The 72,089-nt window shown below is 43.6% G+C and overlaps 1 protein-coding gene across 1 annotated transcript; it reads right to left on the reverse strand.

Moving 5' to 3' along the window:
* Nucleotides 1-5,677: 5,677 nt before the first annotated feature.
* GRHL3 (grainyhead like transcription factor 3) lies at nt 5,678-43,167 on the reverse strand. The gene is made up of 15 exons (XM_032228292.1): nt 42,987-43,167; nt 41,914-41,975; nt 38,407-38,743; nt 35,931-36,004; nt 34,793-34,946; nt 33,855-33,966; nt 33,130-33,224; nt 32,288-32,446; nt 30,568-30,646; nt 25,651-25,784; nt 23,770-23,807; nt 22,860-22,948; nt 21,823-21,908; nt 18,272-18,336; nt 5,678-5,824 (listed from the first exon to the last, which is right to left on the reverse strand). The coding sequence occupies exons 1-15, from the start codon at nt 43,137-43,139 to the stop codon at nt 5,710-5,712; spliced, it is 1,752 nt and encodes a 583-aa protein (XP_032084183.1). The 5' UTR covers nt 43,140-43,167; the 3' UTR covers nt 5,678-5,709.
* Between the last annotated feature and the right edge of the window lie 28,922 nt (nt 43,168-72,089).

Genomic DNA, 72,089 nt, shown 5'->3' on the forward strand with positions numbered 1-72,089 from the left:
GCCAGAAAGGGAGCACTTTGTGCTAATGTGCTTAGCGCATGCTCACCTGGGCTGTGTCCAGGAAGAGGAGCTGCCCAGAGGGCATGCACACGCCGGAAAAAGAACTTCTGGTTTCCGGTGCACGCTGGCCAGCAAGTTTTCCATTTATTGCTGCGCATGCACATATGCCTATGGTCCAGTTGGGTGGTGCTCATCCTCATGCTGGAAAATGGAAGACCAGCTCTTCCAGTTTCTAACACTGCCACACGCTCAAAGGCCAGCTGATTGTTGCATGTGCACCAGAAGCCCGGAAGAGGAACAGGCGACCCCGTGTGTGCCAGGCAACATGGCTCCATGTGCCACTTTGGACACGGTTCGCCATCACGGGTTTAGATTTACTTCTTGTCTGTGGGAAACCAAGTGCCGGGGGAAAATGTTTGTGGGTGAGTGAAAAATACAAAAACATTTATACAGTTATAGGTATGGAGAAGATGGACACGGAACTCTTACTCTCGTAACAGTTCCTGAAATTGAGTGGGTGCTAATTCAATGAGATTTATTGTCAACCACGAACTAAGCAGATGGACCTGTTTCACAAAGCCCATTTGGGTCCATAAATCAAACAGAGCACGTTGGGCAAATGCTCCTATTAGAATTGGACCTAATTTAGTGAAGTGCTTGGGTGAAGGAAACTAGGAGCCGATTCAGACGTCAGATATGAGAACACAGAGAGCTCCTACAGCAGTGTTTCTCAACACAGCTATGGCTAGCCGTGGATAGTTCAACTTTTCATCCATTGGGAGTCCTCTCTGGACCAAGCCTGAGAAGTTAGGAAGGGATGAGCCTGGGAATGCAAAGATGCACCTTGCTTGTTGAGTGAGCTGTGATCTTCCCATATTGCAGAAGATCATGGTTCACTCAACAAGCAAGGCCCAACTTTGCATTGCTAGGCTCATCCCTGACCTTCCAATGTCTCAGCCTTCATCCACAGAAGGCTCCAAAAGCTCTTCCCAAATTGTAATTTTTAATATGATAAAAAGGGATAACCTTAAAATACATGACCGGACTGTAATTATAAGAGCTAATTTAATGGAGACCAAACCATATGAAGTACAGTTGCCAGAACTGGGTATGTCTGGTTTAATGATGGACTAGGGGAGACATGATAGCAGTGCTCCAATATCTCAGGGGCTGCCACAGAGAAGAAGGGGTCAAGCTATTCTCCAAAGCACCTGAGGGCAGGACAAGAAACAATGGATGCAAACTAATTGCGGGGAGAAGCCACCTAGAACTAAGGAGTAATTTCCTGACAGAACAAATAACCAGTGGAACAACGTTGCCTCCAGAAGTTGTGAATGCTCAAACACTGGAAGTTTTAAAGAAGGGATTGGATAAACATTTGTCTGAAATGGTATAGGGCCATGATGCCACATGTGGCACACAGAGCCATATTTGCTGGCATGCACGCGCCTGCCAGCTGATTTTCAGCCTTCCGGGGGGGGGGGGTAGGCTGTTTTCACCCTCCCCAGGCTTCAGGAAAGCCTCTAGTGCCTGGGGAAGGGCGAAAACTCCCCCTCTGCACGCAGGGGGGGCATGCGTGCCAGCACGGGGAGGGTGTCGTGCATGCTTACGCAGGTGGGTGGGCACGCATGTGCATGCAATAGAGCACATACAGACTCAATTTTGGCACACCTTTAGAAAAAGGTTAGCCATCACTGGTATAGGTTTTCCTGCTTGAGCAGGGGGTTGGACTAGAAGACCTCCAAGGTCCCTTCCAACTCTGTTTAAAAAAATCTGGCTTAACGTCTGTTGCCTTTTAGGTGTCAATGAAAGCATGTCCTATTTAGTTTTTCTTCTGAGCAAGCAGTTCCCGGGAGAATGGCTGAAGGGAACGACGGCCACCCTCCTGGGCAAAGTTGCATAACTGTGCGGGAAATCATAAGCTCGCTGGCAATAGCAGTCACCACCTTCCTTGAACATGCTAAACCAGAATCTATAGACCAAAGTGCTGCTTCCCTGTTAGGTGACAGGCATGTCCACCGAGATCCGTTTCCAGCTTTTGCAAGGCCTGCTGAGGGGTTGGTTGGTGAAGAAACAGGAAAAGGCAAGGACACTCGTAGGTGGCGATTAAAAAACAAACAAACACCTGACACATAAAATGGGCCACAGCTTTGACGACACCATTTTGGCCGCCATTTTCTTTTGTTTTTCTTAACCCCCACCTGGAGACCTCTTTGGGAAAAGGGCAAACCTGTCATATGGGAACGTCTGTGGAGATTCTCAGATCCTCCAGGTCATAGTTGTTCCAAAAGTGCTTTTCCAAAAGACAACTGGCCTTTCTTTCTTTTTTTATTTCTTGAAAATGATTCACTTCTCACCCAAGAAGCTTCTTCACTTCTGATTCAAGAAGGCTTTTTTTTCCCCCTTGTCAAACCGGTTCCACTTAATTCTTCCTGGCATTTCCCATCTAGAATTTGGAGGTTTTCATTTTTCCCTCTGCTGCTGTTCCTCCTTGCCACCTTTTCCTTTGATCCTCGAGTTCAGTTGTCGGGGACCATTTTTTATTTGTTTGTTTATTAATCAAAGGGACACGGTGGCTCAGTGGCTAAGATGCTGAGCTTGTTGATCAGAAAGGTTGGCAGTTTGGCAGTTCAAATCCCTAGTGCTGCGTAACGGAGTGAGTTCCCATTACTTGTCCCAGCTTCTGCCAATCTAGCAGTTCGAAAGCATGTAAAAATGCAAGTAGAAAAATAGGAACTACCTTTGGTGGGAAGGTAGCAGTGCTCCATGTGCCTTTGGCGTTTAGTTATGCTGGTCACATAACCAAGGAGACATTTTCAGACATTGCTGGCTCTTCGGCTTTGAAACGGAGATGAGAACCGCCCCCTAGAGTCGGAAATGACTAGTACGCATGTGCAAGGGGAACCTTTACCTTTATTAATCAAATTTATGTAGCTGCCCATCGTCCCCAAAGAGGAATCTTATTCACAGTCTCATTAACTCAAGCACAAGGTTGGGATAAGGGTAATCCTTGAGTTACGACTGTAACAGAACCTGCATGTTCAAGACTTGTGATGGTTGTAAAGCAGGTTGGTCAGGTGACCAACTCAATTTATGACCTTTTTTTTTTGCATCAATTAAGTCAACCTATGATTTGCTATAAGTCAATTTTGCCACACACAAAAACAGAAGTCAATGCCAGAGTTGGGCAAAAAAAATGTGGTCATGTGACCATTGGATGCGGCAAATGGCCATAAATGCACCTGGTTGCCAAGCAGTTGAAGTTCAGTCACCTCACCACAATGGGGTCCCAACCATTGGAATTTCGAATCCGAGTTGTAAAGACCCCAGGTAGGTCCGCTGAAATATTAAACGGCTGCTAAGCAACAGGTTGCAAGTCAAGGATTACCTGTATTGTGCAGAGGTAAATGTGCTGTTTAACTTCTTTTTTTATTCCAGCCCAGCCATACCAATTATGGCCATGGATGAATGAGTCAAGATCTGCTCACAGCCCATTTTTCTTAAACATTTTCTTGGAGTCAATTTAGCTTCCTGCAGCAATGCAGCAAATCTGATGTGTGAATCTCTTGGGTGTTCACTGAGTTTGGTGGTTTGCTTGCAGATGTTTCCTTACCCAACTAGGGGACATTGTCTGCGTAAGATGATAATGATGTTACCTGGAACTGATGATATGACTTAGTTGGGTCAGGAAACATCTGCAAACAAACAAACCCTTGACCTCTGAGGGCAGCAGGAACTCCACAGTTCCACCCTGAGCTACAGATGTTCCCTTCTATTGGATTCCTGAATTGTCCCAGATGAAAAAGAGATTGGCTTAGATCAGGGATCGGCAACCTTAAACAAAGAGCCACAAAGGTCTTAACTGGAAGCAGCTCTGTTCAATTCTGGAGTCCCCCACCATAGAGTCTCCTCCTAGCGCAGCATCCTTTTTCCTCTACCTGTCCTACCTGAAATCCCTATCAATTGTGGAGCCATCTGGCGACAGGGAGCTGCAGCAGAAGGATGAAAGAAGGTCCTACATGACCTAAGCCGACCTCTGGCTTAGGTCATGTAGGAATGGATTTTGATTGCCTCCAAGCTTCTCCCCCAAGAACAAGAAATGGCGTACCCCCAAACACACAGGGGAGTGATCCACTGTAGCACCAGGGGTTGCACAGGAGGGGGGAAAATCAAGATGACTACCACAACCATGAGTTCAAAACTCTACCCTTTTCTAAGTCCATGCAAAAAAGGATTTGATCACCTAGTTGTGACCGCCATTTTGATTTTATCCTTTTTAATCAATGTATTTTAAGGAATCGTGAAAACTGCTTCTCTCCTTGGATCTACATTATGCCAGGCTTGCATTTCGGTCACTGAATCTTTATTACAATAGAATATACAAAAAGAAAATTAGAAAAATGAACAAAGAAGGAAAGTAGGGGAAAGACAGCCCGTGGTGAGGGGAACTGTGAGGCAGCTGGTATTGAAATGCTGTACTTTCCTCCATGTCAATATATAAAACAAGGTATATTTATACATATGCACATGTTTGGATATTTATAAAATAACAAAAAGGCATCGGAAATGTATAAAACAGTCTGTTGTGGCCTGCCAGCAATCAGTGGAGCTGGCAGCAGATTCGGATAGTGAGGAGGTTGGGGAGGAACATGGGCCAGTCCTGGAGGCTGGGGAAGGCTCTGATGAGGGCTCTGTGTCGGAGGCAGATATGGGGCCAGGGCCGTATGCCAGTTATCAGCTGCCTTCAGAGTCAGACATCAGTGGGGCAGAAGAACAGATGAAGCCTGTTCCCAGTATGCGCATGTGCAGAGTTGCCAGACGAAGGGAACAGCTAAAGAACAGGGGGCGACTTGGGAGTGAGGCCACAGGTGGACGGTGAATGGCCCCTCTCAGAGGGAATAAAAGAGGAGTGAAAGGGGAGTGGAGTTTGCAGGAGACAATTCGCTTAATTGGTTTGTGACTCTCCGAGACTCATTGCCAAGTTTTGCAGATATCGGTCTGGCAGCTCTCCAAGCCAGATAAGTTCTGTGAGTGTAAATCCTCCCTTGAAAGACTTTGCTGAATGTGAATGAGCTGAATTCATAGTAAATTAATAAAAGGGTTTTTTGTCCTGACAAGGAGTTTGCTTCAGGCTCTTGGGAAACTTAAATCAGAACACAATCACGGTTGCGCTGGATGGGGACATCCAGGCCTCTGAGGCAAGAAGGGACGTAGGGTGAGGGGAAGAACCACAGGGCTGGGTCTTTGAAGCTAGTTTGAAAATTCACCATGTCTAGAACTTGGTTTTTGCCTTCTGAGTTGACATTAAATCATTTCCAAAAAAAAAAAAAAAAAGCAAAACAAAGGAGATTTAGGCACTGCTACCTGACAGAGCTTCCTCTCCCCCCTCCTAAGTTTGGAACAGGGAAAAAGGTTAGAATTCTTGATCTGGCAGACAACCAGCATCATAATATAGTATAAAATAATAACAATAATAATAACAATAGCAACAATAACGGAGAGAAGATCCACATTCACATTGAGAATGCCTCTTCTACACCCTCTTCACATGTAGAGCTCGGCCACCATCTCTGGTTACTTCTCCCCCTTCAAAAGGGGGTCGCGGACCAGTCAAATGCTCCAAACGGATGGGTTGGGCTTGCGCAGAAGGAGAGTGAAACTCCGCCCCGCTGTCAATCATCCCACAAGAAGTGCAGGCTTTTGGGGGCTTCAGAGCTCCTTGAGGGTCACCCGGAACTTCTCCTCAGCTTCCACCACGTCAAGGAGAAAAGCCATATGGTTGCTGTAGTGTTGGATTATGTTGTTGTCCATGTTTACCAAGATGCTGGGAGAGGAGAAGAAGAAAGCAACGGAAGGGTTAGTCAGCTGAACACTATCCTTGGATATCAGCCACAATGCAAGATCCAAAGTTAAGAGTAAGAGAAGAGGACACTGTGCAGGATATTGCTTGATAGTCTTCCCTTGGGAAGTTGCTCAGAGGAAAGAATCCAGCTGTTTCCAGAGGTAGACGGTGATCTGTTCTAAGACCTCTTTCTACCCAACTGGATGTTCTTGGGATAAGTGGGATTTTTGTGAGTGAGCTAGGTGGAACTTTTGGACAGAAAAGCAAGCACCAGGAAGATTTCGTGCTACTGTTCTGACTTTGATTCCTTCATTAACAGTGTAGTGATTACAATAAAACAAAACAAAGCATGGATATAGTTATGGGAAACGGTAGAATAAAATGAGATTTTTAAAAAATTATGTTTCTTGTCATCTGCAGACAAGGTACTTGAATTCCTGTCACTTGAAGGGGAAAGACAGACTCTGAAAGCAGTGGTCTTATCTTCCATGATATAACTTGGCTCATTCATTCATTCATTCATTCATTCATTCATTCATTCATTCATTCATCCATCCATCCATCCATCCATCCATCCATCCATCCATCCATCCATCCATCCATCCCTTTATTCATGTATCCATTCATTCTTTGCTCCTACTGCTCCTAGTGTCGTATTTAATATTTGTACAAATTATATACTGCAATTAATTAATGCCGCCACCTCCATCAAATATTATTCAAGCACCATCAAATCATGTGGTCAAAACTGGACTCCACAATGGGCTAATTTTCAAGAAAGGAGATTCTGGCAATTTTTGCATCAGATAAGCGGAGGGGGGGATAGAATATCTCTGGAAGTCTCAACATATCTGTTTGCTCCATTAAATTCTCTAATCTGTCAAAAAAAATTAGATTACATAGCAGTTTTAGCAATCACGATCCTCTGTAGCAGTAGTAGTATCACTACCACATCCACACTCTGTTTCAACCCTGGCAATTTTAAGGTGTGTGGATCTCATCTCCCAGGATTCCCCAGCTTGCCCCTGGCTGGGGAATCCTGGGAGTTGAAGTCCACATATCTTAAAGTTGCCAAGGTTGAAAAACACTGCCTGCAATTGCAATCCCTGGAGGAAAGGCTTCCTGCTCCGACTTTACTACGCAACCTGATATATCAATCGCTAAATGGCAAAAGAATGAAAGTCATCCATCATCATCTCACATGTGTGAGAGACAATCATGCAACCTCAGAGTCAAGCTACACTCATTCTTAAAAGCAAGCGATCAGAAGGAGCTTGGTAGCCTCTTTGTCAACAAATGCATTTTTATTAACACACAAAAATCTTGGTGAGCTGCACTTAATCCTCTTGCCTCCAGCCTCATTGCTCCAAATAGCCCAAAACCTCTACACACCTCCACATATTGTGCCCAGGAAGCTGGTGCAGAGACTTCAGACCCTGCTGGCAATGGAGTCTGGGGAATTCTGGGAGTTGAAGTCCACAAGTCTTAAAGTTTCCAAGTTTGGATACCTCTGGTTTAACTGGAGACTTTGCCTTTCCTTCTGGAGCACAATCCCAGCCAATTAGTCAACCGGATTCCAAGTCAAGAGGGAAAATCCCAACACCACAAAACCAGGAACTGGTTGAATTACTATCATATTTTATATTTCTCAACAACTGCAGCACTGATTGACAAGTTGTATTGTTATCTGAGGTGCATAGCAGGACATTTATGCAGACAAGTAATCATGACATGGCAGGACGGAGGGTTTCCTGGTTTTTGCAGAACAGATCTACTTTTTTCACATATAGAAATTGGGCACATGTACTGTCTGTCTACACTGCCGTCTCCAAGGAGGAAAAAAAGAGAGGATACTTTAGATTCAGAGTTGCATCCATCTAAGGAAGGAGCTTCCAGAAGGGACCCAGTGGAGACAGAGGTGCACAACTGGGGACATCTTGCCTGCAGAGTTTGGCCAAGCAAGATGGGCATCCTGGTCCCTTAGCCCCATACTCAGGGGTGGGCTGCTGGGGGTTCGCAGGGATTCGGGGGAAACCTCTGACTAAGATTCTGTGCAGTTTGGAGAACCCACAAATCCCACTCCTGGCTGGCCCCGCCCACCCTGCCCCTCCCCTCCCAGGAGTGTCCACGTAGCCCATTTTGGATGCAGGTAAGTGCAGGGCACGCACGGAGGTTCGGGGAGGGCAAAAAACAGGTCTATTGGAAGTTCGGAAAAGCCTCCGGAACCGGGGGAGAGGGCAAAAACCCCATGCCATTATGCAGGAGGCTGGTTAGGCCACACCCACCATGGCCATGCCCACCCAGCAACTGGGCAGAGAACCCATTGCTAAAAATTTTGAAGCCCACCCTTGCCCATACTAGAAAGGATATTTTGTTTGAGGGCTTCACTGGATGGCTGTTCCACTGGGCCCCTCTTAGGCTAGGGAGGATGGTTTGAGGCTCAGGCTTGTTGAAATCTTACCCCGCTAGGCTGGGTTTAGCTAGGCAGTGCCATGCAGCTACCCACCAACTTGGATAATGTGGTTCCACAAGGCATTCTCCAGGTGGGTGGCATACTATGAGAAGGTCTACTCTAGCCTGCCCAAAACCAATGCCTTCTAAATCCAGTGGGATTTCAAGTAGCCCTTGACTTATGTCCATTCGTTTAGTGACCGAAGTTACAAAGGCACTGAAAAAAAAGGGATTGGGGATTTTGCAGTATCCTTCCCCTGCCACGCCAAGCCACACCCACTAAGCCACGCCACGCCCACCAAACCACACCCACAGAATTGGTGGTAAAAATTTTTTGGATCCCACCACTGCAACCAGCCAGTGGATGGATATTCTGAGAGATGTTGTCCTGATGTTTCTAGAAGGCATCGGTTTTAGGGAAGCTGGGCTACCGTCTCTAGAGAGGGCGTCCCTCCCTCCCTGCCCTCCTTCCCAGCCAAAAGCCCCTTCCAAAGCCCCTGCCCCAGGCACATCTTCTCACCATCCTGAACTTGGCTGCCTCTTGGTCTTTTAAGCCCAAGCCTTGGACATGGGCCAAAGCAAACATGAGCTCATCTGCCAAGCATCGATGGGGAGGAACCGGAGGAAAACTTAGGCTGCTTGGCTGCGTCTCCTGCCCTGCAAGGGCTCCAGGAGAACGGGGAAGGGAATGATTGGCGCTTGCAAAGAGACAGGCTGGGGGAGACGAGCTGAGGTTTGCTGGGAGTACCCGAGGCGATTCAGAGGCACGCCACATTTTTTTTCCCCTGACGCCACTCTGGAAACCCTTTGCAAGCTGGTTCCCAGGGAATGAAACTCGCCCCCCCACCCGCCCCCCCAAAAGCTGGAGGGCTCACAATCAAGGCAATCAAGAGGCTTTGGCAGCCGGTCCTCCACCGAGGAGAACCAAAGGGTTCCCACCAGGATTGTGCAAGTGTTTTTCAGCAACAGGGCAGAGTAGCCGCTTCATTTCTAGTAATAAGGCTACCGTTGATGCACCCCTTTGCCAAAGACAGAATTGAGGGTGGAGGTACGAATAAGGTAAAGGTTCCCCTTGCAGATATGTGCTAGTCGTTCTGGACTCTAGGGGGAGGTGCTCATCTCCGTTTCTAAGCCAAAAAGCCAGCACTGTCCGAAGACGTCTCCATGGTCATGTGGCCGGCATGACAAAATGCTGAAGGCGCATGAACGCTGCTACCTTCCCACCAAAGGTGGTTCCCAATTTTTCTACTTGCATTTTTTACATGCGTTCAAACTGCTAGGTTGTCAGAAGCTGCAACAAGTTACAGGAGCTCACTCCATTACACGGCACTAGGGATTCGAACCAGTGGTGGGTTGCTGTCGGTTCGGCCTGGTTCGGCCGAAGTGGTAGTGGTATTTTTGCCTGGATCGCAGAACCGGCAGCAACCCAGGCTTGCCACGCCATGTTTTTTCCTAGTGACTGCGCATGCACAGTTCAATGTAAATTGTTCTGCACATGCACAAAGAATTTACAATGAACTGTGTACTCATGCGCAGGGTAAAGTACACAAGAAGCAAACCAGTAGTAAAACCGCCAGCAACCCACCAGTGATTCGAACTGATCTTTCTGATTGACAAGCTCAGCATCTTAGCCACTGAGTCACTGCATCCTTTCTGGTACTAAGGCTGCCCTTGATGCACCCCCTTGCCAATGGCAGAACTGGGGGTTCAGGTCTGAAGAAGACGAGAGCCCAAAACTGCCTTTCCAGATAACAGCAAGGCAGAATTGTGGGGAAGCTTCCTGCGCATTTCTAAAGCAGGGCAGCTGTGAGTGTGTTCAGCTCTGCCATGAATAGAGATGATTAAAGCGAGTAGACAAATTCACCAGCAATCGTGTTAATGTTACTATATCACCAGTTTGAAAGATAGAAAATCTACAAAGATCTCTTCAATAAGTCACCAATCTTCATTGAAACATATGAAAGCAAGTATTTGCTAATGTCGCATGAAGTGTGTACAAAATGCTCCAACATCGGAAATGTTTAAGAAGATGTTGGATAGCCATTTGTCTGAAGTGGTGCAGGGTTTCCTGCCAAAGCAGAGGGTTGGACTAGAAGACCTCCAAGGTCCCTTCCAGTTCTGTTATTCTATTCTATTCTATTCTATTCTATTCCATTCCATTCTATAGGAATAGGAAGTTAAAAGCATAGAATTGTTGGTGGGCTGAAATGCTGCTTATAGCTGTGTTGTTTTGCCTGAATTTGTCACTATCTTCCTCTTTTAATCCCCCCCCCACCTATCTTTTCACTGGCTAAAACCCTCCCCTCTCCCAATGACACCTCTGCAGCAGGTTTTCTGGAAAGCACTTTTTTAAAAAAAATGTGAGGCCCACATAGGCACGGCTTCCCAGCGGCTTCCAGGTACCACCTACAAAATACTTTGCAAGTTAGAGCAAGACCTTCCCAGCTCCGTTTTAGCTACCTATGTTTTTGTGCCACGTTAGCACCTGTTTTACTGGGATTATTAGTGGAGCCTTGTTTAATTAAACCACGAAATCTCCAGTTGTTAAAATAATGCTTCATGTAGAGAAGGTTCTGCAGTGACTCTCAGCAAGGAATGTTCAGGAGACCAGAAACTCACTTTCAGATGACATGTTGAAGCGTCATCCACCTGATCTCCAGCTGGCAGATAATTATATAAGTTGTGCTGCTCAGTGCCAAGATGGATTCTGCCACAGCAACATGACTGACAACAGCTAAAAGAACTTCTCCTTACTTATTTATGGTGGACAAAGTTAAGGAACAGGGTTGGCTTCGCTTCCTCTCCCACTGAATGTCACCTCCTGGACATCAATCATAGTCTTTCATGTGGGGTGAGGCAGGGTGGGGTGGATTTAGACAGATGCTTAGAACGTCAGGTTCAGCCTTCCCTCCATCTCTCTCTCTCTCTCTCTCTCTCTCTCTCTCTCTCTCTCTCTCTCTCTCTCACACACACACACACACACACACACACACACACACACACACTGGGTGATACTAAAGGGGACATGGGGTGAAGGAAACCTCTGCAAGTTCCTTGCAACCTGTCACCTGCCAGGGGTCTAGCACTGTCCTGAAAAAGCCCCATGTTCAGAAATCGCTTGGGAGCATTAAAAGATTCAGAAAGATATATAAAGGATTGAAGTGGGAGGAAGCCACACAGGGAATGTCCCAAAGGTGTTTTTCCAAAGATTCCTCTTCAAAAGCAAAACATTTTTTTTAAAAACCCACCAAGAAAGCTGACTTGCCTCTTGGAAAAAAACATCTTTTTGGGACAAACCATGACCTAAATGATTGAGAATCTCCATAGACAAATGAAGGGAATGCAGTGTGTGAAGGCTGCAAGTGACCAGAAGTCCAGCTCTGGTTTTATAACTAACTAGTGCTGATAACCTGGCATTGCCCGGATATTTATTTATAGGGGGGAAATGTCCGGACCAAACATAATTTATAATGTTGGATTTTCCCCCTTACCAGAGGGAGCCCTCTTGTGAAGTCATCACCATGGCAACTCCACTGCGCTGTACAGTAGAAACCATTTTACGGCAGTACAGTAGAAGCCATTTTACAGCCTAACAGGCTGTATCTTAACAGAACACACATTCCGAGTGCTGTTATGCATGTCTTACCCCCACAGTATTTGTTTCCAGAGAGTAAGTCATCTTTGTACCAAGTTTGGTTGAAATTGCTCAAGGCATTCCCGAGTTATGCTGGAACAGACACACACGCACACACACACACACACACACACACACACTTTTATATATGTAGATAGTACCCGGAAGAAGCTATGGATGGACACAACACAACTGTGGTTGGCTCACATGTTTTACCCATAGTCCTCACTGTGGACCCTGGTGCCACTGACACTGAAAAGGACTAGACAGGAATTGCTCAGCCCTGGGAAAGTAGAAAGTGTGAGAAAGAGACTCAGAACAGCTCTGCCTTAGACTTGCTGTCCTTAAATTGGGGACAATGAAGGTTTCGGAGAAGCTTTTCAACCCACAACAACTAAGTGGCATTCCTGAAATCCTTGCACTCTCTGTGTTTTGACCTGCCCTACCCTGGAGGGTTCTACACACAGAACCCGAACAGCAGTACAGGATGCTAAAGTCTCAGGAGTACTAATTAATCAGTGGGACCATTGTAGCATTTCTGCATAAATCCTCAAAACTAATAAAAGAAGTAAAACTGTAAGAAAGCCAGCCCTGTGATAAGGGCTGTTCAAAAATGGAACAGGGGAAACCTTGGGAAATGGTGGCCTTAGGTGTTGAAAAAGGGTCCGGATCAGGGATGGGCTGCTGGGGGTTTGCAGAGGTTCAGGAGAACCTCTAGCTAAGATTCGGTACAGTTTGAGAACCTCCAAATCCTACTCCTGGCTGGGCCGGTTCACTCAGGGATGCACTTGATGCATTCTATGCGCGCATGCACAGTAGTGAAAAAATTGCTTCTGCGCATGCTCAGAAGCAAAAAACCAAGATGATGTCACTTATGGCGCCGCCGAAAGAACCAGTTTGGGGGTGTGGGCAGACAAGTTATTACCTATTTAGCCAATCCAGTCCTAACTGGTAGGAACCCACCTCTGGACCACACCCACCAAGCAACCAGGCAGAGAAGCCCTTGCTAAAAAAAATTAAGCCCACCCCAGGTCTGGATGGACATCTATTAAGGATGTATTTCTGCACTTGGACAAGACGTTCTTCCACTAACTTTCCAGCCAGGGGTCTTTTAGTGCTCTCTGAGCTTGGTTGTTTTCTTGCAGTATTTCATTACAGTAAACAATACCCCAGGCAAGGAACTACCAACTCAATGCAACAATTCAACAGTAAACAATAGCCTAATCAAGGAACTACCAAGAAGAAAACAATACTCCCACCATTACTGGCAATCCACCTGTATATAAACAGAGAGCAAACCCCACTCCTTCTATCAGCAATGAGGTTACTTGGTTGGGCAGTTACTCAGGTACCAGGACAATTGGCAACTCCAAATCTCAACTAACAAGTGCCCTGTCTTACACATTCTCCACAAAAATCAGAATACCAAATACAAGCTGGGTAGATACGACCTCATAGATGATGCTCACTCGCATTCAGAGTTGTTAACCTAATTTTGCGAAGCTTCTTCTCCGGTAACATTGTATTGCTAACTAGGGCATACAAAATCTTTTCCAGACCAATCCTCAAATACAGCTCATCTGCCTGGAATCCACACTGCATATCGGACATTAAGACAATTGAGCAGGTCCAGAAGTTTTTCACGAAAAGAGTCCTCCACTCCTCTGCTCACAACAGAATCCCTTATGCCACCAGGCTTGAAATTTTGGGCTTGGACAACCTGGAACTACGCTGCCTGCGGTCTGACCTAAGCATAGTACACAAAATTGTCTGCTACAACATCCTACCTGTCAATGACTACTTCAGCTTCAACCGCAATAATACACAGGCCAACAATAGATACAAACTCAAGATAAACCGCTCCAAACTCGATTGCAGAAAATACAACTTCAGCAACAAAATGGTCAATGCCTGGAATGTACTACCCGACTCTGTGGTTACATCCTCAAACCTCCATAGCTTCAATCTTAAACTACCTACTGTGGACCTCACTCCATTCCTAAGAGGTCTGTAAGGGGGCGTGCATAAGCGCACCAGCGTGCCTACCGTCCCTGTCCTACTGTCCCCATTTATTTGTTCCCATTCCATGTGGTCATGTCCATGTTTATACTTCTACCTGTTATCTCATGCATGTTTGACTGACTGACTGACTGACTGACTGACTGACTGACTGACTGACTGACTAACTAACTAACTAACTAACTAACTAACTAACTAACTAACTGCTTGTGCCATAATAGGAGCATGGGAGAAAAAGCTCCTCAACAGGGTGGTCTTTTAAGGTCTTGATTGCTTTTGCTGAAATTCCATTTTGGGATCAGGTATTCAAGGTGGACCAAGCCATCTGGAGCAGCACCACACTGAAAAACAGAAGCCCCGAGAGAGTCTGGGATTTTATGGGTTGCTAGAAGTAAGAACAAAACCTCCAGTCTCTGTGATGGGGCTACAGATTGCAGTTATCCAGACACAACAAGATTAGCGGAAGGATGGCGGTCCACCCCCTGCCCAATTATGTTCTTTGTCTGACCAGACCGAGAGGTGGAGGAGAGAAAAGGGGAAACAAAGATTAGCGGTGATCTACCACCCACCCCTGCTCCCCAGCTTTTGTATCCTTCAGACTCCGTTGCAAAGTGGAATGCGAAAGATTTTTAAGCGGCTATTCAGTTCTTACGTCAGCAGAAAATATTTGGTGGGAGGTGGCTAGGCTCAAGAATGAACTACTAGGCCCTATGAATTAGCTCAAGTATGAACTAGTAAGGAGCCTGTATTTCTAATTTTTATTTGTTGGAGATTATCCTGGCCCCAGTGGATTATTGGTACCCTTCCTAAACTTCAATCTCCATCAAACCCAAACCAGATTTATGTTCCATTCCTAAAGGTTTCAGGTGGGAAATGTGCTGCTTATTACAATAGTTGTACCTTGGGGGTACAGAAGGATGTGGTGGCTCAGTGGCTAAGATGCTGAGCTTGTTGATCAGAAGGTTGGCAGTTCAGCAGTTTTAATCCCTAGCGCCACATAACAGAGTGAGCTCCCGTTACTTGTCCCAGCTTCTGCCAACATAACAGTTTGAAAGCACATATGCAAGTAGACAACTAGGGACCATTTTGGTGGAAAGGTAAACAGCATTCTGTGCACCTTTGGCATTTAGTCATACCAACCACATGATCACGGAGACCTCTTCGGACAATGCTGGCTCTTCGGCTTTGAAATGGAGATGAGCACCGCCCCCTAGAGTCGGAAATGACTAGCACATATGTGCCAGGGGAACCTTTACTTTTTACTTTGGGGACCAGCATTTTCCTGGAGTCCTCTGTAAAGATTTTAAGACCCTGTTCCTAAGTTATCACTTCTAGCCTACATCTCTTTGCTGTATAAATGAAACTTGGGTTTTTGTTCCAAGCCTGCATCGTTTTGTATAACAACAACCTAAACCAGAATAGTGTCAATCTTGTGTTCAGAGCAGGGTGTCCAACAGGTGCTGACGGCATTACTGCCAGTTCACTTTGCATGTGCTTATGCGCAGAACATTATAAAATGACTAAAACACATGCCAGCAACGACATGGGCGACAGGAGAAGCGGTCCACTACTGCTTCGCCCAAACTGGAGCGAACTAGTAGCAAGCCACCAACTTAGTAAGTTTAAGACTTGTAGACTTGAAGTCCCATACTGGCTGGGCAATTCTGGGAGTTGAAGTTCACAAGTGTTAAATTTGCCAAGGTTGGACACCCCTGATTTAGAGAGAGAGTTGCTGTAATATTGAAATCTTCCCTTCGTTCTGACTATATAGGCAAGCCATAGATGCCCTTGCTGAAATGCTAGCATCCCCCAACCAGTAAATGTTATCGTTGTAATTTGTAAATTAGTCCCATTAGTGCAGGGGTTGGCAATCTTAAGCACTCAAAGAGCCATTTGGACCCGTTTCCCACAGAAAAGAAAACACCGGGAGCCACAAAACTCTTCCCATGCCTGACTATTTCCTGAGCGGCCACAAAACTAGTATATGTACTTGAAGTAAGCATTCTGTTTTCTTCTGAAACTTTTCTTGTCTTGGATTTCACCATGTTTGGCCTATTGGGGGTTGAAAAGCTCAAGAAATCACATTCCAGCAGGTGTCGCACATTGGCGGGTGTAACACATATTTTGAGCAACAGAGAGCCGCAGCAGAGGGATAAAAGAGCCACATGCGGCGCCAGAGCCGCAGATTGCTGACCCCTACGTTAGTGGAATCCAGTACAGATTTTCCTCCCAAAACTGCTCTATTCCAGGATTATCTGCCGCTCTAAGCCTAAGGGTTACTCCAATCCTGCTGGTTTTGAGAAACAAACAAACAATGGTCCCCTGATGATAAAGATAAACCCAAAGATGGTGACCTCGGGGCATTGCCTGGGGAGATAACAACATATCTGTTGAATTCCCCAGACCACTCCATGCACTATGTACACACACACTTCTTCCTCAGGCTTTTTTTTTTTATTAACCTCACCAAACAACTTCATATTTTAAAAATAAAAGACACAGTGTGTAGAAGCCAACTGGAACAAGATTGGCCCTTTGACTCTAATACCCAACACCAGCTGTACCCCAAATAGGGGATGAAGTTCAACCCATGTCCAGGTGGGTTGAAATTCAGCTCCCATTGTGGAAGGTGTCAAATTGATTAAAGTAATCTAAGCCAGCTGTCTCCAACCTTGGCAACTTTAAGACTTGTGGACTTCAATTCCCAAAATTCCTCAGTCAGCTTTGACGTCTGATCCCCCTGATCTAAGCTTAGGACACTCCATCTCTCCGTCTCTCTCTCTCTCCCCCCCCCCTCTCTCTCTTTGATGTTTCTCAACCTTGGAAATTTCAAAATGTGTGGATTTCAACTCCCAGAAATCTTTAGACAGAAATGGTTGGGGAATTCTGGGAGTTGAAGACCACAAATGCCAAGGCTGAGGAACTCTGAGCTAAGGTGAGAGAGGGCGGAAGGTTCAAAATTGACCAGAGAATTTCCATTTTTGGTGTGGATCTTTCAAGTGCTGTAACCTAAGCCTTATCTTACACGTGGCATGGCTTAATTATGCTTCACTCAATAAGCCAGCCCTGGCTACAGTCACACATTGCCCTAAATTACAACCAAAACACCACATGAAGATCTTGTATTCCAATGAACCCATTGTTGGCTGGGGGAATTCTAGGAGTTGAAGTCCGCCCATCTTAAAATTCCTGAGGTTGAGAAACATCTTTCTAGGTCGTTTCAGCTTCCACCAAAGTAATGACACAGGGAAAGCCCACTGGAGCCCACTAGCAAACAGCTTCCATCACTGTAGCCAAGAACATAGTTAATCACAGAGTCCCCAACTCATACTTAATGCTCATAAAGAGGCATGAATCTTTAGGTTTCCAAATGCAAAGTTGAGAATAACATTAAATTGCAAGACAGCAATCGCCTGAGCCGGAGGTCATTTCTAGAGAAGACCTGTTGGGCCACAGAAAGAAGGAAAGGGTAGTGCTTTCATGAAATGCTGAACCAGATAAGCCTTTGGCTGGATCCAGCAAGATTCTGGTTGCTCTTAATGAAGACATGCAGCGTTTCTTCCAAATTAATTTGATACTATTCAGGGGTGGGGTTTGCTGCCCTGTTGCCCGGTGGGCGTGGCCTAGTCAGCCTCCTGCACCATGGTGGGGGTATGTGTGTGTTTGCCCTCCCTGGGCTCCAGAGGCTTTTCTCGAGCCTCAGGAGGGCGAAAACTGCTTTCCCTGGACTCTGGAGGCCCTCCAAAGGCCGAAAGCAGGCCAGTTTCCGGACTTCCGGAACCTCCAGTAGGCCCATTTCCCCCCATCCCTGAACCTCTGTGCAGGCCCTGCACTTACCTGGCATAATGAACGGGCCATGTGGAGACTCCGGAGAGGGGCGGGGCAGGGTGGGAGGGATAGGATGGCCGTGGCCATCCAGGGGTGGCATCAGAGGTGATATTCTGCCGGTTTGCATCAGTTTGGGTGAACCGGTAGTGGTGGCGGAGCAAGGCTCCGTTCACCCACCCACCCAGATGTCATCACAGACCTTCTTCATGCGCTCCCGCTACCGAACTGATAGTGAAGATAAGACCATTACCGGGTGGCATTTGGGGGTTTGCCGAACTGGGCAGAATCCTAGCTAGAGGATCGTCCAAACCCGTGCGAGCCCCCAGTAGCCCACCCGTGATACTATTCCTTCCCATGACCTCTGAAAGCTGGCCAACAGTTCCAATTGTTTCCAAACCCTACTTCTTTCCATGTAGACATTTTCTTGCCTACTTGCTAGACCCATTGCATTCCCAAGAACTCGGAATGTCATACAAGGGAAACAGACTATCACTTACCCTCGTTTGCACTTTTTGTAGACTTTATAGATGCTTTCTTCTGGCAGGCCATATTTTTCTGAAATCTGGAAAATGGAAAATAATAGTTTACTTGCACATTCCGATGAACAGATTCCTGGGCTTATAAAACTCATTGTTGGTATTGCAGTATATGTAATACTTCCCTGTTCATTCTGACCATAAACCAGTTGCAATTGCATAATGTCAAAGAAATTTTCAAGTCAAAACCAAGCAACTGAGAGCTGAGAACTAAACTACCATATTTTTTGGAGTATAAGACGCACATTTTTCCCTCAAAAGAAGTTGAAAATCTGGGTGCGTCTTACACACTGAATACAGCAGTTCTTGCCTCCTGAAACTCCACCCCTTCACCAAAATGGCCGTGCATAGCCTTTAGGAGGCTTTCAGAGAGCTCCTGGGGGCTGAGGAGGGCAGAAATGAGCGAAAAACGGGCTGTTTTGTTTTGCTTAATTTTACCCCCTCAGCCCCCAGAAGCACTCTATAAGCTTCCTAAAGGCTATCCATGCCCTTTTTTAAAATGAAAAACGGGCCTGTTTTGCCCCCCGCCCCCAGGAGCACTCTGCAAGCTCCCTAAAGGCTATTCATGCCTTGGGGGGGGGGGGACAGGCCTGTTTTCGCGAAAAACAGGGAATTTTGGGGAGGTTTGCAAAGTGCAAAAACTTTTTTTTAATTTGCCTCTTCAAAACCTTGGTGTGTCTTATACTCTGGTGCGCTTTATACTCCAAAAAATATGGTAGTTAGGTGATAAAGAGAATGAGATCCAGGAAAAAATTATTCAAATCCTATTCTAGTTACGGAATTATGTTGGCTTAGGCTAATCTCTGTTTCTAATGTTTATCTCTGCCTTCTGAAACTCTGGCTTAAACCTTCCTTTGCAACACAAGAACAATACACAGGTATCCATGGAGTTGGGAGAGGATCAAAAAATAAATCAAGAGGGTGGCTGCAATGGTGTGATTACGCAATCGTGACTTTTCTTTGCTTATTCTTAACCTTCTATGCCCCTAAAACCATGATTCCTGAGCTACGATGTACTGATGGCACAGTGGTTAGAGTGCAGTACTGCAGGCTACTTCTGCTGATCACCCGCTGCCAGAGGTTTGGCAGATCGAATCTCACCAGGCTCAAGGTTAACTCAGCCTTCCATCCTTCTGAGGTGGGTCAAACGAGGACCCAGATTGTTGGGGGCCAGAGGCTGACTCTGTAACCGCTTAGAGAGGGCTGTAAAAGCACTGTGAAGTGGTATATAAGTCTAAGTGCTATTGCTATTGCAAACCTATGGTACGTGTGCCAGAGGTGGCACACACAGTATGCGAGCCGTCACATCAGTTCAGCTCTGCTGTGTATGTGCATGCGCCTCCCACTGGCCAGCTGGTCTTTGGGTCTCTGCTGCGCATGCAGAGGGGGCAATGTGTGTGCAAGGGGTACATGTGGTAGAACACATGCTTGTGGGCAGTGAGGCGTATGTGGGGGGGCAGGGTGTAATCAGGGGGCTGCGCGTGCATGCATGGGGAGGGCTGGGAGCATACTCAGGGCTTACGGTGCATTGCATTTGGGGGGTTTGTGCGCGCACACACTTTGGGCACTCGGTCCAAAAAAGGTTAACCATCACTTCCCTAGAACAATAGATTTTGTATTTAGGAAGACGTTCCTAACATTTGGTGTGAAGTTCTTTCAATACTCAATGATGTTTCACAGGTCATGCTTAGTTTGCTTTAGTCATTATTCGTTGAATAAGCCACAAAGTCAAGATTCACAAATTGTACTAAGTCAAAAGCAAACTAATGGTATTTTAGCATCACACAGTATGAGAACTAGCCTAAAACATGTGATATACAGTTATTTGGCCCAATTTTAAACCTGGTCTCCCAATTCCCTTCCCTAGAGGAGAACAATATGTGGGTTTGGCCAGATTCATGTTTCTTACTATTCTCCAAAGCACCCGAGGGCAGGACAAGAAGCAATGGAGGGAGACTAAACAAGGAGGGAGCAAGATAGAACTAAGAGGCAATTTCCTGACAGTTAGAACAATTAATCAGTGGAACGACTTCCTCCAGAAGTTGTGAATGCCCCTTTAAGAAGAGATTGAACAACCATTTATCTGAAGTGGTATAGCGTTTCCTGCCCAAGCAGGGGGTTGGACTAGAAGACCTCAAGGTCCCTTCCAACTCTGTTATTCTATAACAGCCTCATTTCTGCTAGCAGAGAAACCATTTTAGTGTGGAAAACTACAGCTCCCAAGGAGGAGATTTCAGAAAAAGAAATGTGTTATTTGCTCTTTTCCAATTTGAAAGTGTGCAAAAGCAGAGCACACACACACACACACACACACACACATATAAAGCAAAGCCATAAATAGGGCTATCAGATCATTTCAGGAGATTGTTTGCTTTATTCCCGGCCTCAGCCAAGCCAAGCCGAGGGTTATCAGGAACAGTTCTGATAAACATCACAGAAATATGCTCAAGCATTGTGTGCTCTTTAAACATTGAGCAAATGTGCATGGCGGTAGAGAGAAGGGGGAGAACTGCTAGCCAAGCCAAGCAAAAAGAGGCAAAATTTACAGAGAAAGAGAGTACAGAATGAATAGGAAAACAGTCTCCAGAAACGGGCCTAGAACCAAGTTAGAGATGAGGTCTTTGATGGTGAAACACAAATCCTCACAGGAACTGAAAAGTAGGACTCATTTGTTGTTTAAGCTCTCATTGCCCTATGGTATATATTCATGAGGTTCAGACATTATGCCAGTTCTTTATGTGGTATGGTTGGTTGAAGGCAGGGGTGTCAAACTGGATTTCTTCGAGAGGTGGATCAGCATTGTACTTCTCCTCCATGGGCTGGCTGGTGTGTGTGGGGGGAGATGGGATGGACACCTCATACAGCATCCTGCCAGCCAAAACGGGGCATAGGGGAGGGAACACAAAGCCAGATTTAAGCACCCCACGAGCTGGATCTGGCCCACAGGCCTTGAATTTGACACCCATGGCTTAAGGAGTACACTGTATGAATACAGTTATTGAGGAATAGAAATCACCATTCATGACCTAACACCTTGTGGAAATACAACCAACAATCTGATTGTGCCTTTCCCCATAAACTCTCAGTTAGCAAACTCTAGTTTAATGCAAAATGCAAATCCATTTCAGGCTCCCAATGGGCTAGTTATAATCCCAACCAAACATTTCTTTAGAGGAGGCCTTAAAATGCAGCATCTTCAAGATTGGTTTTCTGTTTTATCAGCAGGGTTTTATCAACCAGAGTCATTGTACAACATTGATTAAGTGGAGCCACCTTTTAATACATTCAGTAGCTGTTTCCTCCCATTATTTAAGCAATATTGTAGGAAAATTTAAAATTAAAATAGAAGCCTAGGAAGAAATTAATATCTGGGATGGGAGACAGTCGGACTCAAGTTGCCCTTCCTTTTGTGGAGGTCTGCTGGCTGCCCTTCTCCAGCCTAGATATATTCAGCATCTCATCCCAAGGTAGCAAATTTCCAAGCCATTGGCTGATCAAGGAGAGAAACTCACCGCATTTCTCAGGCCTTTGAGATCGGGGGTCTTCAGCATGAGAGCGTCAAAAACTTCCTCTGTTTCCCGTCGTACATAGAGTAGAACTGAATGACACAAGAGATAATGGTCAAATCCCTCTGCAGATGCAGAAAAAGGACACCCCCATTTCTCTCCTTCCAGTATAGAATCTCACAAACCCACTGTGTCTTTTCTTTGAGGCCCCACATTCCTCACAACCTCATCCCATACATTCCATGTTTTTGTACTCTTCTTGGGCACAGACGCTGGCATAAACTTCACTGCCCTCAATGCCTGTCCCTGTTCTGCTTCAGAAAAAAAAGCAGATGATCTCATGCTCATTGTCTCAGTACAGGACAAATTAAGGAAAGTGATTGATGGATTCCCTGAGCTTCATTTTTTTCTCTCCAGAGTACTACCTTCCAGTGGAAAGGTAAAGATTCCCCTTGCACATATGTGCTAGTCATTCCCGATTCTAGGGAATGGTGCTCATCTCCGTTTCAAAGCCAAAGAGCCAGCGCTGTCCGAAGACTTCTCCATGGTCATGCGGCCATCATGACTAAACACCAAAGGTGCACAGAACGCTGTTCCCTTCCCACCAAAGGTGGTTCCTATTTTTCCAATTGCACTTTTACATGCTTTTGAACTGCTGGGTTGGCAGAAGCTGGGACAAGTAACAGGCAGCACTAGGGATTCGAACCACCAAACTGCTGACCTTTCTGATCAACAAGCTCAGTGTCTTATCCACTGAGCTACAGCATCCAAGAGTATCACTTTCCAGAGTACCACCTTCCAGTGGAAAAGAAACCACCAATTGCTCTCCTTAACTTGTGATGGGACAATGAAGGACACGGGTGGACAGGACCCTAGACAGTCAAGTTTAGTTAACTGTCCATTTGCCAATTTGCCACTCTGGCATGTTAGTGTTGTGGTTAACAAACAGAAGGATGCATCCTTCTGCATCTGTGGACTTTTTGCTTTTTCTTGGGCCATTAGGCCTCTGGGCATGCAGAAGACATCTGCCCCTTCCACCTTACCTCGTTGAGGATCTTCTTCTTTTGCTTGCTTTGCGGCTATGGGATCAAATTCATCGGGGAATGAAGGGCAGCTCCGCTTTAAGGGCAAGCTAAGTAGGGGGGAAAAAGGAACTCAGAACATCTCCTGGTTGTGCCAAATATACAAATCACAAGGGATCTTCCCAAATAGATCAGATGTCCATAACTGAATCTAGACTGTGCAGCAGTTTAAGAGTGAGTTACAGACTCGAAAGACTCAAATTCACAGTCCTCAAGTAGATTTAGTCACATTTCTCAGCTTAATTCACTTTATGGGTGAATTAGGAGAAACTGCCAAGAACAAAAAGAGGATGGATGGAGGGATGGATGGATGGATGGATGGATGGATGGATGGATGGGTGGATGGGTGGGTGGATGGGTGGGTGGGTGAATGGATGGATGGGTGAGTGGATGGATGGATGGACAGACCAATTTCATAGCCTTGTCCTTAATAAAAAAGGACAATTCATTTTGTTTCATCTGAATGAGGCTGTTATGCTGATATACATGTTGATGGACTGCTCTCTCTCCTACTCATAAAAATACCCCAAATAAATTGTCCTCCCCTTATTTGAAACTAGACCCTTAGAGATTCCCAGATGGAAATCACTGACTATTTCCGCCACCTCCCCCATCCCCATGGAAACTGAACCAAGACAGGGATTGGTTGAAAGTCACCCAATCTGCAGCACTCAAGAGTTTCATGGTCCAGAGCACTGAAGGTTTGAATGTAAACCCATGCCTGGATCAAAGACTTAAATATTTGAGTTTCCATGAGCTATAAAGGAACACGTATGGGGAAACAAACACATTTTTGATCTCAGAGTCTGAAAGCATTTCAGGTTGTTGACTCCGTCCATGCCTCCATCACCAAAGGAAATGTATTACATACCTGTGGGAATCATGTGGAATTCCAGCAGTAGGTAATACCTGTAAAGAAGGAGAGAGATGTTTTAAACAAAGAAAAACAGCCATTTAAAAGCCCTCCTCCCCTTTGCAACAACATTGCACAGCTTTATTTATTAGATTTATTAGATTAGATTCTGCCTTTTCTTCAAGGGTTCAAAAGGTGGTTTACATGGAAATTCCACTCAAAATATTTTATTTACTAAATAGTTTGCTGGATCAGAGGTTGGTTGTTCAATATATGTCCACATTCCCCTTGGTATGTAAGTCATACTCAACTAATTACACACTTGTACACACCGTACACCCACAGCTCTTCCTTTTAGCAATAGCAATAGCAGTTAGACTTATACACTGCTTCATAGGGCTTTCAGCCCTCTCTAAGCGGTTTACAGAGTCAGCATATCGCCCCCACAATCTGGGTCCTCATTTTACCCACCTCGGAAGGATGGAAGGCTGAGTCAACCCTGAGCTGGTGAGATTTGAACCGCTGAACTGCAGATAGCAGTCAGCTGAAGTGGCCTGCAGTACTGCACTCTACCCACTGTGCCACCTCGGCTCTTTTTTCCCTAAGGAAGGTTAGGTAGGGGGCCCAAATCATATTTCATCCCCACAGAATGTGTTCCTTTCTGCAGCAGGGGCTCAAATGATTGCTTTGCTGACCAAATATTTGGGTGTTCACACAATAAGCTTAACCCGGTCATGAATAATCAATTTTGCTTGGGTTGGCATGATACATTCCACCTCATATTAATCAAATGGAATAGGATCATCCAACCAACCCACCCAAACCAAGCAGCTTTATGACTTCCCCGGATAAGCATGTTGCATGAGTACATTGTCTACATATTTAGTCACCACTGATATAAAAATTAAATGAACCTACGTATCAGATATACAATAAGGTCTACTAACTTTTTACCCAGAGAGAAAGAAGTGCTAGTTTATGCTGAGTTGTAATATATTAAGAATTAATCATTTATATGCTGCTTTTATTATTTTTTATAAGTAATTCAAGGCAGTGTACATAACTAATAATCCTTCCTCCCCCTATTTTCCCTATTTAAAAAAAATGAGTGTAAAATGAGTTGAGCTGAGAGAGAGTGCTTTGACCCAAAGTCACTCAAGTCAACTTTCAATCCTAAAGTGGGATTAGAATTCACAATCTCCAGGTGATTGGTCCAAAATGACAAAGTCAATTTTCATTCTTAAAGTAGGACTAGAACTCAGTGTCCCTGGCCTTCTACCCTGATATTTTAACCATTAAAATGGCTCCCCTGTGATAATCCTACAAAGAGTTTGCCTTCTGGGCAACCACTGACTACATCTAGATGTGGATCCTCCCCCTCCTTGAAGATCACCCTTGGTGGATTCTTTCCAACTCAACCATATCAAAGCATGGATCCATTCCCACTCTAGAGCTCAAAGACGAGGGTGAGATGGAATATCACAAAATCTGGGACAAATGGTACCGTTGGTTAGAAATGAGGGGAAAAGGCCAGGACAGAAAAACACAGACAAGAATTGGAAAGAATTGGAAAATATGGTATTAAGAATGTGCAATAGGTAGGAATAGGATATGTATTTGTATGATTAGTAATTACATATAAGAAAGGATCAATGGACAGGTAATCTGACTGACTACACACACCTTATGTAATGGATATAAAATGTAATTGTTGTAAGATCTAATCACTATATGGAAACGTTTATGCCAGAAATGTTGCACTATGTCCAATGTTTTTAATGTTTATCTAATAAAAAACTTTTAATTTTTTTAAAAAAGCATGGATCCATTCCAAAGTCCATGTTTTCTTAACAGAATCCTGGAGGTTCTTAGCCGTGAGGGCCAACAGAGGAATCTTACCGTTGTGCATCTTTGGAGGTTTGAAAAATGAACATTTGGGATGAATAAGACCGGCTGAGTGTCCAAGTCACTTTGGGGCTTGAGGTAAGTGATTTCATTGCTGCGAAAGCTTGAAACTAAACAGCTTTTCAAACCTGAAAGATAGAAGAGAAAGTTAGGTTTTTCATCACGCTCCTTATTCTAGACTAACAGAAACCTTGTAGTCGTCCATCATGTTTGTGGGGAAAGTTTCTGGGAGGAGCAACCTGATCACAGATTATAGGTATTGTAGTCCAATACATGTGGAGAGCATCCATTTATACACATTGAAACAAGCATACTTAAGAGGGGAATTTTATTTAAAAAAATAATGTATACATTAACTCTGCTTTCAGAATTCAGCCCACTCATATAGTTAATGAATAAACATTAAAAGAATTATTTATGTTGTATACTTGTTATATCAGCTGATGAAATCTCACCATCAAAGGATTAATTGACCAACATTTTAAAATATCTGAGTAACTGAAATGGGAATTTGATATCAGTAAGGTGGCTCTGTTATTTTTAACATCCCTTCTATTATTCTTTTACTGTGGTTTTTATATCTTTTAAAATATATTTATTCACAATTTTTAGCTTTGTTGAACATTGCCCAGACTTATTTATTTATGAGTTAGGGGGCCATATAAATCGGTTTAATAAGAAACCAAATGCTTGCATGTTTCTCTTTTCTCTAGTATTAGGTGGTTATCCCTATTCTTTTTGGTTGCAGTTAGTGTTTTTTAAATTGTCTTTATTACACAATCACAGGTCAGTAGTGCAATTCAGCCAGTTCTATCCAGTTCAGGCGAACTGGTAGCGGTGGGGGCAGGAAGCTCTGCCCACCCACCTGGACGTCATCACGTCCCGTTTTTGATGCTCTGCGCATGCGCTCACTTTTGCAAACCGGTAGCAAAGGTAAGCTGATTTCACCCCTGCACAGGCTGACTGAATGCAGAATGGCTATTTGAGAAAAGCTCATAAAAAGGGATGCCTTGACCATCAAGGGACATTACGAATTCACCTGCTTTCTCCATTCCTCCATGAAAAACTGGAGGACAGTTTCAGAGTTTGTTCATACTAACTGCTCCTCTGCTTTTCAGCAGGGCTACACAGTCCCACGAGGCATCTTACAAAACCATAGAAATTTATGATCCCGCTTGTAACTCCGTGTTCTTCCTCCCTGCCCCTCCCCTCCCTGCGTGAACCAAGAACCAAAAAACATTAAGCAAGAAGCGGTAGAAGGCCTGCAAATATCGCCTTGGGGCTGGTAACCCAGGAGTTACTTCTAAATGGAAACATTCTTGGGTGCGCCAAGAACATTGGTGCCCCTAAACTTCTGGCCTTTAAGACAGCTCTTAAGATGTTTTATATCTCAGAAACTATGGGCCCTAATGCTGATGGGCTTTCCTTAGAGATAGGCCTGTAATTCTGGTTATAATTGTTCTCTGTGGTTGTTTATACATTGGCATTTTCCCTTGTGGTGGTGTAAACGAGGGGTCTCCTACCTTGGCAACTTTAAGACTTGTGGACTTCAACTCCCAGAATTCCTCAGTCAGCTTTGGGAGTTACGTCCACCAGTCTTAAAGTTGCCAAGGTTGGAGACCACTGGTGTAAACCATCAAGAGTCCTGTGAAATATGTGGTGTATAGTTTTTGGTACGAAGATAAATAAGTTCATCTAAGAAGCAGATATAAATGAAAAGCTACTTTAACAAGCCCGTAAACAAATAGTCTTTAATCTAATACAGCAGTGTCTTAACACATCAAAACCATCCATTTGAAAGCCTTCTGAGACTATTCTAAGAGCCTCAGTGGTGCAGTGGTTAGAAGGCAGTATTTCAGGTTAATGCTGCCCACTGCCAGGAATTCGATCCTGACCGGCTCAAGGTTGACTCAGCCTTCCATCTGTCCGAGATGGGTAAAATGAGGACCCAAATGGTTGGTGGCAATATGCTGTAAAAGCACTATGAAGCGGTATATAAGTCTAAGTGCTATTGCTATTTCATAGATGGCATCTTGGAGAATCCAAAGTTTGTTTGTAATATACTCAACCCCATTTAAGATTGGTAAAGTTGTGCTTGCAGATTGTCTCATGAAAGGCAAGAAACCTTGTAACTCAATTTTCTGGCAACAATCATTTCAAGAGATCCTTCAAGAATTCATTACTAAACTGAGATCAAAACCAAGAAGATGCGTTTGTCAACCGCAAACCCCAGAAAGGTGAACAAAGAAAAGAAGAGCAGAGAAGAGAAGTGAGCAGAAGGTGGAGGTGATGTTGGTATTCCCAAAATAAATCTCTAAGGACTAGAGAAAGGAACAGAAGATGGAGGTCACGTTGATGGTCCCAAAAGAGATCTCTAAAGACCACCTTCTCCTATATGACCCTCATGGTCAACTCAAAGGTTCTTACAGGTTCTTTATAGCCTCCCCATTTTTGGAAACCTGACTGGTGGTTACTGGAATGACAAGCCTCCAGGCTGTGGCGTCCATACAATGAAGCTCTTATTCCGGGGATTTTCCCCTGGCTCTTTCTTGGCTATCTTGAAGGCCCTAGGCAGAATGTGCCCAGGCTTCCTTGAGGTGTCGAAGCAATCACAAGGGTCTCGAAACTGGTTCCAGCTGCTTTTTTTAAAAAAAAAAAATCTCAGTGACTGCCCGTTTGCTTTTCTCCCTTTTGTAGTTTTTATGGCTGTTTTTATTTGACATCTTACTTATTATGTTTTGAATATGGATTTGTTTTGTAAGCTTCCCAGAGGGCCTGTGTTAACCTATGGGGTCTACTAGATCTCCTAGGTAAATAAATAAAATAGAATAAGCAAAGAGAAAGGGTTTTAAAATAGGACTTTAAATCCAGCTGGGGCTGGGCTAACTTGGCCTGGCCTGGATTCTAGGTGGAATGTGCAAACTGTCCAGCAGTCCAGCAGCCGATGGCCAGAGTCTTGGGCAGCTGAAGGTTACTAGAATTGCATTGATTTGTCTAGAGGGCACCAGATCAGTCTAGCTCAGGGGTCGGCAACCTTAAACACTCAAAGAGCCATTTTCCCACAGGAAAGAAAACACCGGGAGCTACAAAACCCTTCCCATGACTGACTATTTCCTGAGCAGCCACAAAACTAGAATATGTAGTTGAATTAAATGTTCTGTTTTCTTCTACAACATTTATTTTCTTGGATTTAACCATGGTTGGCCTACTGGGGTTAGAACCAGTCACTACACTTCTAACCATTGCAGCATCTCCAAAGTCATGGGATTAAAAAAGAAAAATCAGGTGCTGGACTGCCAACATGGATTTAAAACGGTTGCTGCATCCTGGGGTCAATTGATGGTCAATTGCGACCTTCCCAGCTGGCTTCCGACAAGCAAAGTCAATGGGGAAAGTCAGATTTGCTTAACGACCACACATGATTTACTTAACAGCTGCAGTAATTTGTTTAACAACCGTTTCACAACAAAATGATCAGGCTCAATTCACTTAACAACTGCTTGGCTTACCAATAGAAATTCTGGTCCTATTCATGGTTGCAAGTTGAGGGCCACCTGTATGTAACTCAATCAAAGCCCCCATCTGAACAGTTGCTACAGTGGAGAGCTGAAAAGCCACCAAGGAGCCTCCCTTGTTGTTTTTAAAAGACCCATGAAATGAGTGTTTCTCAATCTGACTATCTTATCTCAGCCTCTAAAGCAGGGGTCCCCAAACTATGGGCAGTGGCCCACTACCGGTCCACGGCCTATTCACAACTGAGCCACGAGGGTGACTGGAGTGCACAGCCCCACTCATGTGAGCATTGTGAGCACTTGGGGGTTCACTTGCATGAACATTGCAGGCACTCGTGGCTCACTTGTGCGAGCAATGGCATATGTGCCTGCCCCTCCCACAAACCATCCCCTCTTTCCCCCCTCCCTGATCAGGGCCACCAACCCAGAGAGGTTGGGGGACGCTGCTCTAAAGGGAGGGAAGAAAGGGTGGGTTGCCGGACCGTGGGAACTACTGAGGCAGGGCGAGGCAGACGTTCCCATCCATGGAGAACTGCTACGGAGCTTCACTTTTCATAGAGAAAGTTGGCCTTTCATGCGGTACATTGTCCCCGAGCTGCCTCAGTCGCTGAAAGAGATGGCAGGGTGAGACCGCAAAGGTCCATAACCCTAACCCTAAGCCCCGTGATCAGCTCCATCTCTGATTCTGGAGTTGTGCAAAGATGGAAAGCAGCTCAAAAACATGAAGCGGCAGGAATTTAGTTTCCTAGAAACTAGAGCTGTGATGGTGAACCTATGGAACCTATGGCCAGAGGTGGCACGCAGAGCCCTCTCTGCAGGTACGTGTGCTGTCGCTCCAGGTCAGATCTCTGTGGCTTTTTTGGTGAGCGTCTGTTTCCCAGCAAACAATGGAACAGAAGCTCACGAAAGAAAAAGATCTTAGCTCTTGCCATGCTGCCGGTGTTGAGATGCCCTGCCTCCCGCCGGCCAGCTGGTCTTCAGGTCTCTGCTGCACGTGTGTGCATGTCTGCGCATGCACATGTGCCTATCCGTGCATGGGTGTATTTGCACATGCGCACACCTGCCTTTCAGTTTGGGCCTGTGCGTGTGCGCAATTTGGGCACCCAGTGGATAAAAGGTTCGCCATCACTGAACTAGGGTACTGAACTGCAAAGTGTGGTTAAAAAAATCAAGATGGGGGTCACAATGGAACAATTGAAGCTCTGAGCTTTTTTTTTTTATAAGGAACAGACACATAAATGAGCAGAGTTTGATTGACTACTGTGGCTGCCCTATTGACTTCTTTTGACCATACTTTACGGTCGCCTCTGATAGCCGCTATCCCTGCATGGCCTGGTACCTATCCACGAAGGCCCTTTTCCAAAAAATTTGAAGGAGCTGCTACTCCACGTCTACTCACCGTTATTATTCGCATCCAGGCATTTTCCTTTCCTCCTGAACTGCTTGCGTTCATCATCCCGCATTTTCCTCTCTGCTCCCTGGAAGAGGAGAGAAGCCACAATCTCACTCTCACATCCATGGCTGCTAAGGGTAGATCTACGAGCATTTTCTTTTAATGGAATGGTGTGTGGGAAAGACCTTGGGAGATGGAAGAGATACTGCCAAAGGAATGGTCAGAGAAGAGGGAGCATGGCCCACAACTGCACAATGGGTGGAACAAGGGAGTCAAGAGGCACCTTCCCTCCTTAGGTTCTCAGGCTATAAAAGTGACAGCAGGAGACTTGCACTTTCAGGCTGTGAAGTTCTTTTAATGTAAAGGTAAAGGTTCCCCTCAAACATATGTGCTAGTCGCTCCCGACTCTGTTTCAAAGCCGAAGAGCCAGCGCTGTCTGAAGACTTCTCCGTGGTCATGTGGTTGGCATGACTAAACGCCAAAGGCGCAGGGATCGCTGTTACCTTCCCACCAAAGGGGTTGCTATTTTTTGCTTGCATTTTTTACATCCTTTCGAACTGCTAAAAGCTGGCACGAGCTCACCCTGTTATGGGGTGCTAGGTATTCAAACTGCCAAACTGCCAACCTTTCAATTGACTGGCTCAGCATCTTAGCCACTGAGCCACCGTGTCCCTATTGTTTTAATGTAGCTTAACAATAAATTAGATTTAGCTCATCTGGCTGTGTTTCCTTTAGACCACAGGAAGGCTAACAAGGCTGTGGTATGTGAAATGATATTTGTCCATGACTGCAAACATCTGGATCTAATAAGTCAGGAATGATCATGCATAACCATTGATTGAATGTGCGCCCTGCCTCTCTCAATCTTCAGATGCCACACACTACCAGCAGACCTATTCCAAGCCATGGGTACCAGCCCTGGACCCATCCATTCATGCATCACGATCTCTCCACCTTCACCTATTGCTCTTGCTGATTCATCTCTCTCTTCCTTCTTTTTCCCATTCCTGCCCCCAACTGCCTATCAATTAGATTTGAGAGTAAGGACGAGGTTTCCCATACCCACAAACATAATTGCTGCATGGGGTACGGGATGATCTGGATTGTGATGGTGGGGAAAAATAGAGAAAGGTGTCTTTAGAGAGATGAGGTGGCACAGTGGTTAGAGTGGAGTACTGCAGGCTACTTCAGCTGACTGTAGCTGCAATTCGGCAGTTCAAATCTCACCGGCTCAAGGTTGACTCAACCTTCCATCCTTCCGAGGTGGGTAAAATGAGGACCCAGATTGTGAGGGGCAATAGGCTGACTCTGTAAAATGGTTTAGAGAGGGCCGTAAAAGCACTATGAGGCTGTATAAGTCTAAGTCCTATTGCTATTGCTATTATCCTTTGCCCTTAACTATCACCTTCAAACTTAGGAGGACAATGGGGTGGTGGTGGGGAATTCCATTCACACCAATGAGTCCTTGCTCTCTAGACTTAATTTGGGGTGGGGGGGTGGGGGGGTGGGGAGAGGCTGTGGGACATATTCAAAACCACAAGTCCTCTTGTTCATTTCTAAGTTTCCTCAGAGCCCAGATTTGCCACTTCAGCTCTTGCTTGCAAAGTTTCTCTCCAAAAGACTTTGTGTCCAAGAAACAACAAGGAGGCTCCTGGCTACCCTAAGGCTTTACACACGCGCGCACACACACACACACACATTTTGCCAAAGGCTCCCCTTACTTTACCTTATCACAAAATATTTTGATCTGGCAGACAGCTCGGTGGACTAGCCGGTTTGTCCCAGTGCTGTAGTCATAAGTGTCGATCTGGAGGTTCAGTGGGACACCCTTCACACCTTTTTGAGAGGAGAAGTCCGTGCTCAGGCAGTTCACGCCAATGAACACCTGCAAAAGCGAATGGGAAGCATTATGGTTCTATCTAGCTCCATTGTAGCCTTGGAAGAGGGGGTCACCTGAAGCTCTGGTGGTGTCCAATGGGTGGATTGGTGTTATTGCAATGGGCTAGACTAAGTGCTCAGAGAAGCCACTCCTAACCAAGGTGAAAGTCAAAATATCAATGTAACCACCAAAGGAGAAAGATTATTTAAAATGGGTTGCTTCAAAGTGATGTTTTCCCAAATCTCTACCAAATTTGTGGGTATAAAAATTAGGTGGCCCATTTTTCCACATTTCTTCAGGAGAGGGAGAAATTCTCCAACCATTTCTCAAGGGCTTCCTTGAGACAGGACTTCCTCTTTAGGGTGACAATAACACAATGACTTAAAAATGATGAGAGGAATGTTGACTTCTCTTGCAACTATTTAATGGAATTTAATGAGGGAAGCCAGGGAGACAGGAATGTGCTGGAGGATGGATGATGGTCCAGGGCATTAACACACAACTCTTGGGCCCACCACAACACACCATACCACTTCACTCATGTGAATTTCTTCTAGATATTTACTTTAAATAATTTACTTTCTTCTAGATATTTACTTTAAATAATTTGCTAAACCAATTTTTTCTTTATTGAATTAATTAAGAGCCAGTTTTCAAAAATGGTACTCTTGTTGGTGTCTCAAGCCTACCTTTGCTTCTTCAGCGATATTCCAGACAAAGGATAAGGCATTGTAAGCTACCTCTTCAATATGCTGCACAGTATTGAAATTCTCTTTACAGTCAGCTAAAAGAGATTAAAAAAAACATTTCTTTTATTTCTTGACTTGATCAGGTGCAGTTATTTAATTATCGCTAACTTAAAAAGATGTGATAACTCCATATTTACTCCTCAGAACTACTCCTAAACTTTCTTCTGGATTTAGTGGCTAAGATCTAGGATAGTTCTACCTTCCACCCATCTTAATAGCTACTCTGAACAAGGATGTCACAACAAGTATGGCCATAGTCTATGCCAGATGATGAATGAAATTCTTGGCCCTCGCCACCATCTCCATAAACAGCTGGAGGAGGAGAAGATCATGGAGATGGGCAATACAAATTAGTAGAAGTGCCTCTATCATAGTGGGAAATGGCCCCAGCCCCATGGACCTGAAGCAGCTCACATAAAGTCTACCAGATTAGTTGTTCCAAAGATGCTTTTTTCCAGACTGAAGAAGCTTCTTGGAGGAGAAGCAAAATGTCTTCAAGGAAAAACAAAGATCATTTGCCTTTTGAAAAAGCACCTTTGGGACAACCATGACCTGGATGACTGAGAATCTCCATAAACATCAGATTAGTTGTTTGGGAGAAAGCCCTCCTATCCATTTTTGATGTTGTCTTGGACAAGAAATGCTGAAGTAGTTACACTCCATACCAACATCGATGACTCTCTGTTTTGCTGTCGGTTGGCGCGAATGCCAGTGTTTCCAGAATTTGAGCTGTTCCATTGGAATCTTCTCATTGTCGAAAACTACCATCACCACACTCTGGAAAAATGGAAGGAAGCCCACATATACTCTGTTAATGTCTACAAAATGCTTATTTATGCATCCATTTGCAAAAACAAAATCAACTTTGGAGTAACATTTCAGGATTGATAATGACTTTAGAATTCTCTATGGCTATTGGCTGGAATGGAGGTATTGTCAGATTTTATTTTCCTGGGCTCCAAGATCACCGCAGATGGAGACTGCAGCCAAGAAATTAAAAGGCTCCTGGGGAGGAAAGCTATGGCAAAACTAGACAGCATACTAAAAAGCAGAGACATCACCCTGCCAACAAAAGTGTGTACAAGGCTCTAGATTTCCTATTTGCAATGTATGGCTGTGAAAGTTGGACCATAAGGAAGCCTGAGTGCATAAGAATGGAGGCCTTTGAACTCTGGTGCTGGAGAAGACTCCTATGAATCCCTTGGACTGCAAGGCAATCAAACTGGTCAGTCCTAGAGGAGATCAACCCTGACTGTTCTTTAGGTGGCCAAAGCCTGAAGATGAAACTCAAATACTTTGGCCACCTAATGAGAAGGAAGGACTCCCAGGAGAAGAGCCTAATGCTTGTGACAATTGAGGGCAAAAGAAAAATGGGACGACAGAGAATGAGGTGGATGGATGGAGTTATTGAAGCAGTCGGCGTGAGCTTAAATGGACTCCAAAGGATGGTAGAGGACAAGAAGTCTTGGAGGAACGTTGTCCATGGGGTCATGATAAGTTGGACACAACTTTGCAACTAACAACAACAGTGGCTGGAGTAGCTCTGAAAACGAACCTCACAGAGGCTATGCTTTTGGTAGATCCTTGGCTGCATGTCCCTTACCTTCACTTTGTTTGAGGACAAGTGTAAACATTTGGCGTCTCCAACTGTCCTCAGAGTCACCGGGTAGAACTGTCCTTTGTTGAGGTACGCCATAGGTGAGTCACCTGCCTTGATATGAATAGCTTTGGGAGATCCCAAGGTGTATTCAAAGTCACTGGAATGGAAATATTGAAGAAAGAGAAAGGGATTTTACTTGGCAAAACACAAAAGGAATCATTTCAGAGCCAACATGGTTTTCTTCAATGTTATAGTTACGCCAACATAACAAGACTACAAAGCTGGACAGATCCCAGTTCATGTACTAACTAGAACATCTTTTCCACTAATCAATAGGGGAGAGTTTAAAACAGCATCAATCAACAACTCATCCATCTTCAATGCTAGCCTGATGTGTTTAATGATGTTAAAAAAAAAACTGCAATTGAATAACAGAACAGAACAGCAGAGTTGGAAGGGGCCTTAGAGGTCTTCTAGCGAACCCCCTGCTCAAGCAGGAAACCCTATATCATTTCAGATAGATGGCTGTCCAGTCTCTTCTTGAAAATTTCCAGTGATAGAGCACGCAGAATCTAGGGAGGCAAAGATGTTCCACTGATTAATTGTTCTAACCATCAGGAAAATTTCTCCTAGATTGGTTCTCTCTTTGATTAGCATCCATCCATTGCTTCTTGTTCTGTTATCAGGTGCTTTGGAGAATTGCCACAAGTGACTCTGTGTCTGTTGTCTCTCTGTTTGCTATGTAACTGCAAATTTTGAAATTGTAGTGTTTTGATAACAAAAGTCCAAGGAGAAGGGGCAGCCCAATGTTTCTGTCACTGGAGTCCAATTCATCCCTAATCTCTACAAAGCTCCAGGATTTCAATTGGAAAACTGGGTTGGATAAATTTTGGATAGCCAACAGCTGAGCTGAAAATAAATGAGCTCCATTGCTGAATGGAGCTATCATTGTAGGTTCATGGATTCAGGAGAAACTTTTTGTGTGAAAATCTCCAACTGTTCTCAAGTTAGCCCAACTTATAGGAAAGAGGTATAACCCAGTGCAGCAGCGTAGGAAGTTCTTGGTTTTTTAAAAAAAAAGATAGTATATTTTTTTCTCTATTGAAGATTAAATAGTCCAGGAGAAAATCTTCACACTTACGTCTTGCCATCACTGATGGAATAACCTTCTGAACACGGAGCTTCTGCCTTCAAAATATCATTGAAGATCAAGGACTGCAGAGAACAAAACCAGAACAGTTTGGTGTGATTTGATTTGAGTTTACTTTGTTTGTTTGTTTGTATGTATTAGGTATTGCAAACTATCTTAAAAATACAAGTTCCAGGTGTAGCTATAAAAGAAGAGACAGAACTTAAAATATATTATCCATTTAGCTTTCATTAGCTTCTGCTAACATTGTTGGAGTGTAAAAACTACCATTGAAGAGACACGCTGACAATGTTACCAAAGGCTAACAAAAGCTAATTGGATAATATATTTTAAGTTTCGGAGATCGTGATGTCTGTCTCTTCTTTTATGTATTATGTATGTATTTTGAAGCCTCCCTTTGGCAACTGTAACACTTGTGGACTTCAACTCCCAGAATTCCTCAACCAGCATGGCTACTGTATTTTTCGGAGTATAAGACACACCTTTTTCCCTCAAAAAAGAGGCTGAAAATCTGGGTGCATCTTATACACCAAATACAGCATTTTCTGCCTCCCAAAAGTGGCTATGGGTAAGATCAGTGTTGGTCGAGCTTGGCAACTTGAAGAGGGGTAGACTTCAACTCCCAGAATTCTCCAGCCAGCTATGCTGCCTGTGAAATTCTTGGAGTTGAAGTTCACACCTCTTGAAGTTGCCAAGGTTGAAAAACTCTGCATTACATGTGGAAGAAAGACATTTTTTTGCCAGAAAAAGACTTACCAAACCCATTTTAATCCAAAGTGCATCCCAACTAGCAACCTGCTTATGAACTTGGAACAAATACGAAAACATCCTGGGTTTAGATGGGAAGAGGGGGTGGGCCGCTGGGGGCTCGCAGGGGTTCAGGAGAACCTCTAGCTAAGATTCTGTGCAGTTTGGAGAACCCCCAAATCCCACTCCTGGCTGGCCCTGCCCACTCCTCCCCGGAGTCCCCACGCAATCTGTTTTGGATGCAGGTAAGTTCAGGGCGCATTCAGAGGCTCAGGGAGGTGAAAAACAGGCCTATCGGAAGTTCGGGAAGGCCTCCAGAGGGCCTCCAGAGCTTGGAGAAGCTATTTTCTCCCTCCTGGAGGTTCAAGGAAAGCCCACCATGGTGCAGGAGGCCATGGCCACGCTCACCATGGCCACACCCACCCAGAAACCAGGCAGAAAACCCCTTGGTAAAAGTTTTGAAGCCCACCCCTGATGGGAAGTCGTTGCACAACCATGAAAACAGTCACTATTTCTCCCTAGATATCTTCCCCCCTGCAGCTTTCCCCTGTCTTATATAATCTAAAGGTATTGGAATAGAAGTTCCATCAGCAACCAGACCCCAAAAAGGAGATTTCTGGGAGCTGCTGTCCAATACAACTGGAGAACCAGGTTGGGATAGTCATGCTAATGTTTGAAGCGGGAGATCTTCCTTTGATCTCCAGGAAGCTTCCTTCGGTTCCCAGCTACATTTGCTAAGATGTTGCTAAGATATATTTTTTAATTAAACTTGGTCCCGGAAAGGTGTTGTCTCAAATGGAAGAACACCAAAAAGAGCTTGGTGTGGATTGTTTTGTATCCTGAAATCTACCCAGCTTTCTTTAGGTCCAGGACAAGCTGGATGAGGATGAAGAGAAGAGCAAGCAAGGCAAGAGAACTCTCATGCAGAACATTAAGCCATTAACTATGGTTTACAAGTATCTCCTTTGAGAGTTCCATTCTGTTTTATTTCATGTCCCATAACGTCCATAAAGGTTGTCCATTCTTGATCCAGGATGAAAGGAAACAAATCCAACCAGGATTCTAAGTCAGTAATTGCTAAAGGTGGAGCAAGTCTCTATAATTTCCTGTTTCTCAACTCTTTCACACTGGCAAACACTAATGGGAAAGAGTGATTTGGAAATAAGCTGTAGCCATTGAACAATATGGATAACTATAGGGAAGAAGTCTATTTAAGGAACAGCTGACATCACCCCCACCCAGCAAACTCTACTCCATCCTGCCGAATCTTTGTGACAGCTGACTTTGTATGAAAGGGACACTCCTTCGCACGCCTAATTACCACAATCTGTGCTGCTCCCATTTATACCATGCATGTCACATCCTGCACAGAAGAGGGCAGAGCCACACAGCTTGGCTCCAAGCCAGGTGGCTGACCAAGGTGAGGTGGCCCTCCCTCGGATTCACCAAACATTCTGGATTTCAAAACAAGCTGGATTTTTTTTAAAGCCATCTATTAATATATAGTTTCCGCAACTTTCCCAAACCTGGCGTCTTCCAGATGTGCTGGATTATAATTTGCATCACCACCAGCTGTGATGGTTGGAGATGTTGAGAATTGTGCTCCAGTACAACTAGATGCCACGTGGTTGGAGAAGCCTGACTTATGGATCTCACTGTTATACCCCTGCAGACCACCATTGATAGATAACATCAAAGAAGATTTTGCATAAATGCTGACCTCCTCAGGGTCCTCTTTGAAGGTGCTATCTGGCTGCCATCTCTGTTGGGGTGGAGCCACGTGGATGGAGTCGAAGAGGGAATTAAGTGAGCCATTGTCATACATGTCTCCTGAAGTAATCATATAATTCTCAGGATTGCTCTCTAATTTGCTGGGACCTGGAGGCAGAGCTGGTGGCTTGTGAGGAGAGGAGAGCCCCTCAAAAGCTAAGCCGTTCTTCTTGGGCAAGTCCAGATATTCTTGGTTTACTGAAACGTTTTCAGCCAGAAGCTTCATGAGCTGAGCAGAACCTTCGAAGGAAGAAATCTCTGGTTCGTATTCCATCCCATGACAATGCCTAAAAGAGAAGAATAGAATATAATTCTTTATTGGCCAAGTGTGATTGGATACCCAAGGAATTTGTCTTTGGTGCATATGGTCTCAGCGTACATAAGTAGAATAAAACACATCCATCAAGAATAAAAAAAATTCAACATTCAGTGATAGTCAAGTTTACTAATAAGCTATCAAGTCGTACTAGTAAACAAATAAAACAATATAAATTGAAAGATACAAGCAACATGGTTATAATCACAAGAGATAGATACTAGGAAGGAAGAGAAGAAGAATAGTAATACATTCTTGGTAAATTATTGACAGTGTTGAGGGAATCATTTGTTCTTGTGTCTAATTGTTCTGGTGTGCAGAGCCCTATACCATCATTTTGAGGGTAGAAGTTGTAACAATTTATGTCCAGGATGTGAGGGGTCTGTAGATATTTTCACAGCCCTCTTTTTGACTTGTGCAGTATACAGATCCCCCATGGAAGGCAGATTGGTAGCAATTGTTTTTTCTGCAGTTTTAATTATCTGTTGAAGTCTTTCTTTTTTTTTTTGTCTTGTTTGGTTGCAGAGCCAAACCAGACAGTTATGGAGGTGCAGATGACAGACTCAATAATTCCTCTGTAGAACTGAATCAGCAGCTCTTTGGGCAGTTTGAGCTTCCTGAGTTGGCACACAAAAAACATTCTTTGTTGTGCTTTTTTTATGACATTTTTGATGTTAGGTGTCCATTTTAAGTCTTGAGATATGATAGAACCTAGAAACTTGAAGGTCTCTACTGTTGATACTGTATTGTCTAGTATTGCAAGAGGTGGAAGTATGGGAGGTTTTCTTCTAAAATCCACCACCATTTCTATGGTTTTGAGTGTATTTAGTTCAAGATTGTTCTGGCTGCACCACAGAAGGAAGGACTAGGCAAAAGGATTTAGTAACACAAGACCAACAGAAGGACATTTAATACAGGAATCTGCAGAGTGGGAGCTTATCAGGGCTAACCGTATCTCCATTTGGTAACGATAATCAGAACTTGATCGGATTCTTTTGTTTTCTTTCTGTTAATGGAAAGCTTACACCATTGCTACCCAACCTCTTTGCCAAAACTCTCTCCAAGGGAAGGATGGAGAACCCATGGCTTCCCAGAGACAGCTCAACTACAACTCTCAGAATCCTGAGTGGAGTTGCTACAAGTAATAGTCCAGCAACACTTGGAAGACTGTATGCTAGGGATTTCCAACCTTGGCAACTTTATAAGACTTATGGACTTCAACTCCCAGAATGCCTCAGCCAGCATATGAAGCTCACAAGTCTTAAAGTTGCCAGGGTTGGAGACCTTTGCTGTAGGATATTTAGAAGGTTCCTGCTTTTCCTGTTGCAGAAGATTCAAAAGATTTTGCTGTCCACCATCTTGTTAATAATAATGATTTCAGTGCCAAGCCGTTCAGTTTTTTCTCCAGCCAAAGGTTCCAGCTGTTGTTTAGCCCTCCAGATTGGCCCAGCAAACCACCCAGCTCCCAACTGCTTATCTTCAATTTTCCATGCAGTTGTTCAGAAGCGCATTATAAAGCACAAAGATGAAGGGCACTCAGAGTCCAAAGCAATACTTATAGCTTATTGAAACTCTCCAGGAAAGGTTTTCTGGAAAGCATGGATGCCCAGAAAGGATGAAAGGATGGAGATAAATTGTTTTAAAAGCAGTTGAAAAAGAAAGTTTTTTATCAACCTTACACTCCATGCTGCTGTTCCTAATTCTCGTTGTCCTTAGCTATCTAGGGGCACCCAATTGAGATTCTAGCCTTGGGCCAGAATCAAGAAAATAGCATTACAGGTTCATCTTTTTTACCCATCAAAAGTGGCACTGTAAAGTCTGCCTCTGTAATGGTGTGTGAGAATGGTCTTGGGAGTGTGGGATGCTGCTTAAGGGATGATCAGATAAGAGAGGCTGCAGCCTGCAGCTGCATAATAGGCAGAGAAAAGAAACACAGAAAAGAACCTCGCTAATTTCTCAAGCTATAATAGTGACGGTGGGAAATTTGTACTATCAGACTGCAAAATTCTGTTATCCAATCTTCCAATAAAGTGGAATTAGCTGATCAGGTTCTGCTTCCTGTTTGGTCTACCTAGAAAGGCTGAACACAAACTTGTTCCTATTGTCTAAACTCATTTCAGAAGAACTAAGACCTCTTCTGTCTTCCCCAACCATCATGGATCTGTCTCCATCTCCTTTATGGATAGCTTGAGATGTCCTTCTAAGCACGCCACCTCTGTCCTATGTCTGAGCAGAGATCACCTCTTCTATAACTTTACAGTGGTTGCCAATGGTTTCAGAATCCTCTTTCTCTACTAGGAATAGCAAATGGTGTCCCATCAGTGTTGCTGAACTACAGCATCCAAAATCCCTTGCAATTAGGCATGCATAGTAGGACTGCTGGGCATTCAAATTCAGCAGTATCTGGCAAGCCAGAGAGATATACATCTTCTGCAGTGGTGGGATCCTGCCAGTTTAACAACAGGTTCGGTGATTGTGTTTTGTGTGCGCGTGCAGAGTTTTACCAAAATTTACCTTTAACGTTACTGCCTGGGGAGTAACACAGTTGAGGCATGGCAATCCGCGCTAATCAGCTGAGAGGATATAGGTAAGTAAAGTGCAAGGGCAGGCGGATGGGTCCACCTAATCGTCAGAGCGAACCGGTTCGCTCTCAGCTGATCGTCGGAGCTACCGTTTTGCCCGAACTAGTCCGAACCAACTGAATCCCACCCCTGATCTTCTGGAAGCCTAGTAAAGCTTTTCAAAACAACTTATTGGGTGCATAACCAACATTTCTTATCTGATGCTAGTCCAGAGATGGGAGCAAGGTAAGAAGAAGCCAAGCTACCACCTCAGCTTTCTGCTGCATCAGGAGCATCGTATAGGAGGCAACCACAGACCCCAAAGGCATGTGAATAGTTTTTTTCAGGTCTGTTTTGTTTGCCCCCAAATCTGTCATAACTTGTAACCTAACAAGACAATGTGGAGTCCAGCCCTCCCATTGTCTTCACCTACTGACACACCTTTCAATTATGTTTTTGAACTAAAGAAACAGATGTTTTGCAGCGTGGATTTATGAAGTCCTCGTCTGTTAGGAAAAAAAGGGATTTCCCCTCCCCCCTTTAAAGCAGTTTACAAAAAGGGGCAGAGATGTTTTCTTACCTCTTCCCAACTTCACTGCGCCCTTGTGTTCCAGATGGAAGGATTCGCTTTTCTTTTGGAACCTAGCAAAGGAGGAAAAACAATGAAAAATAAACATGGCCTGCAGATCAGGATGATGTTCCAGGTTGAATCTCTATTGTCTAATCAAGGGGTGTCAAACCCAATTTCATTGAGGGCCACATCAGGGTTGTATTTGACCTTGAAGGGCTAGGGCATGGCCGTGACCGGGATGGGTATGACCAGCTCAACACTCCTGTGAAAACAGGCTCCCAAACTCCGTTTTCGGCTGTGATGGCCTCCTGCAACCCTCTGCCAGTGAATATGGAGCTTGGAACCCGTTTTTGCTAGCAGAAGCACTGCGGGCCGGTCCTTCACTGTTTCCAGGGCCAGATCTAAGTACCCTGGGGGGCAGATTTGGCCCCCAGGCCTTGAGTTTGACACCTCTGGTCTAATCACAATGGTTGACAAAATTGCATTCAACCTGGTGACCAAATTAACCATATTTTCTAGTTTCTGCAACACCCTCAGCTATAAATACAAATCAGATGGATTTGCATGACACTCCAAGGCAGTGTTTCCCACATGAAGACTTGAAAATGTGTGGATTTCAGTTCCCAGAATTCCCCAGCCAGCATCCCCTGTTCCCTTGAAGTTACCAAAGTTGAGAAACACTGCTTTAGCATCGTGTTTATGTGCTTCAATAGCAATGGCTTTTGTTCAGTGGGTATTTGGGGACTTGACAGGCTTGCTGTGGCAGCCATTTTGTGAGTGCACCCACCAGATTATCCCAACCCTGCATCAGAGGTGGTATTCAGCGGGTTCTGACCAGTTCTGGAGAACCGGTAGTGGAAATTTGGAGTTGTTAAATGTAAATGCCACCTCTGACTGGCCCTGCCCCCATCTATTCTCTGCCTCCCAAGTCCCAGCTGATCAGGAGGGAATGGAGATTTTACAGTATCCTTCCCCTGCCATGCCCACCAAGCCACACCATGCCCACCAAGCCATGCCCACAGAACCGGTAGTAGAAAAATTTGAATCCCACCACTGCCCTGCACCCAGATTGCTCTTCATACCATATAGTAGTCATAGAGGAGGCTCAGGGCTGCTACGCTGTCATCATCCCCATTTACTCTCATCATGGCCTTGGTGGCTGCTGTTAGAGGATTCTCCAGATAACTCTTCCAAGCTTCGTCTTCGTTCATATAGGAGTACTTCTGCAAGCCCATCCCATCGTTTTTCAGAAGACGCACAGACATGAAGCTGAATGGGAACACAAAGAGGCACGTTGTATTGAGACATTTCTTTGCAACCATCGGTTTTAGCAAAATACACAGAAAATTACAAAACTCATATCAGTTCAATATATCCTCTCTAATACGAGCAGCAGTATTTGTCAGGGTGTGCTCTGTACGCTGTCTTGTTAAGTTGTTTCGTTTTACATATTTGTCTTCATCGGACAACAAAAAATAGATTTTATCTTCTAAATTACTGTAGACTGATTTAGTTGGATTAACAAGGGAGTAATGAATCTAGCTCTAATTTGAAGCTCTAAGTGAAATGTTAGTACTACTTTATAATGCCTATAATATTCCACACTTGGAATATTGCATCCAGTTTGGATCGCCACAATATAAAAAAGATGTTGAGATTCTAGAAGAGTGCAGAGAAGAGCAACCAAGATGATTAGGAGACTGAAGGCTACAACACATAAAGAACGGATGCAGGAATTGGTTATTTCTAGTTTAATGAAAAGAAGGGTGACACGCTAGCAGGGTTCCAATATCTAAAGGGCTGCCATAAAGAAGAGGGGGTCAACTTATTCTCCAAAGCACCTGAGTACGAAGCAATGGATGAAAAGTAATCAAGGACAGATCCATGCCAGATTTAAGGAGAAATTTCCTGATCACAAAAACAGTTAATCAGTGGAACAGCTTGCCTGAAGAAGCTGTGGTGTTCCATCACTTTGAAAAGAGATTGGACCTCGAACAGAGGTTTGGACTAGAAGTTCTCCAAGGTCCCTTCCAAATCTGTTATTCTATTACATTTCTGATGATGTTTGCAATATAAGATATAATGGATCAAATGTCCCACTGAGAGTCCCACTAGCCTCTAGCATGTTTCCAAGGGAAAGCTGAACCAGAGAAACAAATTTGGATAGTCCTTACAGAAAAGTTATTGGGATCTTGTGGTAAGATACCAAAAACTGAATAGGTGCATCAAATGAGTAACCCTATTCTCAGTCTGCTCTCATCCCTTCCTTTGCTTGCCCGTTCCTGCACGTTCTCACAGTCATAGATTATGCAATTTGTTGTGTTTTTATTGTTTTATCTTTTAATTGTGAGGTGCCCTAGGAGTTCTAGATGGGTGGGATTTTATCTTTGGTTAAAAGCAAACAAGCTATTAGCGAAAGTTAAGATTTCGTCCTGAAAGACAGTCTGGATCCAAATTGGGTGGCTGTGGCTCCCTTTTGGGAAAGCCTCTGTACTGAACTAATGGTAAATCTGTTGAGCAACAATGACAAACCGAAGACATTTCTGTCATGTCTTTCAGTAAAAGAACTTTCAAGATGTGTAGGCTAAAACAAACTACAGCAACAAAAGAAGTGATTAAGGATTCCACCAGCCGTCAGAAGAGACAGACAATAAAATTTATCTGCCTCAAATTCATGCAAGAGAACCACAATTAAAATAGCACTCAAGGATTATTCACGGAAACCTTTACAGCAGGGGTGTCCAAACTTGGGAACTTTAAGACTTGTGGACCTCAACTCCCAGAATCCCCCTGGGGAATTCTGGGAGTTGAAGTCCACAAGTCTTAAAAGTTCCCAAGTTTGGACACCTTTGCCTTACAGAATAAAGCTGGGGTTTGCAAGAGAGTTGAAAAAATAAATAAAGCTAATATAAAATACAAACCGTTCTTGAGGAATAAAAAAAAATTACAGTTCAGGGGCCAAATTCAAGAAGTCTCTGTTAACTGCCCAATTCTAGAAGAAGGTCTCTAATGACAATTAAAATAGTAGACATGTTTTTATGTATTGCATAATGTTGTAGATCAAAGCCAAGTTGAATTGTGCTCTGGAAGAAATCTAACAACCTTACTGAAAAAATACAAGGGGGATGTCCCTTTTTACTTCATGTTTTCTTTCTTTTTTTTTTTTTAAATCATCCCATCCCCAAAAAAACTCAAATCACAACCAATTTTTGGCAGTCTAATCTGAGCCCTTCCAAGCACCACAGTTTTCCAATCTTGTTCTAGAGGGGGGTCTTCCCCCCAGGTGAAGATTATGTTTGGGCACTGATACCTTCCATAAGAAGGACACAGTGGCTCAGTGACTAAGAGGTCAGAAAGGTCAGCAGTTTGGCGGTTCGAATCCCTAGCGCCGCATAACGGAGTGAGTGCCCGTTAGTTGTCCCAGTTTCTGCCAACCTAGCAGTTTGAAAGCACGTAAAAAAATGCAAGTAGAAAAATAGGAACCACCTTTAGTGGGAAGGTAACAGCGCTCCATGTGCCTTTGGCATTTAGTCATGCCGGCCACATGACCATGGAGACGTCTTCGGACAGCGCTGGCCCTTCCGCTTTGAAACAGGGATGAGCACTGCCCTCTAGAGTCAGGAACGACTAGCACATATGTGCGAGGGGAATCTTTACCCTCCATAAGTTCTTTAGATGTTCTCGGGTTCCAACATCCTGGTTTTTTTTTTTGCCTTCCCCCCTTTGGGAAGCTGTGGCTCAGTTTCTCTCTTTCACACCCTCTTTGAGTTAATTGCATCGTAATAGGATTACATGGAGAGCAGACTATGGCATTCTCATGATGCAATTATGAATCTGAACAAAGACCTGGAACAATTCCTGAAAAATGTTTTGAAATGCAAACGAGAGGGGAAAAGGGATGCGCTCCGAATGGCCTGACACCCTTGCTTTTGCTTTGCCAAGTCTCCAGAGGATTATTCAGTTTCTAGGATTTGCATTTCTCCCCAAAGGCATGGGATGATCCTGCAGCATAAGAAAAGGCTAGCAGCTATGAAATACGCAAAGGCTCTGAATAAGACTCCTCTCCCTTCTCCTGAAAAACCTCCAAGAGGAAGGTGATTAAAATGTTCGTATCTCTGGCACGATCCAGTACAGGTAGTCCTCGACATACGACCACAATTCAGCCCAAACTTTTGGTTGCTGCGTAAGATGGTTGTTAAGTGAATTTTGCCCCATTTTATGACCTTTCTTGCCAGTCATTAAATGAATCACTCCAGTTGTTAAATGAGTAATGTGGTGGCTGAGTGAATCGGGTTTCCCCATTGACTTTTCTTGTTGGAAGGTCTCAAAAGGTGATTAGTGACCACCACCCCCGCCCCAGGACACTGCAACTGCCATAAATATGAGTTTTGATCACGTGACCATGGGGATGCTCAACGGTCTTAAGTGTGAAAAATGATCATAAGACACATTTTTCAGTGCTGTAATAACTTTGAACGGTCATTAAATAAAGTGTTGTAAGTCAAGGATTACCTTATGTTATCATTTCTTTGGGTCCTTGGATGGCTAGGGTTTGTGTGCAACATTTTTTGGTTTCAGAAGATGAAGCAATGATTCCAATAGGTGTACCATCTCAGATACATGGACACTTCATGGGTAGAATTCTGATTCTCATTCCTTCTCTCTCTCTCTCTCTCTCTCTCTCTCATTCCTTCTCTCTCTTTCTCTCTCTCTCTCATTCCTTCTCTCTCTGCCTCTCTCTCATTCCTTCTCTCTCTGCCTCTCTCTCTCTCTCTCATTCCTTTTCTTTCTCTCTCTCATTCCCCCCCTCTCTCTGAATTTTTGGTGGTTGAGCCATTTTGTTATTTGAGTCTGTCTTCTAGCTGGCTATATTCTGGTCTCTGTTTCTCTTGTTTCTCTCCCTCTCCCTCCCTCCCTCCCTCCCTCTCTTATCCTGCTTTTTTAAAATGGTGTTAAGGTCTGAGTATTTTCTGGTAAAACTCTCCATGTTTGCACACTTCATATCTCAAAATAGCAAGAATCCAGGCTGCTGACTTTGAACCACGGCAGTTAAGGGGGTAGGTGGGACCCTAGAAGAGGAGATTCTGCATGCAGCCTTGGGGCTGCAGTTTGCCCATCCCTGGATTACTGCGATCTGTTAATTAATGGGGCCACCCTTGAAGAAGGTGCAGACACACTGGCAGGTGCAGAAGATGGTAACATTCAATTTTATGTGGAACCACCCAGGATCCTCCCTTGTTCTCACTAAATTGAGCTTCATTTCTGGAATCAGTTCAAAACTGCTGGTTTGGGGTTACAAAGTTCCATCTGGAAACTCTGGGTCTCAATTTACCCTCTCCAACCCAATGTTCTCAACCTATTTCAGATCATGATAGCTAGAATTGCAATATCCACACATCTGGAGGGCAACTGATAACCGAAACCTGACCTACAGAGTAGACTGCGATTTAATTTGCTATATTATCAGATCTTCAATGGAAGCTTTTCACCGAAGTCATTCCTCATTTAATATAAAATGGGTGGAAAGTCCTTGGGAGATGATTCCTGATCTTCTAAGATGTGTCCTAGACAGGACTGCCTGACACTCAAATGCAGGGGAAATACTTGGCCCTTTAAATATTTTGAACATGATGCCCAGATGTTTTGGTCTACAATCTTTATCTTAGCATGGAAGATAATACAATTTGTCTGAAGACCACCACATAGGAGAAAGTTGGTTACAAGTTCTTCATGCCAGGAAGTTTGTTTGTTTGTTTGTTTGTTTCTGTCTGTCTGTCTTTCTTTCCTTCCTTCCTTCTCACTATCTCTTTCTTTTCTTTCTCTCTTTCTTTCCCCTTTCTTTCTTTCTTTCTTTCTTTCTTTTTTCTTCCTTCTAACTTTCTTTTCTTTTTTCTTTCTTTCTTCCTTCCTTTTTTTCTTCCTGGTTTCAGGGAAGTCATAGAATTAAATTTCCCTCACCCATATGTTCATTTCTTAGGAACCTTTTAGTATCCTGCCATAGAAGACAGAAGAGTAAGCCTATTAGGAAATCCTTGAGGATTAATTAATGGAATCAATTATATTGGTCTTCTTTGTATTGTTTATTGGTCTTCACTTCCACTATATGTAATCCAATACCTGAAGTACTCTGAAGTAAATTTTCTTTACTTCAAATGTCCAGATTGTGAGGCGCATTGTTTATGTTGTCACAAGAGTATCAGAAATGTGAACTTGTAGAACTGGGAACTGTCCAATATTTTGCAGAAGTGGAAATACAAAAAATGTATGAATAAAACCTCATCCAACAAAGACTGTGGCTTTTGGGGGATTGGAATTAACTGGACATAAGAAGGAAGAAGGAACAGAGAGAACCCTAAAGAGGAGAAGAGCACTTTTTACTGCAAATTTGATTGCAGGTTCCATTTTTATTTTAAAAAGATACACAGCTATTAAAGGCACAATATTCCTGTTTCTCTTATTTTTGTTCACACAGGGTTCATTAACTAAACCACAGCTGGACATTCCTGGTAAACTTTAAACCATTTACTCTAAGACAGGGGTCTTCAAACTTCGCAACTTTAAAGCATGGCTGAATGAGGAATTCTGGGAACTGAAGTCCATAAGGCTTAAAGTTGCCAAGTTTGGAAACTCCTGCTCTAACCTATGGTTTTATTAAGCACAGATGATGGAATCAAACCACAGTTGGGTGCTTACCAGAGGGGTCCTCAAGAGAGGTCAAAAAAAGTCAGGTTGGCAATCACAACTATACAATCAAAACCCCTCTGCTTTTTAATAGGCAATAATTAAATTGGCATCCATTAATTGGCATCAATTGCACGTGCATGCACGTGCGCACACACACACACAAACAGACACACACAGGGTTTGATTCCATGGTTGAAGTTGCTATCTTGACTTGTGCCCCATCACAATAAAACACAACTTAAAAACCAGAAAAAATGATGGTTGTGCAACAGGCTATGCCCAACCAAACATATTACATTTCTGCACTGCAGGATGTACAAAGCAGGCTCATTGCTTACATCAACCAAGGCCCCTGAAGAGATCTGAGCTTTTCCTTCAATCTTTTAAAGTCCTGATCTGAACTCACACAACTACAAACTATGATTGCAATAGTGAAAGCAATGTCAGATTTGACATCATCACAGCATTTATGGCAGAGTTTCCTCAACTTTGACAACGTGAAAATGTGTGGACTTCAACTCCCAGAATTCTGGAAGCTGAGGTCCATAACATCTTCAAGTGGCCAAAGTTGGGAAACACTGATCTAGAGGGAGTTTGTTCTTAAATCAGTCACAATCTCTGGGCACAGCGCACCTCCTGCTTTGTTTGCAAGGAGAGGAAGGACTGGAGGTGGGGCCAAGAACCTCCTGGCTGCTTTGATTTTCCACAAATGGAAAAGAGGACAGGCTGCAGATCAAACAGCGTCCCATTGCCAGGGGGGAGCGAGAGAAAGGCATCGTTGCCAATCCCCACCCTTGGGTGCTTTTCCAGTTAAAGAGGCCCTGTGGCTCACGGGCAAGACTTTTTACTTAGATCACTCTCCACTCCGCCATCCTGGAGTCAACCAGCAGCTATTATGTGTTGCTAATAACAGTTATGTATCCAAGGTAGATACTTGGATAGGTCTCACTTAACTCGGGGATGGTGAGATAGGATAGAGCCCAAACCTCCATCCGGTTCATTGTTAGAGTTCCAGACAACCCAGGCTCCTTTGGACAAACATGAGCAACCATACATAGGCTCCAAAAATATAGATGACCACCAGATAACAAGAAAGGAATTTCCACCCACTCCTTTCTGGTCATCTGGATTTCTCCAGCTCAGATGCAACAGCATCAACCATCAACCTTCTCAAGGTTCTAAATAAAGCCAAATTATTCCTTTGAACTCATCCTTTCCTTCCACAGCATCCTATTTCAATGTCACCCCCATCCCATCCTTAATGTTCTTTGTCGACTGGGACCAATGGCTGAGCAAATAGGAAATCCACAATCTTGGAAAAACGCTTTGGCTTCTATGTTAAGGAACCAGATGGGCTGCCGAAGACCACAAGTGTCCAGATCAACATTTTTGATAGCTCCTCTCTCACCCCACCCACTCCCCAAACAATTCTTTCAATTCTTCCATCCATTTTCTTTTGTTCCTAAAAATACTTTGTGGTGTTGGGGAAAGTGTTGGCAATTTCAGGTGGACAATAAGCCATTTAATGCTGATGTGGCTATAGAGTGGCTCATTTTACAGACTGAGGATCAAACTGCAACCTTCCAACACTAGGTATAAAAGAGATGAAGATTTCTCAAGTTGAGTGTCTTTATGTAAAGAACCGGTCCTGGGAAGAGATTCAGAGTCCAGGCTTGACTGGAGATAGAGGAGAAGAGCCAGGGCACATTACTAATAATGCCAAAGCTTAGCTTGCAAAGCAAAAATCACTAGGGAGCATCAAGATTGACCTAACCATCATCTCCTTCTCAAAAACAAATGGCCTTTGAAATAGCGAGCCTGCATGTCTGCAGTTCTGGAAGTTTTCAGAATTGTGTATTTTAGAAAATGTCTAATTGGCAATTGTTTAGTTATTTGTTTATCCAATGTATACAGCCGCCCATCTCACCAGATGTGACTCAGGGCAGCATACAACAACCAAAGCGAACAACTGGTCAAGAAAAACAACAGCCAATCATGACAGCAACTCAATCCACAGAAAGCATCAAGAACTTTCTTTTGTAGCTGAGTCACAGGGAAGCCCTTGGTTCAAAGTAGGGCTAAAAGTCCAGGAAGCTTATTAAAGACACACACAGGCACACACACAAAACCTCAGAACCCAAACGTTGTGTCCCTTTCTCTCCCACCACTCCCTGCCAAATTACACATGGAGGCTTAGAAGCTTTTTTTGTTTTTAAAAAAGGGGACGCAGTGGCTCAGTGGCTAAGACACTCAGCTTGTCGATCAGAAAGGTCGGCAGTTTGGCAGTTCGAAGCCCTAGCACCACGTAATGGAGTGAGCTCCCGTTATTTGTCCCAGCTTCTGCCAACCTAGCAGTTCAAAACCACATAAAAATGCAAGTAGAAAAATAGGGACCCCTTTGGTGGGAAGGTTAGAGTGTTCCATGTGCCTTCGGCATTTAGTCATGCCGGCCACATGACCATGGAGACGTCTTCAAACAGCATTGGCTCTTAAGCTTAGAAACTGAGATGAGCACCGCCCCTACAGTCAGGAACGACTAGCACATATGTGCGAGGGGGACCTTTACCTTAAAAGCATTTTAGGCTTCCAAAACTTTCATGATACTTCCCCAGAAGCCAGAAATATCAACCTTTCAAACTGTCTAAGAGGAAAAAGTTTCTAAAGTTTGGGTTTTTCCCCTTGATCTCCCCCTCACCCATCACTGTCCCTCTCAACCAGACACGGGACTAAAGCTAGTTAGTTTCACTCCCTGCATAAAAACTCTTCACAGGTGGGTTTTTGTGATTTTTTTTTAGTGCGAGTTTCGTTGTCTTTAAAATTTTCTCACGCAGCCGTTCCTCCTTTTCAGTGCCGCCCCGACTGTCTCCAACGGAGCACCCCATCATGGAATGACTCAGGTTTCACCACTGTTGACTCTGTTTAATCCTGTTCAGACAAGAATCTTCAGCCAGACTAAATATTCACCTGACAAGCAGCAGAGAGAAAGGTAAAGGGGATTCTCAGAAAGCAGGCGGCTTCCCTTCTGGCCTTGGCATGGAGCTATTCTTGTACTTTTTGACGGTTATCGCTTTTTAGTGGATCCTTTTAAGTGGACAAAGTTAAGAGGACATACACAGAATCTGTCAAAAATTACAGAACAAATCTGCAGAAAATCATCAAAATCTAAGGCAAGACCAGAAACTAATGGATGGAAACTAATCCAGCACAGAAGCAACCTCGGATTAAGGAGAAACTTTCTAACAGTGAGGACAATTAACCAGTGGGACAGCTTGCCACCAGAAGTGGGTGCTTCATCGCTGGGGTTTTTTAAGAAAAGACTGGCCTGCCACCTATTTGAAATGGTATAGGGCCTCCTGCTTGAGCAGGGGGTTGGACTAGAAGACCTCTAAAGTCCCTTCCCGCTCTATTCTGACTGAAAATTCAAACAATATTCAAAATTCTTGCTTTATGGTGGGTTCACGCAGGTTCTGTTTTGTTTGACGTGAATTTAGCGTGTGCAAATCAGCCACTGGGCTCAGTAAACAACAGCTTTCTGGCTAAACAAGTTGGGTGAAGCCCAGCAAACGTGGTTTGTTCAGGACATCATGACATAGCTTAAGCACCCCATGTTGTTATTTACTGGATGAATGCAGGAACTGACTCAGTGGCTTACATACTCTTCTGTAAAATAAGCTCAAACACAAACTTAAAAATGAAACAAGCAACAAAGAACTGACAATTCTATGTCAGGGACAACAAACAACCTCAGTTATAACAGAACACTCTATTCCAAGAACAAAACACTTTATGAGATATCTGCCCCAAGGCTTGCTGGAAAGGCCAGCGTTTAATTGTCTGCATTGTTTATAATTTCACTTCTGAATGTAGCATGCTAGTTTGGCTCTTCATTCTACACTATATGTGTATTGTAGTTTTGCTTTGTTGGCATCTCTGCTTCGGGATACCAGCTCTGGATAATAATGATGATGATGATGTTTTGGGGTGCAATTCCAAAGGAACTGGAGCACCACTTGAACACCATAAAGCTAAAGGTTCCCCTCACCATAAAGCTAAAGGTTCCCCTAGAGTCGTTCCTGACTCTAGGAGGTGGTGCTCATCTCCATTTCAAATCCGAAGAGCCAGCACTGTCCGAAGACATCTCCATGGTCATGTTGCTGGCATGACTAAACGCCCAAGGTGCATGGAACATGGTGGTCTCTATTTTTCTACTTGCATTTTTACGTGCTTTCAAACTGATAGGTTGGCAAAAGCTGCGACAAGGAACGGGAGGTCACTCCATTACGCAGCGCTAGGGATTCAAACCGCCAAACTGCCAACCTTTCTGATCGACAAGCTCAGCGTCTTAGCCACGAGCCACCATGTCCCTATTAAAGTATATTCATAGGCTAATTGCCATATTCGTAGGCTATTAAACTATGTAAATATAAAAATACTGTATTGCTGCTGCCTACACACACATACACACCTTGCCCATTAAAGTTTTCTCTTTAAATTTGAAACAGGGCAGGAATAAGTGTGAGGTAATGCCCTCAAATCTTCTTGAGAAGTCTTCCTATGGCTACCTCACTTATTTCTACCTCCCAAAGTTTTCCATGTTAACGAAAGTCTTTGGGCAATTCGGTTTGGTAAAACAAACTTTCCTTTTTTTACAAGTTTGTTCTCTTTTGTGTAGCTGTCAGGCAGAGAAGGGCGAGTAAAAGGGGGAGTAGGAAATCCACCTTGTCAACAAAGATAGAGATCAGGTGGCTGTCTTCTTACCTGGTCAAAAAGAAGAGAACAGAACTATCTAAATCAATGTTTCTCAACCTTGGCAACTTTAAGCTGTATGAATTTCAACTCCCCAGCCAGGAATCCTGGCAATTGAAGTCCACACATCTTAAAATTGCAAAAACCAGTTTGAGAAAAACTGATCTAGGTCAACCATCTAAGTCAAATAGAAAGCAATGAGACAAGGTCTAAAAAAGGCGACCCACATTAAGAAGTAGAGCTCCAAGCTCATTGTTGTGGCCACCGTTTTTGACTTTTTAAACCATTTCCTGTATGATTAAATTATCCTGATTGATTATTGAGTTAGTCTACTTCCTACATTTGTGAAATGCAGTGAATAACTAAGAGCCACCCAGTGTCACTTTGGATAATAAGATAGGTGATATATAAATTTAATTAATTGATTAAAAGAGGTTTGGATTCACACAGAACAATAATTTCCCTCACCTGCCATATGTTTCACCAAGGTTAAAACTAGCTAGGCAGTTCAGTTTTCCAATATTTGAAGGGCTGCCACAAAGATGAGGGGGTCAACCTGTTCTCCAAAGCACCTGAAGGCAGGACAAGAATCAATGGATGGAAACGTATCAAGGAGAGAAGCAACCTGAAATTAAGAAGAAACTTCCTAACAGTGAAGACAATGAACCAGTGGAACTGCTAGCCACGGGAGGTTGTGGGTCCTCCATCACTGGAGTGTTTTAAGAAGAGACTGGACAGCCATTTTTCTGAAATGATATAGGGTTTCCTGCTTGAGCAGTGGGTGGGACTAGAAGACATCCCCCCAGGTCCCTTCCAACTCTGTCATTCTGCTTTTCTGTTAAGCTGAACATGTTGTATGAATGCAGCTGCTAGGATATAACTGATCCAGTTGATTAAGCTGGGTGAACCTACTCATTTTCTTCTTACCATCCACAGAACCTCACCCTTAATTAACCACATTCTAGACCTGTGAAGTTAGTGGACAATTCACTGCATTGTGAAAACCCAATAAGATTCAATAAATCATGGTTCATTTAACCATAGCAATAGCACTTAGGCTTATATACCGCTTCACAGTGCTTTCCAGCCCTCTCTAAGCAGTTTACAGAGTCAGCCTATTGCCCTCAACCATCTGGCTCCTCATTTTACCCACCTCAGAAGGATGGGAGACTGAGTCAACTGTGAGCAGGTGAGGATCGAACTGCTGGCAGTGGGCAGAGTTAGCCTGCAATACTGCACTGTGACCACTGCGCCACCATAGGCAAGCGTATCATTATGCATACCACTCTTTTTCATTTGTGAATAGAATCTAATACAGTGTAAACCTGGGATAAACAAGCCCCCACAGGGGGGAACGGTATGAAACTGTATGTGAAAGAAGGTGTGGAGCGTGAGTGTGTGGGCAGAGATGAATCTTCCACTGATATGCAATCTGGGACAAAAAAATAGTGAAAGTTTCACAATAAGGAAAACTTTAATTATGCACCTTTTCTCTACTTTGGAAACTGTGATTTGGCTATGTTCGTTTCAAGCCCCAGAGATAATAAGAGGACTCTTCATTTTCACATCCCCTCTCCTTGCTCTCAGCTACTGGAGGAGTGGAAACCCTATACAGATAGTCCTCAACTTATGACCATATATGAACCCCCAAATTTGGTTGTAAATCGTTCCAATTGTTAAGTGAGTTATCTCGCAACCATGCCCAATCTTATAACCCTTTTTGCAGTGGTCGTTAAGCAAATACTGATAATGTTATACAAACTCATTGTTTGCTACAACATGGGTATTTTGGGTTATTTAATTGGCAAACATTAAAGTAAAAGTCAGTTTCCAGCAAAAACCACAGTCATGTGATCACAGGAAGCTGCAAATAGTTATAAATGTGGGCCAAGCACCCAAAATGCAGTCATGTGACCACAGGAAGTGGCAGGGTGCCAGTCATTGAACTTTGAATTCAGATCCTAAGTAGCTTTTTCAGATCTGTTGTAACTTCAAATGATTGCTAAGTGCCCAGTCGTAAATCAAGGATTGCCTGTTACCCTGACACATCCATGCCTGTTGGCCATTCCTTTTGAGGATGATGGGAATGGGAGTTCCAATAACATTTGAAAATTCTGTTGCCTGGCGGAGAAATTATGGGAGTTAGATTCTGCACATTTTTTAAAAAAAATGTTTTATTAAATTATAGAACAAAATACAAAAGCAAATAGTAGGACAGAGTGGGGAGGAGAAGGAGAAAGGTGAGGAGGGGAGGAAGAACAGAAAAAAATGCATTGACCTCTGACTCCCTCTGTTGAAGTAGAATAAAGCATTAACACCAAACCTCAACTTTTTACTTTTCCATAATAATATAAACTAACCATTTCTATAACAACAAATCAATCTAATAAGTAAAACCCAAGAATCCACACATCTTCAAGTTGACCAGGTTAGGTCTTCTACTATAAAATGTTTGATTAGGTAAAGATTCCCCTCGCACAAGCGGGCTAGTTGTTCCCGACTCTAGGGGGCGGTGCTCATCTCCGTTTCAAAGCCGAAGAGCCAGTGCTGTCTGAAGACGTCTCCACCAGCATGATTAAACACTGAAGGCTCATGGGATGCTGTTACCTTCTCACCAAAGGTGGTCCCTATTTTTCTACTTACATTTTTTACATGCTTTCGAATCGCTAGGTTGGCAGAAGCTGAGACAACTAAACGGGAGCTCACTCCATTACTCAGTGCTACGGATTCGAACCGCCGAACTGTTGACTTTTCTGATCGACAAGCTCAGCGTCTTAGCCACTGAGCCAATGCGTCCCTCAATGTTTGATTTATTAGAGACAAAAATAGACTGGTATCATTATTATAAAATGCAGTAGGGCGGTAAGATTGGAGGAGAGAAGCCCAGGTTTAAATCCCCACTTAGCCAGGAAGTTGAAATAAATAAGTCTGCTGCTATTACTCAACCTATTCTACATCCCACAGCTTTTATGAAGATCAACATGGAGGGGAGAAGAGTTATGGAGACTTCCTTGAGCTCTGGAGGAAATCTAGGCTAGAAATGTAACACGTTCTCACACACACACACACACACACACTCTTCTCCATGCCACCTTGGGAAGTGAGACTCTTCCAATTCTCATCAATGGAAACATGCTACAGTATTCAGTCTCACGTTATGCAGATTTGGAAATTAAGTCAGAAGACACATCTGTGGATTTGCTGAATCAAATCCCTAGACTGATCTGCTTTTGCACGAGCACCCCCACCATCATTTGCACAACCACAGGGGTTACAGAAGGGCTGATGTTCCAGTGGTTCTCTGTGCACACACACAAGCACAAAATCTCCAAGTGCGTATCGGATTACTAGCGAGGGGGGTATAACCAGGGTCTTCAACTGGATTGCAAGGAAGCAACTGGCTGTACAAAGGTGCTTTTTCAAAGGCAACTAGACTTCGTTTTTCCTTGAAGACATTTCACTTCTCATCCTAGAATCTTCTTCTGTTCTTCTGACTTTAAGGGTTTCCTGGTATCTTATTTTACTAAACAAATTAATAAGGTAAAGGTTCCCCTCACACAAATGTGCTAATCGTTCCTGACTCTAGGGGGTGGTGTTTATCTCTGTTACAAAGCCAAAGAGCCAGCGCTATCTGAAGACGTCTCTGTGGTCATATGGCCAGCATGACTAAACACTGAAGGCGCATGGAACGCTGTTACCTTCCTACCAAAGGTGGTTCCTATTTTTCTACTTGCATTTTTTATGTGCTTTCAAACTGCTAGGTTGGCAGAAGCTGGGACAAGTAACGGGAGCTCACTCCCTTATGCGGCGCTAGGGATTCAAACTGCCGACCTGTTGACTTTTGTGATCGATAAGCTCAGCGTCTTAGCCACTGAGGCACGCGTCCCTGAAACAAATTTTATAGCAGTCCAACTCACTGTGTGTGTGAGCAACTGCTTGCTACAATTGCCTTCTTACGGGTTGTTTTTGACTTCTAGCTTCTAGTTTCAGCAAACTCCCATCCAAACAGCAACCAGCGTTGACCCGGCTTAGCTTTTCTGAGATCTGTAGAGACAACATTTGCACAAAGAATTCCAGCCCCCTCTCCTCCCCTCTTGCTTGCCATTTATCCTCACTATGCCCCTGTGGGTGTGGTTGGCAAAAACCTGCCCATCCCTTTGTTCCTAAGCCATCACACAGCATACTGCTCCAGAGCCAAACATTGAGCAGGTTGTGTGAACCCAAACAATACAAGCCAAGTTCCTATGTTACCGTCATTTCTTTCAGACAAGAAAATGGGACTTATATTAATGCTCGTTTAAGAACTGTGCTGGCTTCATGTGTACACAAACAGACACAAATACACACATACAGAGACACACACAGTCCTGAACTGAATTGGGACCAGAATGCTAAGTGAGATGGTTATTAAATGAGATGCACCTGATTTTATGACTTTTTTGCTAGTTGTTAAGTAAATCACTGTGGTGGTTAAGTGAAACACACAGTCGTGAAGAGATTCTGCCTTCCCACATGGTGATCGGACGATCCCCGGGATGCTATGACCTTCGTAAATACATGACGGGTTGCCAGGTGTCCACATTTTGATCACGTGACCATGGGGATGCTGCAGCAGTCGTAAGTGCAAGGACTCATTATACGTTCAGTGCTGTTGTAACTTCAAACAGTCACTAAACCAGGTGTTGTAAATTGAGGGCTACCGGTATATAAGACGTCATCTAAGAAAATCTACCAACAACCAAGATCCTTTTCAAACTCTTGCAACTCTCAAGTAGAAGGGCCCTATGGAAGCCAAACAGCAATCCCTGGTACTAGTGAACGGCATGAGCACCACAGCCAGGGAGAGTTAACAGATAACAGATTATCCAAGTTGGAAGGGACTTCATAGGTCATCTAGTCCAATACCCCCCCCCACTCAAGCAGGAGACCCTACACCATTTCTGACCAATGGCACTCCAAGCTCTTCTTGAAAGTCTCAAGTGATGAAGCTCCCACAACTTCCGACGGCAACTTGGTTGATTGTTCTCACTGTCAGAAAGTTCCTCCTTTTGTTTCTAGGTTGAATCTCTCCTTGGTCAGTTTCCATCCATTATTCTTTATCTGGCCTTTGGGTGCCTTGGAAAAATAGCATGATCCCCTCCTCTCTGTGGCAGCCCCTCCAATATTGGAAGATTGCTATATTTTAGTCTCCACTCCCCTAATCATCTTTGTTGTTCTTCTCCGCACTCTTTCCAGAGTCTCAACATCTTTTGTGTTGAGTTGTGCAAGATATAAACAAAAGGCACACCAGTTGCAGTTGAAATGTCTAGTTTCTCGGGGGAGACAAGTTCATCTGCAAGCTTTCCCCTAATTTTAGAGGACTTTCCTAACCATCCCCCCTGCCCCCTTGAAATGAAGAAAGAAAAAAAGGGAAGGGAAAGACATCCATGCATGCAATCTGTCATACACACACTTACACACACACACACATACAGAGAGAGAGAGAGAGAGAGAGAGAGAGAGAGAGAGCGCGCCTGGATCCAGGAGGAGCCCTCCTGCACGTTAATAAAAGCCTTTAACCTTTTCATTCACCAAAAGTATAACTCAACATTTCAAGAGCACGCCTTGCTGCATGACAAAAATTTGCTCCTGGCAATCATGGTTTCGACCACAAACCACAGTGGAGAGCCGTGCTGGTTTAACTCCTTCAAGGCCGGCAGTTTTCCTGGCGCACGGCAGGGCTTTTCCTCACCTTTCCCTTGCCCTACACCACTTCAGAAGGGGGGCAGCTGGAGGGCGGAACCTCATTCCTGGGAGGTTAGAAGGGGGGGAATATGGGAAAAGGTTGGGTGCAGGGGAATTCTGGGAAATAAAATCCATTCCCTCTGAGTCAGCACATAGGGATAAAACCCGCACTAGGCGTGCGTCTGCATAACCACCCCTATTTTGGAGCTCAGTCACATAGTCAAAGAGCAGAGACAGTGAAAAATGCCTAAAGTGCAGAATCGTAAATGAATAAATAAAAAGATAAAGAGAAATACTGTAGACATAAATTTCTTAAGAGTCCTTTTCTCCTGCCTCCATTTTCTGAAAGGTAGAATGTTTGAATTTTTCTTTTTCTTTTCTTTTTTTAAAAATCTAAATCTATTCTGTGGCTGGTGCAACCTTTGGTTTTCAAAACTGCATGGCTGATGCGAACCATCACACCATTTCAGGAGCTATTTAGATGAGAAAAGGCTTGATGTTAGATCGACGTCTCATTTTTCCTTCAGGAGCTCATAGCAATAGCATTTTAGCCCCATAGCACTTTACAGCGCTATCTGAAGTGGTTTACAATGTAAGCATAATTTGCATATTGCCCCCAACTATATGGGTCCTCATTTTACCAACCACAGAAGGAAGGCTGAGTCAATCTGGAGCCCTGTCGGGATCGAACTCCAGACTGTGGGCAGAGTTAGGCTGCAAGACTGTGTAGTTCAACCACTGCACCACCAGGGCTCCTGGGGGCATCTGCAATGCCTTTTCCTCACAGTTTTTCCCCACAACAACATCCTGGTGAGGTAGTTCAAGCAGAGGGAGGCGTTTGGCCCAAAGCAGGTTTGAAACACCTGGGGGACACCCCTAACTATTACTTATTACTATTAACCTCCTAATCATTCCTATCATTCATCTCCTCCTACTTATGACTGTATGACTATAACCATGTTACTTATATCTTTCAATTTATATTGTTTTATTTTTTACTAGTACGATTTGATAGCTTATTAATAACTTTGACTATCACTAAGTGTTGTATCTTTTTATTCTTGATGAATGTATTTTATTCTCCTTATGTACACTGAGAGCATCTCCACCAAAGACAAATTCCTGGTGTGTCCAATCACACTTGGCTAATAAAGAACTGAACTCTACTCTACTCTACTCTACTCTACTCTACTCTACTCTACTCTACTCCAGTCCAGTCCAGTCCAGTCCAGTCCAGTCCAGTCCAGTCCAGTCCAGTCCAGTCCAGTCTATCCCAGATTTTCATCATTACATTAGGCTGGATGTTGCCCATGTTGGTCCAGAAACAGGAATATTGACCGAGAAAGAGTCCAAAATCTCAAGAAAGGGGGCGGGGCTTTGATTGTATGGATATGGCTGTGATTTTAGTTTTGTTTTTTTTACCCTGACCTTGTGAAGCCCACCTTTATTTGGGTCTGAAAGGACCACTATGTACAAGATTTCAAGGACAGCCATAGTCAGCGATCCTCTTGGTCAAACAAGGGGGGGGGTCAAACTATCATGAGTCCTGCAATAGGGCAGACTCTCCATCCAAACAACCATGTAATTATGTTTTATGTCCCACAGGGAATTCCAGGGAAGAAGAGGAGCAGAGTGCCCCCTCCCTAACAGGAAAACAATTGTCAGCCGTCACTGAGGAAGCTCTTGACATGATACAAAATGCATTTCCATTTCAAACATCATAACTGATGTTTGAAGGACAAGAAGCAAAGGACTGAAACTTATCAAGGAGAGAAGCAACCTAGAACTAAGGAGAAATTTCCTGAGAAGTGGGAACAATTAAACAATGGAACAACTTGCCTCCAGAAGTTGTGAATGCTGCAATACTGGGAATTTTTAAGAAGATGTTGGACAACCATTTGTCTGAAAGGATATAGAGTTTCCTGCTTGAGCAGGGGGTTAGACTAGAAGACCTCCAAAGTCCTTTCCAATCCTGTTATCCTATTATTTTGTCAACCATAGTCCCAAGACTTCCAAAGGACACCAGTTTGTTAAAGAGTGAAGGCAAGAGTTTTTCCTCACCTCTGTTGAGAAAAAGCCTTCCCAGAAAGATCCACTCGGCTCTTTCGGACTTGCGATATTCTCCAAAAACCTAAAATTTTTCCAACGGAGCCCCTCAGCCCTCACCTGCCCCAGCCTAACCCTAAAGATAACTGTCACTAATTGCAGATTGTCTCCGCATTCGGTGCCTTCAGGTGGAACCCATCAGCATCTCTGTGGATGGTCCCCTTGATCCACCCTTTGAAAGGGATGGCCTGCATATTCAAGAGGTCTAAAGAGACAGTTGGGGCATCAGGACAGAGACCGCAGAGAAGAGGCATCACAATGTGGGGCTCTTTTATCAGGCACGGAGTTCAACATCACAATAGAGGAGACACTGTCCCAGTCAACTATCTTTCAAAGGGAGGGTGGAAAAATCAAGACCTTTTCTTACTTGCTGTGTAAACAACCCTACACATTCATTATTGTCAGGAAGATTTCAAAGGAAAGCTGTAGAATGCACATTCTTCAAAAGGATGGAGTTTTTTGCAGGGCAGGGGGGAGGTAGGGAAGAGAACATAATGTAAATCTTTCTCTTATGACTATAACCGTGTTGCTTGTATCTTTAAAATTTACATTGTTTTATTTGTTCCCTAGTATAATTTGATTGCTTAACCTATGACTATCACTAAGTGTTGTATCTTATCATTCTTGATGAATGTGCTCTATTTTATTTTTGTTTATGTACACTGAGAGCACCTGCACCAAAGACAAATTCCTTGTGTGTCCAATCACACTTGGCCAATAAAGAACTCTTTTCTATTCTATTCTTGTTCTATTCTATTCTATTTTGGAGGCTCTGAATTGTTTGGATCATAGTGGTGATGGTTTATGCAAAACATCATTCTTTTCCCCAAAGGGGTTTCCTGTAAACAGAACAATTGCCTTAGGAAAGGCATCATTTGAAAGACATGGGTCTTCCATATGGATAAGAGTGTGTTTGTGTGTGTGTGTGTACATGCACACATCTTATAGCTTGCAGACAACAGAGACGGGTAATTGCAAACAGTCTCATGTCATAAAGAAGCCAAAGTTAGCTAAAGTTTGATCTAAAACTGCTTGCAGATTCCACAGAGCACATAAATAGGCCATTGGTGATTCCCCCCCACCCCCACCCCGCAATCGGCCCCAGGCCTTAGAGGCAAAGGATGCTGCCAAGGACAGTTGAGCAATCTTGGAAGAGATCAAACAGAGTGGGATCAAGCAGAAAAGACACCTGAAAGATCCTGGATCCATTCTGAAGATTTGGAAATATCAAAGGTGTCCAGAACCCCAAGATGACAGCCACAAGTGTGTCGTTAAAGTTTTAGTCATTTACATACAATGCACATACATGTACGTGAATATTTGACCATCCTTGCAGATAAAAAAAAGGCAGATAGCTTATGATACCAACTATCCACGCAAGCAAGAAACAGTTTCCTTTCAAAGCACATCTGAAAAGGCCCAGGCTGCACGCTCACAAGTGAGGAGAGCAGGAACAATCTTAACTATTTCCCTGGAACGTGTCCAAATAGACCTATGCTGAATGCTTGGAGCAACTAGCATGAAAAAAATTGCTACACAGAGATATGCCAGAGCTGTTATTACTGCAGACATCTTAGAGCTAAGCTGTTGGGTAGGAAGAGGTATTTATAATATACTGCAATTTCACTGGTGGAAAAAGGGCATAAATCAAGACAAAAAAGAGTGTCTCTAAAACAAGCTTATCAATTTGCTCCTCAGCCCCACCATTGCACCATTAATGGCAGACTGAAGCAAGAAAATTCCATGAATGCAGATTTTCCTGTTACCATCTTCATGCAATGAAAAGTATTACTTGCTTAAAGCAGGTTGCAATTGCAATAGAAAAGCTGACCTCAAACCTGGAATATAAATATAAAATAACTCACATGCACTGGTTGTTCTCAAGTAAAGGAATAAATCAATTCAGGGAGTGTGTGTGTGTGTGTGTGTGTGTGTGTGTGTGTGTGTGTGTGTGTATACATCTATCTCTATAAGAAAACACTGCATTCACTTTACAGCTGAGACCCAGAAATCAGATGGCACCTTCAAAACAAAATCAGACAAATGAATTTAGCCTGTATGAATACAGCCATTTGCCCCAGGTTCCCCCACCACCACTCATTCCACAATGCCATCTCATTATCACCATTGTATTTTCTGCAAATAAGCCAACTGCACAATTTGAATTGAGAATCCAGCCACGTTGGAATTCAAGCAACATTTTTCTTTAAAAACCAAACAAAAGGCTTTACTTGTGTGTTGCTGTAAAATTACCTCTGCTGTGCCTTCATCAATAAAGTGTTTGCTCTATAAAAATCCACATGTCTTTTAAGAGTTATATACCCTTCTGTATACAAGCAAAACAATAGATTCAGAAGGACTCCTCTGAAAGCATTCACAGCCTCCATTATTATCATTATCATCGTCATCCTTCCTCCATTATTATTATTATTATTATTATTATTATTATTATTATTATTATTATTATGCCTGTTTTTATTAAAGATGTAAGGAGACATCCATTAGCTGCACTAGGTGTGTTAATTATCTATAGGTGCATTCAACATTACATCCCAGTTAGTTTAGCCCAGGCTTCTTCATTTCTTGCTGAGATCCAATCCTCAGTGAAAATATTTACAGACCCCTCCCATCCTGGACATAAATGGTTTCAACTCCTACCTTCAAAATGATGCTATAGGACACTGCACACCAGAACAACTAGACACAAGAACAATTTTCCCCCAAATGACATCACTCTGTTAAACAAATAATTCCTCAACACTGTCAAACTATTCACTAAGTCTGCATTACTATTATTATTAGTCTTCTCATCATTCCTATGACCCACTCCTCCCACTTATGACTGTATGACTATAACTTTGTTGCTTGTATCATTACGATTTATATTGACTGTTTCCTAGAATGATTTGATTGCTTATTTGTACCCTATGACTATCACTGTGTTATATCTTTTTATTCTTGATGAATGTATTTTGTTGTCCTTATGTACACTGAGAGCATATCCACCAAACACAAATTCCTTGTGTGTCCAATCACACTTAGCCAATAAAGAATTCTATTCTCAGAAAATGACTGCAAAGTTTTCCAAGCCATTTAAACACCTGTTTTCCCTAACCCAATTCTGTGAAGGAAGTATATGGGGATGAATCACAAGTGAACCAACTTCAAAGCTGTCAGGGCATCTCCTTTGAGTGTAGATTATGTTATTATCTGAGTCAACAGAAGTAGAGTGTCAGCCCTCACTTCTGGAAGCGTGCCAGCCAAAGATTGCCTCTGCATCTGATGGGGCAGGCAGGCCTCGCCTACTAACATTTGTCCCACACCGAAAGCGTTAGCCTAGCATTTCCACAGCAAACCTTCACATTACCTCGGCATTCCTATATCTACTTATGCAGAAATGCCATTACGCCATGCTATTATGCTCAATGGGTTTATCTGTAGGTAACAGCCTTCACTAATAATCTAGCGTGTCACTGATCTATTTGCTTATATTGTTTTTTTAAAAAACCATCCTTTAGTTATTTATACAGTGCTCATTACTATTCAGAAATCACACTATAGAATAAATCTAGAAAGCAGAATTTCCTTTTTTGTTTTCACCTTACTGTGCATAAGTGGTTATCAGTTGAAGATTTGGGTTTCCCCAATTTGTTTTTTCACCTGAAGAGATGAATAAAATGCTTATTTTGATAGGCTTTCTGGAAAAGAAAAAACAACTCAGCTCCCCAAAAACTTTATCCACCGACCAAATTCAGAAGCACCTCTATGTACCCTGGGAAGAATCTTGAATACTCTCCCAGCTGAGATATTCTTATGAAATAGGAGTAACTCCAGGATCATCTCCAAAAATAATAAACATCCAAAACTCCAGAGGAAATAACTATCAGCTTAGCTGTACCGTACAGGAGAGGAACGACAGCTCCTTCTTCCAAGATTAAAAGACAAAGCTTACACTTTTCCAACTCAACTGGCATTTGCGAGAGGGAGGGAGGAATATCACAAACTTCAGTTGCACTTTAGGGCAAGTTTTGCAAAAACATTTAGCGTCCCACGCCCCACTTAACGCGGAAAAGACTGCCATTAATTCTGAAACCAAACTCAGCAACCCACTCCCAGTTCATTAAATCAGCTCGTTTTTTTAAAAGGAGGAAATAAATAACTGAAGGGGGCTTGGATTGACCATTTCTAGTTTCCTAAACTTCCCCCGCTCCCTTGGTTGTCTGTGAGAAAGAGCGGCTGAAAAATCGCGGCAAAAGCCAAACTTCGAATCTCGTCGCTCCCGAAACGTAGCGAGGTAAAGGGGGGAACAGTCCACTTACTCAACGTCATTAGACATGGTCCACCCAGGTTTTCCAATGTCGGCTTGGCCAAAAGATGGTTTAGTTTCCTTTCCCCTCCTTGGCTGAAGCGCTCCTAGCACCGTCTAAAGAGAGTCATCAGCTGTAAAGTGAAGACTTTCTTTCAAGTTAGAGGTTTATGTTGTACAGGCGTTCTGCTGACAGGTAGGGTTCTGTCAGATTCTCGCGCCTGATTGGCTGAGAGAGACAGGTGCCAGGAGACAGGTACACCTCAGCAGGTGCAGCAGTTAACCCTTTCCAAACCGGGCAGCGAGGAAGAACTGCCATATCGGGAACAGTGCGCGCGCGCGCGCGCGCGCGTGTGTGTATGAATTGAAAGAGGTCTTGGGGGTGGGGGAGAGAAATAAAGCAGAGAAAGACCAAAAGTGTAAGTTTTTTTTTCCCCCTCATAAAAAACTTCGTTTTGTGCTCCTCAGGAGGAAAGGTTTTAAGGCCGTGGAGGGAGACAATTTGCTAGCACCTCTGCTCTTCTTAACTGATGCAGAAAAATGTCATTCTGTCTGCAGCCAGCAAGGGCATTATGTGGTATCTGCCCCCCCACCCAAGAATGGGGGGGGGGAGTTAGGCAGAAGAAGGGATTTTAAAAGGCGAAAGTTGTTTTTTTTTTACTCTTGGACCTAGCAAAGCTGCACCAGCAAAATTTCAGTTTTAAATGGTTTATTTAGTCAGGTGGCCAGACAGCATAAAATATCCAGTCATAGAATTGCTTCATGTATCTACCCTGTTTCCCTGAAAATAAGACCTCCCCGGATAATGAGCGTATGCGCTAAAATAAGCCCTCCCCTGAACATATTGCAACACAGCAGCAGCCATGAGGTGATCACGCTCGCAGCCTCCTGCACCCCAAAAATAATAAGACCTCCCCCCCAAAAAAGGTCAAGCACTTGTTTCGGGGGTCAAAATAAAATAAGACCCTGTCTTATTTTGGGGAAAACACGGTATCTATCTGTTTATCAAAGGCAAAGGACAGGATCAAAATATAAATAAGAATGTACAAAATAAAATGAAAATGGTATTATAATGACTGATGCAAACATCCAAACTGATTCACCATTAATAGTGTTGATAGTGTTAATCTTGTTAATAGTTTGCCGTATTATACAAAGGACGAACAGAACTAGACAATCTGGGACATAATTTTGAATTCCTCTATTTTCTTCAAACATACACATTACATACAATACCTTATTCTCCATATTGCACCTGGCCCATAAGGGCTGATGTGAGAATATAGGAAGAAATCTTTTTGTGTGAGGGAACAGGCCCGTCTCACCCACCGCAGCAGCAGCAGCATGGAAAGATCTAGAAAAAGACTCTGAGACACTGAGACTCTAGAAAAAGTGCAGAGAAGAATCACCAGGATGATTAGGGGACTGGAGCAGTGATAGGTTTTTATTTTTTTCACTACTGGTTTGCTCATGTGCAAGCGTGACACAGAGGCGTATGGGTGAGTGGGTGGAGCCTTCCGGCACTACCACTACCAATTTGCCCGATCTGGGCCGAACCGGGAGCAACCCACCTCTGTACTGGAGGCTAAAATATATGAAGAACGGTTACAGGAACTGGGCATGGCTAATCTAGTGAAGAGAAGGACCAGGGGAGACATGAGAGCAGTCTTCCAATATTTGAGGGGCTGCCACAGAGAGGAGGGGGTCCAGCTATTTTCCAACGCACTTGAAGGCCAGACAAGGAATAATGGATGGAAACTAAACAAGGAGAGATTTAACCTAGAAATAAGGAGGAACTTTCTGACAGAACAATCAACCCATGGAGCAGAAGTTTCCTTTGGAAGTTGTGGGAGCTTCATCACTGGAGGTTTTCAAGAAGAGATTGGAGTGCCATTGGTCAGAAATGGTGTAGGGTCTCCTGCTTGAGCAGGGGGTTGGACTAGATGATCTACAAGGTCCCTTCCAACTCTGTTAATCTCAGACGGGAACTTGAGTTAGCCAGCAGAGAAGGTTCAGGATGAACCTGAGACCTTCAGTGGGCAAAGGAGGGCCTCTATCACAGGACGGGTGACATGACACTCGGGGTGCACCTGTTAGACCTCTTTACCTTCCTGTTTTAAAATGGTTGTTTGGTTTACAAACAATTAAAGAGAAAGTTGCTATGCTGCAGAATGAAGTGCCAGCATCTAGCATTATATTTACTTTTAAGGAATGCCCTTGGGCTTGAATGCCACAATTATGCCAGGCAATGATTTTGCCTTCTTGCCAGGATGGCTTTGTGACAGGCCATGCCCACCCTAGCAGCTCTTCTGGGAAAGTTTCCCATTTGGTGAGTGCGTTTAACACACTTTTAAAATCTCAAGTCTGCAGGTAACCCCCAAGCTTTGTCTAATGAAGGGCTGCCATTAAATCAGGGGTGAAATGCTACCGGTTCAGGTGAGTTTGCCCGAATCAGTAGTAAAAAATGCTTTAAAAAGTAAAAAAAAAAAAACACGTTCTGAGGATCAGCAGTGCAACAATCAGCTGTTTCTTATTGTTTGCTTGTTGCAGGAGCCATTTTGTGTGAAGTCCAGCTGCTTCTGCATTGTGTGTGAGTCAGTTGTGTAGCTTTTGTGTTATTTTTGTGTAAAGTGTGATATTTGGTTTTTGAGGTCTCTGGGACTCTGTGAGGTTCCTGCTTGTTGCAGGGGCCATTTTGTGTGAAATCCAGCTTCTTTTACATTATGTGTGAGTCAGTTGTGCAGCCACGCCCACCTGGTCGCATGACCACCAAGCCACGCACACAGAACCGGTAGGGAAAATTTTTGAATTTCATCACTGCGTTAAATTAATGACAGTAGAGAATACGCAAGGATAACTGAACTCTCACATGGATGCCAAAACATGTACAAATGCAATTATGCCCACACAGAGGCTACAATGGACGCAGGGTGATGCCAGGAGTGTGTGATGTGTCATTTCTCTGTTTTGTAATCCATCCAGTGTGCTATTTACATTCTGTAATCTCAGAATGTAATTTCAGAAAGCAGATTGGGGAAACATTTACTTTACAAGAATATTCTTGTGCGTTTGTCCTGACACACCCAAGGGGAGTGAACGTGCTATGTTCTTCTGTGTGAGTATGGCAGTGGGAAGGGGCACTTTTAATCTCAAGGGCCATCTGTCCTTCAAACTTGCCCTCTGCTTAGAACATAGTGTTGCTCAACCTTAGCCACTTTACACTGTGTGGACTTCAACTCCCAGAATCCCCCAAACAGCATGCTGCCTCAGGAATTCTGGGAGTTTAATTCCTCCTCTGCTGAGGTAGATACAGATACAGATTAACAGAGTTGGAAGGGATCTTGTAGGTCATCTAGTCCAACCCCCTCCCCCCGGCCCAAGCAGACCTTACACCCTTTTTGACAAATGGCAGTCCAGTCTCTACTTTAGGTTGAGCAACACTGATTTAAAATCACCCTCTGGTGTCCTGCTGTTAATATTTTCACTTTCAGAGATAAGAGAGATAGAATCCAAAAATAGAGCCTTTTCTGTGAAGCCCCTCCCCCCAATAATATAATAATTCTTTGATTCCAACTCACTTGTTATAGATGGCAAGTCACAAGGTTAGTATTTTCCCAGGCAATTTCAATATTACCTTCCACCCTTTCAAGACTGGTAAAATGAGGACCCAGGTTGTTGGGGGCAATAGGCTGCCTCTGTAAACCGCTTAGAGAGGGCTGTAAAGGACTGTGAAGCGGTATGTAAGTCTAAGTGCTATTACTATCGCTATAACCCTTCAGCATTCCTATTTATAGTGATTAGGCTGTAATTGTTATTTTCCATGGTGCTGTAAAATAGTATTTGTTAGATATTTTAGTGTCTATTCTGCTTCTGAAAATGACCATGGAAATGAATAACTTTAGATTGGCAATCTCATTTGAGTAACTTAATCAAAATTCACATTTCGAATCAATTGAGAAAGGTAAAAAGAACACAACCAATTCAAAGAAAGAAAGAAAAAACTGAAGTTCAAGAATCTTTTGTGTATGTGTGTGTGTGCGTGTGTGTGGTTGGAAACGATGAATGCCTTGGTGCAGTGATGGTGAACCTTTTAGACACCAAGTGCCCAAACTGCGCGGGCGCGCATGCCCAAATGGAAAGGGGTGTGCGCACAAACATGCACATGTTTGCACGGACATGCGTGCATGTGGAGGCATGCGCAGCAGAGACTCGAAAACCAGCTGGCTGGTGGGAGGCAGGGCAGCCCAACACTGGCAGCGTGGCAAGAGGTAAAATCTGTTTCTTTTGTGAGCTTCTGTTTCATCATTTGCAGGGAAACAGAAGCTCACGAAAGAAACGCCAAAGAGATCTGACCTGGTGCAACGGCGCGCGTACCAGCAGAAAGGGCTCGGCATGCCACCTCCCGCATGTGTGCCACCTCTGGCATGCAGGCCATAGGTTTGCCATCATGGCCTTAGTGCGTGAGACCCCCAGGAGCATCTGTGGAGGCAAAATATGAGTGAAATAACCATTCCCATGAATCTTCCACAGGAATTCCTATTCTGAAACAAGTCAGAGGTAATAGAAAACTACAGTGACCACTGATACTGAGATCTTCTAGGACAGTGTTTCTCAAATTTGTCCACTTTTAAGATGTGTAGGGTGGATGCCTCACAGGGATGCGGTGGCTCAGTGGCTAAGATGCTGAGCTTGTCAATCAGAAGGTCGGTAGTTCAGCGGTTCAAATCCCTAACGTCACGTAACAGAGTGAGCTCCCATTACTTGTCCTAGCTTCTGCCAACCTAGCAGTTCAAAAGCACTTAAAAAATGCAAGTAAAAAAATAGGGACCACCTTTGGTGGGAAGGTAACAGTGTTCTGTGTGCCTTCAGCATTGAGTCATGCCAGCCACATGACCATGGAGATGTCTCCGGCCAGCGCTGGCTCTTTGGCTGTGAAATGGAGATGGGCACACACACCCCTAGAGTTGGGAATGACTAGCACGCATATGCAGGGGGAGGGGGGAACCTTAAGATTCTTAAGATGTGTAGACTTCAACACCCCGAAGCAAGCAGACTAGGGAGTTCTGGGAGTTGAAGTCCACACGTCATAAAATGGCCAAGGTTGAGTCCAAGCAAATTCTTTATTCCCTCTGTGAAGCTGGCCATTTGCTTTGGTGGTAGCCATCGCTACTTCTCACAGGAGTGAATTCCAGAGTTCCCCAAGGTTCAGTTAAAAATGAGTTCCCCATCACTGACATGAATGGCAGTGATCTCCAAGAAAAGCTAAGCAGCTGGTTGTTACTTGTATGGGAAACAACCAGGATATTAAAAGGAAATTATCAAGTCAAAAGGCAGGAAACAACCTGGGAAAAGGCAGTGGCAAATCGCTTCCAGGTTATTGTCAAGGAAATTCATGGACACAGGTGTCCATGAATCTGCCAGGAGTTCAGCTACTTGGAAGGATAACTTTTGCTTTCTTTAACCTACATCTCGAAATATCATATTCTTAATATTGTGAGAAAGGAAGGGAGAATAACTTTCCCTTTGTCTACTCCCACCCGCATGTCGCTTCTTATACACCTTTTTTTTCAAGGTGGTCTCCGAATTTGGCTGTTTTCTTGCAGATGTTTCATTACCTAAACTAGCTAACACCATCAATGCTAGCAAGGAAAGAACGAAGCTCAGAGAGCACCAAGATTAAGGTGACCAGATTTTCAGATTGGTAAAGAGGGACACCTTTGACCGGGGGGGGGGGGGGGTGTTGATTAAAAATTTTATACGGAGCAACAAAAATTTTCATACAATGCAAAAATAGTATTGTAATTTTTTTTTAATTTCAACATAACTACAATTTACAAATATAAATTGTAACTGTTGCCAAACATCAAAATTTTGATCGCGTGACCATGAGGATGCTGCAACGGTTGCTAAGTGTGAAAATGGTCGCTAAGTGTGAAAATGGTCATCAGTCACTTTTTTCAATGCCATTGTAACTTTGGTCACTAAGCCCATTATACCACGTTTCTTGCCACAGTTCTTAAGTGAATAACTGCAGCTGGTATTTTGTATTTTGGATAGAATCTTTTTTTAAATAGCCTAAGACAATTTTAAAAAAGAATCCATGCAGAATAAATTGAAGTAGAACATTTCAAACTATTCTTTCTATGCACAATATATTTCAAAGTATTGTGCATAGAATTTTTAAACATGGTTTCACTTCAATTTATTTTGGATAGAATCTTTTTTTAAATAGTCTTAAGACAATTTAAAAAAAGAATCCACACAGAATTTTAAAAAATCCTATGCACAATAAATAAAATATTATTTTAAAATACATTAAAAAAATAAAAGAAAAAAACCCAGCTCACTTACCAGCAGGCTTGCACTCCAAGTAAACCCAGAATGATGTAGATGTTAATACAAAGAACTGAGCAAATTGAAATGGTGAAATTAGTCAGGGAAATATTTTTCAAAGAAACTTTGCCACCATTTTTCGGAGCAGGCCTCCAACCTCCGTGCCCCTCCCCTCCGGAAAATCCAGGAAGTAACACTCGTGACCTTTCTAGCCATTTCCTGGAGCTCTATGGTACTAGGTCATTTTTTTCTTATAAAATGAGGTAAAAAAGGGGCGCGCGGGGGG

Source organism: Thamnophis elegans, chromosome 12 (genome assembly GCF_009769535.1).
Source record: "Thamnophis elegans isolate rThaEle1 chromosome 12, rThaEle1.pri, whole genome shotgun sequence".
In the NCBI taxonomy this organism is placed as follows: Eukaryota; Metazoa; Chordata; class Lepidosauria; order Squamata; family Colubridae; genus Thamnophis; species Thamnophis elegans.

Coding starts and splice junctions, on each gene's coding strand:
- GRHL3 (XM_032228292.1), bottom strand. CDS start 43,139: ATGGGCTTGCAGAAGTACTCCTATATGAACGAAGACGAAGCTTGGAAG. Junction 36,005..38,406: donor TCAAAGAGGACCCTGAGGAG/GTCAGCATTTAT, acceptor TGTTCTCTGCAG/TCCTTGATCTTCAATGATAT. Junction 21,909..22,859: donor AGAAGAAGATCCTCAACGAG/GTAAGGTGGAAG, acceptor TGTGTCATTCAG/TTCTACTCTATGTACGACGG.